This window comes from Apis laboriosa, unplaced genomic scaffold (genome assembly GCF_014066325.1).
Source record: "Apis laboriosa isolate Shangri-la unplaced genomic scaffold, ASM1406632v1 scaffold47_cov149, whole genome shotgun sequence".
NCBI lineage: Eukaryota > Metazoa > Arthropoda > Insecta > Hymenoptera > Apidae > Apis > Apis laboriosa.
This window is the reverse complement of record NW_025223437.1, coordinates 2,701,399-2,773,487: the sequence shown is the minus strand read 5'-3', so window position 1 is coordinate 2,773,487 and position 72,089 is coordinate 2,701,399. Positions and strand designations below refer to the sequence as shown.

At 23.8% G+C, this 72,089-nt stretch overlaps 6 protein-coding genes and 1 long non-coding RNA gene across 15 annotated transcripts; all 7 read left to right on the top strand.

The window, feature by feature from the left end:
* Positions 1 to 1,759: 1,759 nt before the first annotated feature.
* LOC122716620 (phospholipase B1, membrane-associated-like) lies at positions 1,760 to 6,331 on the top strand. Of its 2 annotated transcripts, XM_043939885.1 has the most exons (8): positions 1,760 to 1,825; positions 1,912 to 2,175; positions 3,754 to 3,840; positions 4,214 to 4,425; positions 4,627 to 4,803; positions 5,014 to 5,309; positions 5,747 to 5,925; positions 5,999 to 6,331. In XM_043939885.1, exons 2-8 carry the CDS (start codon positions 2,043 to 2,045, stop codon positions 6,145 to 6,147), a joined length of 1,233 nt encoding a protein of 410 aa, XP_043795820.1. In that variant the 5' UTR covers positions 1,760 to 1,825; positions 1,912 to 2,042; the 3' UTR covers positions 6,148 to 6,331. The 2 variants fall into 2 exon arrangements, with proteins under 2 accessions (XP_043795820.1, XP_043795819.1); XM_043939884.1 differs by having other exon boundaries at positions 1,770 to 2,175.
* A 3,037-nt stretch (positions 6,332 to 9,368) lies between these two features.
* LOC122716541 (phospholipase B1, membrane-associated-like) lies at positions 9,369 to 14,052 on the top strand. 6 transcript variants are annotated; one of them, XM_043939719.1, is made up of 7 exons: positions 9,369 to 9,576; positions 10,024 to 10,098; positions 10,349 to 10,560; positions 10,711 to 10,887; positions 11,856 to 12,154; positions 13,157 to 13,335; positions 13,743 to 14,052. In XM_043939719.1, exons 1-7 carry the CDS (start codon positions 9,450 to 9,452, stop codon positions 13,874 to 13,876), a joined length of 1,203 nt encoding a protein of 400 aa, XP_043795654.1. In that variant the 5' UTR covers positions 9,369 to 9,449; the 3' UTR covers positions 13,877 to 14,052. The 6 variants fall into 6 exon arrangements, with proteins under 6 accessions (XP_043795654.1, XP_043795652.1, XP_043795651.1 ...); XM_043939717.1 differs by having other exon boundaries at positions 9,369 to 9,600; positions 10,726 to 10,887; XM_043939716.1 differs by having other exon boundaries at positions 9,369 to 9,600.
* Positions 14,053 to 15,539: 1,487 nt separating this feature from the next.
* Positions 15,540 to 25,603, top strand: LOC122716553 (phospholipase B1, membrane-associated-like). Of its 3 annotated transcripts, XM_043939748.1 has the most exons (10): positions 15,540 to 15,800; positions 18,474 to 18,755; positions 20,387 to 20,496; positions 20,683 to 20,887; positions 21,075 to 21,251; positions 21,340 to 21,499; positions 21,609 to 21,768; positions 21,946 to 22,097; positions 25,053 to 25,120; positions 25,203 to 25,603. In XM_043939748.1, the coding sequence occupies exons 2-10, from the start codon at positions 18,654 to 18,656 to the stop codon at positions 25,239 to 25,241; spliced, it is 1,173 nt and encodes a 390-aa protein (XP_043795683.1). In that variant the 5' UTR covers positions 15,540 to 15,800; positions 18,474 to 18,653; the 3' UTR covers positions 25,242 to 25,603. The 3 variants fall into 3 exon arrangements, with proteins under 3 accessions (XP_043795683.1, XP_043795681.1, XP_043795682.1); XM_043939746.1 differs by having other exon boundaries at positions 25,053 to 25,603; XM_043939747.1 differs by lacking the exons at positions 15,540 to 15,800; positions 18,474 to 18,755 and adding exons at positions 19,270 to 19,663; positions 19,816 to 19,897 and having other exon boundaries at positions 25,053 to 25,603.
* Positions 25,604 to 37,516: 11,913 nt separating this feature from the next.
* Positions 37,517 to 53,334, top strand: LOC122716539. Its single transcript, XR_006347051.1, has 5 exons — positions 37,517 to 37,636; positions 47,952 to 48,934; positions 49,658 to 51,122; positions 51,201 to 51,498; positions 51,579 to 53,334. It is a non-coding gene; the product is annotated as an uncharacterized LOC122716539 (long non-coding RNA).
* Positions 53,335 to 55,257: 1,923 nt separating this feature from the next.
* LOC122716688 (embryonic polarity protein dorsal-like) lies at positions 55,258 to 58,190 on the top strand. Its single transcript, XM_043940013.1, has 11 exons — positions 55,258 to 55,346; positions 55,536 to 55,695; positions 55,792 to 56,035; positions 56,119 to 56,262; positions 56,357 to 56,547; positions 56,645 to 56,783; positions 56,941 to 57,033; positions 57,309 to 57,423; positions 57,522 to 57,754; positions 57,861 to 58,027; positions 58,104 to 58,190. Exons 1-11 carry the CDS (start codon positions 55,258 to 55,260, stop codon positions 58,161 to 58,163), a joined length of 1,635 nt encoding a protein of 544 aa, XP_043795948.1. The 3' UTR covers positions 58,164 to 58,190.
* A 3,673-nt stretch (positions 58,191 to 61,863) lies between these two features.
* On the top strand, positions 61,864 to 64,626 carry LOC122716548 (phospholipase B1, membrane-associated-like). Its single transcript, XM_043939738.1, has 7 exons — positions 61,864 to 62,204; positions 62,590 to 62,676; positions 62,786 to 62,997; positions 63,092 to 63,268; positions 63,456 to 63,754; positions 63,976 to 64,157; positions 64,449 to 64,626. The coding sequence occupies exons 1-7, from the start codon at positions 62,081 to 62,083 to the stop codon at positions 64,580 to 64,582; spliced, it is 1,215 nt and encodes a 404-aa protein (XP_043795673.1). The 5' UTR covers positions 61,864 to 62,080; the 3' UTR covers positions 64,583 to 64,626.
* Positions 64,627 to 69,812: 5,186 nt separating this feature from the next.
* Positions 69,813 to 71,132, top strand: LOC122716641. The gene is made up of 3 exons (XM_043939916.1): positions 69,813 to 70,097; positions 70,202 to 70,647; positions 70,722 to 71,132. The coding sequence occupies exons 1-3, from the start codon at positions 69,902 to 69,904 to the stop codon at positions 70,905 to 70,907; spliced, it is 828 nt and encodes a 275-aa protein (XP_043795851.1). The 5' UTR covers positions 69,813 to 69,901; the 3' UTR covers positions 70,908 to 71,132.
* The last annotated feature ends 957 nt before the right edge of the window (positions 71,133 to 72,089 follow it).

The following is a 72,089-nucleotide window of genomic DNA, read 5'->3' as shown; positions in this document are numbered from 1 at the left end:
TATATATATATAGCTATTTAATTAAAATATTAATTTATTTTGTTAAAATCTAATATATGTTATAATAATTATTTTTGTTATTGATTCTATTATTTTTTATAGGTATTATCAATTGAAATATTTATTATATATATAGTAATCTCACAATCAGACAATATTTAATATCTCTTCCAAAAAATTAATATTTTTTTACAAAAATTTATAGTACTGAACAATAAACTTATAAATTATAATATAATATAATAAAATGATACAAATCTTCACATATATTTTATCTTTATTCAAATTCCATCTTCTATTCTTCTTTAATAATCTCTTTTTATTTGGCATAATCTTTTTTTTTTCCTGCGAAGAATTTCTCGAAATAGGAAACAAATAAAAAATTCTTATAAAAATCATAAAAATGATCATCGATAATAATAATAATACTTTGATGTAATTTAACTTTGATGTAAACACATAATCGGTTAAGAGATATTTATCATTTTTTTTTTCCTTTTCTAAAATACAAAAATGAATGAACAAGCAATGACATACAATTTTAATGCAATAAAAAGTTACGAGATACCTTGTTCATGGTATCGTATAAATTATATTGTATTGCGAAATATCTCATCCGTGGCGTGTTATAAAATACATTATATCACGAAATTTCTCGTCCAATGAAGTCGTTATAAATTGTATGGTGTCGTGAAGTATTTCGTCCATGAAATTTTATAAAATATATTATGCCGAACATTTCGTCCATGGTATCGTACAAATTATATCGCGTCGTGGAATATCTTGTTCAATGACGAATGATTTTATATCCGTGGAGTCGTATAAATTATATTATATCCCAAAATATCTCGTCTATCATTGTGAAGCGATTAATTTACTCTTTGCTTTTCTATCGGCTGAAAGGTAATTCAGTACCGATGCAAAAGAAACCTTTCATTTTTATCCCCACAATTTAATCTCTATAATTTCGTCCTTTATATATTTTATATACTTTAACATTAATAAATGCTAATTATTATTGCTTAAATTATAAATATTATAAATTATGATATATAACTACTTACCTATTCACATGCATATTACTTATTTATTGTATTTATTTTGCATATCTTCCGCATATGTTACGTTGTACATATGGCGTAACACACTTACATAAATATCTGTAATTAAATCGCTGTAAAATATAAATAATTAAGGTGAAATATAAATAATCAAATAATTATGAATATTTTTAAAAAATAATCAAATGTGTTCTTAAATATACAAACAACTGTACATTATATCATCATCATATCTCATGGTATTAAATTTATCATATTTACATAATTTTGTTACAAATGAATTGTATATTAAACACATTGCAAATTTTATTATCAAATAAATAGACTCTCATTTAATAGATTATCATTACAATATGTAAAAAATAAATATATATTAAAAGTACTTGTAAAATATGTTATAAATATATCAATGAAATATTCATTAAAAAATATCTAAATTCTATAAATTACCAAAGATAGTTCAGTATCGACATTTACAATATTGAAATTATACGTATCAATAATATAATATAATCTTAACATAATATATATGTGACAAAGTTGTGACAAAAACTTATAAATCTTCGTAACGAAAGAAGGAACAAAAAAACTGTTCATCTTTAAAATATAAATGTCTCATTATGCAATCTTATACTAACATATATATAAAGCTTGCTCTATACACATTATTTCGCAGTTTAACCAAACTAGCGTAACAGCTTCAAACGCTTCATCAATCACACGCCGAACCTGTATTATTTGTAAAGACTATTGTACACACCTCGGTACACAGTCAAGATATTCTGTAACACTTAAATAGCGGAAAACGTAGGCAATTTTTGTTCCTTATGTTGTAATTCTCCCACTTCAGGTCGAGACAAACTTCGAAAGGGAAAACATATCATTTGAGAACTGATCAGTAACAGTAACTTTAAAGGTATAAAGAAGTTAGTCACGAAACTTTAAAAGTTTCTCTCGTTCATCGAATTGATCGTCCGCGACATGATCAAGTTATATATGTGCCTTCTTTTGCAAATATGCGCGATAACAGCAGCAATGAATAATACTTTCTTAGACACACCAGACAATTTGACATTACTTCGTCTGATGCGTACTTGGGTATTGAATAATTTTGGTATGTATTCAGTTGATTTTGTTCGTTTCTTGCGATGATATATACTTTTTCACAATTTTGACGATTTTGAGAGAATGTGTTAATTATGAGAAATTATTTATGTATGTGTGTGTTTACATTGAAAACAGTGAAATTCTTGTGAGATGATTAATTTAAAAAAAAATTTTCAAATAATTTTCTATTAATATTATCAACTTTACTATTATTTCTCGTATAAAATAAAAGGGGAAAAAATTTTGTACGTGTAAATAGAGGGAAAAAAACAATATTTTACGGTTGTTGGATCTTAATTGGAAGAGAATAAAAATAAAAAGATTTTATTAAAACTTTATTTAAACATGACGTTATTAAATATGAAATATTTAAGAATTAAAATGAGATTTTTTTTCACATATACATAATATTACAATATACAAATAACAGAAAAAAAATTATTAAAAATATGCATGTAAATAACTTGAAAGAAAAATGAAAAAATTATTATTTCTCTGAATAATCAACATGGAAAAAATAGAATTTATGTCAAATTACATATTCTCTCTTACTGTAAGATAAACAGATATATTAATACACCAATATATTGATTCTCTTAACTTTTTCTTTTTTTTCAAGATCATCTTTCAGGATCATCAATTTTTTTTCATTTTATTTTTTCTATTTTATGTAAATAATATAACAAATCGAAATATTTCACACAAAACTATTCGAAGCTACATAATTCAGCATTATTAATAATTTTGTAATTAATTTTGTTTTTTTAAATGGAATTAATTAAATTATATATATTTAAGAAAAACATGTAAAAACAATGTAAATTATTATTTTTTATAAAAAAATTACTAAATCATTAATAATAATAAATTAAAGTTGAATAATTGAATAGTTTTTTTAGGGAATATGATCCACTAATATATCAATAAATACATAATCTTTCGTATCATGTGATCTTTCGTATGAAACATTATTTCATATAACAAATAATATAGAAATTACTTGAGTAATTAATATGATTTATACATGTTAATATGATTAAAACAAATTATGTTCAAATTCATGATAAAATATATTAAATTATATTTATAAATATGTATACATGTAAAGACAGAATCACAATTAAATAAGAATTTTTTTATTCTATTATTCTATTATTATTAATTCTAAGAATTAAAAAGAAAAGAAAAAAATTATCAAAAATATATATATATATATATCATTCTTTCAAAAGATTGAGATTTAAAATCACTATTTTTTCATAACATATTTTTTATTGCTGCAATATTGGCAATTAAAAATCGTATATTTTTAATGAGTATTTAGTAATATTCTAAGAAATAATATTTGTGAAATATCATAAATATAAGTACACATGTATAATACAAATATCAATAAATTTTTTTTGAGAAAATATTAATGAAACTTTTCCTGAAGAATTGAATTTGCAGAATATTATCAAATTATCGATAAAGTCTAAAAATTGAAAAGGAAAAATAAAAAAATGGAATATATTTTCATACTTTGATATAAATGCATCGAAAAAAATACTACAAGTATTCAATAATTGTTCTTTTTGCATAAAAGAAAAAGGACAAAGACTAGATGCACAAAAGGCGGGAATAGTTCAGAAAGAATTTCCAATAAATGTTCCATTTCCTTGCAACGTGACAGGTAATTAAACAAATTTTCAATCAATAGTAAAAGTTGAATAACTGCACGAAAATCAATGAGTATTTACGAAATACATAATAAATTAAAACATGATTCGATCAAAATTTCGAATTATTTTATCAAAAAAAATATTTTAAAAAAGTGAATCAAAAAAAGACGAAGATTTAAAGTAAATATTTACAATTTTTCGTTTATTTCTGATGTTTCATGAGAAACCATATACTCACTTATATCACTTATATCTTGTGCAGTCATACAACTATTATCATCTCTTATTATTGTCAAAATTACATTCATACATAAATTTATAATACTCTCATAAGATCATAAAATTTAATAATCGTTTCGTAATTTGATAATTTAATATTTGTAGGAGGCAGATCTCCCACTGTTCCTGATTCAGTAAATCGATTGAGACCAGGTGATATTGACGTTATTGCCGCGATGGGCGATTCTATAACAACAGGGGCTGGATTACTTGCAACTAATACGATACAGTTAACTATTGAAAACAGGGGTATGATGGCGACTATCGGTGGTGAAGAAACATGGCGAAAAGTTTTGACGCTTCCTAATATCTTTAAAGTACATTCAATGATCGTAAATTTCTAAATGAGAGATGAGCTAGAATTGTTTTTTTTTCATAAAAAAAATCTTCACTTTGAGTCGTATAAAATTTGATTAATATTACTTTGTATATTGTATGTAAAAAATTTGAAAAAAATCACGATGATCTCCAGTAAGTGTAAAAACACTTTTTCGACTGATAAATATTTTTATGTACAGGAGTTTAACCATAATTTGATAGGATATGCGCTTGGAAATTCTTTGACTTCTCATCCAGCTTCGCAATTGAACGTGGGTGAAGGTGGTGCAGTCTCTATGGATATGCCTTACATGGCTAAATTTTTAATTAATAGAATGAAAAAAGATCCAAGGATAGATATTAATAATCATTGGAAGGTTCGTATTTCGCATAAAATACATTATAATTTTATGAAAATAATAATGATCACGAATTTTTATTAGCAATGATCTTTTTTTAGAACTTAAATAAAATTATTTTTAAAATTAAAATCAAATTAAACGAAAATTGTTATTTTAATAAGTGTTAATAAATTGTTCTGATTGCGAGTATCGTTATCTAATATCTCTTTTCATATTTTTTTGCAGTTTATATCAATATTGATTGGGCCTAATGATTTTTGCGCCATGTGTAACAATCCTTCTCCGTCTATCATTTTGAAAAATCATAAAAAAGATTTAATTAATACCCTTCGAATATTAAGAGATAATTTACCAAGAAGTTTTGTCGCTGTTATAATATCACCTCATATAAAAGAAATAGTCAAAGCACGTAGAGGAAGATTCTCGTGGAGATGCTATTTGATAAGTACCATAGAATGTCCATGTTTGCTAGCTGTACAATACAAAGAACGAAGACAGGAATATTACGAAATAATAGACAAGTTTGTATAATATATTTAATTGAAATAATCCAAGATTTCGAGACATAAAAGAAAAGTGAAATTTTATTATTCCGGTTATTCTTGGTTAGAGAGTATAAATTAAAATATTTCTAAATTTCTTACAAACGATATGAGATACTGTATTTAAAAAAAAAAAAGAAATAAAAAATTTCACGTATTTCAATATATCTTGCAACACGAAAAAATGTTTTTATCTGAGAAGAACAGAATTATATAATACAAATTTTTACGTTTAATTTCAATTATATAATTTTATCGTGAAAAATTATGGTTCGAATCAAAATTAATTCAAATGAAATGAATAAATTTCTTTCATTTTTTTATTATTTCACATTTCTACAATTTTTTTGACGACTGTTTAATATGAATTGTAATTATAAAATATAATTTATAATCTATTTTATTTAAATTTTTAGATGGCAAGAATTGGAGGAAGAAATTGTTAATTATCCAGAATTTCATACAAATAACTTTACCGTAATAACTCTTCCAGCTATAAAAAATATAAAAGTTCCGCTCGCTGAAGATGGATTCGCCGATTTATCGTACTTCTCTATCGATTGTTTTCATTTGAGTCAAAAATGTCACGCGATACGTAAGTATAACAACTGATGTATTAATATAATGATTTCTTCATTATTCTAATGTTGTAATATTTTTCATATAAGTGGCAAATTATATATGGAACAATCTGTTGGAACCAATTGGTAACAAGTCCGACCAGATATCGCATCCAAAATTTTTTAAAACATTCTTATGTCCTACCTCGGAGAGGCCATACCTAATGACACGTGAAAACTCACGGAATATAATTTGACATTAATTAAATTTTGAATCACGTTCATAATCCATCCAATTAAAATACTAAAAGTATTGAAATTTACAATAATTGAATGTTTATTTTTTAAATGTTTATAATATTACTTTGATTATTGAACCAATCTTATTTGTATCAGTACAAAATATTTATTTATATTTCAATAAAATTAAGACTTTTTTTATATCATATTGTTTTTTTGTATTATTTTTTTTTTTTTTTTTTTTTAGATGATTACACGTATTCTATCCGAGAATATTGTATACCTTGAAATCTATTTTCCATCTAATCATAAAACAAATTAATCTAATTTTGAGTAAGTATTTTAATGCTAAGTACAATAAATTATATAATATAATATAATCTATATCTTTATAGATTTTAAAAAGAAATCGGATACTATAGAATCATTGTAAAAAAAATTCGATATAATTCATTTATTTAATCTCTTTTTATAATATTTTTCGTTTATTTATAAATCATTCGTCAATTATGAATTTTATTCAATGTATCGTTTAAAATAATTCATTAATTAAAATTTTGATATTATTAATTTTTTATTTATATACTCGAAATAAGTATGCATGCTTCATAATATTTATATTGGTTTGTTTTGAGCATCAATCGTCGGAAAGTTTTTTTTCAATTCTTTGTTCAAACGTTTGGATTAAAGTATATACCATGCACGTAATTATTCGCAAATATTTTGTATTCTTCGTGCATAATTCAGCATAATTTGAAAAATTACTCACGGAAATCGTGTGTACCATTTCAATTTATAACATAAATGTCACGTCATTTTTATTTTCATTCTTCATAGAGAATTATATTTAATGAAAATAATAAAAATTTAATTCAAAAATTGAATTAATATATATTATATATTATATATTTGATTCGTGTAAAATATTTTTATAAATCAATTAAAACAATCATTAAAAATTTATCAGTCTTACTATAAAACAAAAGAATATAAAAATTAAATATATAAAAAAGAATATAAAAATTTAATACATATTAAATAACACAATATCAATAATACATACATATACTAAAATATATGTCATACTAATTTATTAAAAAATTGTATGATATTATTTCAAGTCTGTTTTATTTTCATAGTTTATCATTAGAATAGTACTTGAGCATTGCTTAAGCAAGCATATTAATAAGTGATTGAGCAAATATTAATCAAGCAATATAATCGATATTTACCGGTTTCATATTAGCCAATATCTAATTTTTTTCCCCTCGATATCTAATTTAAACTAGAAAGAATTAGATAAATTTATTTTCCATTTCAATTATTCGTGATTAATAATTCTTCTGTATGTATTTTATATATAATTTTTGAATATATATCATAAATTTTCTTTTATAGAAAAAAAAAATATTATTAATTTTTTTTCTAATAAATCATAAATATAGTGAATATAATAAAAATAAATCTTCTGTAAAATGTTCAAATCAAAAGAGATACGAGATAAGTAAAATGAATATAATAGCAATTACAAATAAATATATACAATTACAGTATCTTTATTTATTTTTTTTTTTTTTAATAGAAAAATATGGTACATCTGTACGAAAGATTTCCAAATGATGATCATCGAATAATTTGAATACCGGTAGATGCGATTGTTATTTATTTATTCATACCATGAACTTCCTGGTGGTACGTGGTACCGTTTTAAGAACATCAGCCTCTTTGTCACGTTCCTCGATTTCTTCGTCGGCGGCATATAAAATAATAAAAGATCGGATCGACAGACAGAAAATTACTTGCGAACGTCGCAATTACAACTGTTCCGAAATGTAATTTTGGATTGAAACGGCTTGTTGATTCATTGAATCAGTGGTAGGCACAAATACGAATAATTTGTATGAAAGAGAATACAGTTTATATGTAAATTTTACGATTTTTTGTTTTTTATTCAAAAAATAAATATTAATTTGGGAATATTTTAACTATTTTTTTTTTTTTTTTTAGGTTGCTTTAATTAATTGTTTTGTATCTTCTTTGGCTATTTTTATCATATTTTTGATATTATATTTGGATAGATGTAGCAATATTTTGAAAATTAATGATAAAAATAAAATTTGATTTAATATTAATATTAATATTTAATTAAGTATTTTTCCATCTATTCGATAAATGAAATCAATTGCAAATTTTCTCGATGATAAATTTTTTCTATCGATGATGAATAAATCATTTTTTTTTTTTTTTTTTATAAATTTCAATCGATTATTACACAACTCTGATATAGAGAATACGTGATGTACAGAATATAAGAGACAATTACTGGCAATTTATTCATTTTCTTAGCAAAAAATTCAGAGAAAAATTATGAAAGAAGATGTATTCTAATATAATAATTATACTAGTTTCTTTAATAGATGAAGATGTGAAACTATAAATTTCATAAAAGTCATATATATATATATANTTTAAAACCAGATAATTATTACTCTCTATAAAAAAACTATATAACTTCGATTATTTATAATAAAAAATTTAATTATTTTAAATATTTCAATCATAATTTTGTAGAAGTTATTGTATTTGTATCAAAGTAGATAAAGAAAACGTAAATATAATGATGTTGTATGTTAATTCTTAAGTTAATTAATTAATAACGAGTATTCTTCAATAAAAATTACAACTTCAAATTTTAAAATTATGTACTTTAAAATTGATATCATCTGATGTGTCAACAATAATTCTATTACCATACCGTATGAATGAGATTTATTTGAAACTATAAGCTTTTCAAATAAATCTCAAATGACATTTTAAATTTATCAAATTTATCGTTCAATTACTGTCTATTTTTTCGTATGCGCAAAATTGAAACAACGCAACGTGATATTACACGTTACAATTCGTATCAGGATCGTGTTTAATCAAATTTATCATCGATATATAATATATAATCTCTCGATATATATATCCATTAATATCTCGATGCTAAATAAAAATATAAATTATTTTATGTGACGCGAATATATCCTGTTCTTCCCTATATCGCGTCAAATTCGAGGGATCAATCTCCTTCGTGACGGCCGTTGAATCTCATTGAAAAAACAGTCTACGTTCACGATCAAGGTCCTTGAAAAAGATACGTATTCGCATTTGTATTTACACTCATACATTTTCTGTCCGGGATGGTGGAAAAGCTTAAAAGGGAGGTGAGTGATGCAATTTCAGGCACACTCGGTATCGCTGCAGAGCAAATAACTGAACGGAAAACTTACTCATCGGTTAGAGCATCAATGTGAAAATTTTAATTAACGAAGTGATGATGACACGAGTGATGGTCAATTTTCAACTTGGTTTGTGTATTTTCTCGCAATTATGCGTACTGGCGGCGTCTCAGAGGACCTTCCTAGATTCACCGTCCAATCTCCTCATATGGCGTGCAATTCGTAATTACCTATTTCATATTTTCGGTACGTGTTCGGTTTATTATCTCGTTCGCGGTGTTTTTCTGATAATAGGATAAATTTTGATTCTGAGACGATTATTTTTTTTTAAAGAAGTTAATGGAAGTTATGTGAGAATGTACGAGCACGAAGAATCTCTTACGAGATATTTTCGTTAAAAAAAAAAGTAGAATTTTGTCGAGACGTTGATGGATTTCAAGCAATGCTGAATGTATAATAAGTAGAAAAATTAATAAGTTAGAAATATATTTGTTTGAACATATAATATATCAATCGAAGAGATTTCATAACAAAAATACAATAATTTGAATTATCAATCTGAAATAATTCTAATTCCATTCTAAATTTTGAATTAGTCGACTTGGACTAATATTTTCTTCAGAAACAGTGATTGAAAAATACTACAAGTAATTAATATTTATCTTACAGAAAATAACGAACGAACTCCAACGAATTTTCAAAAAAAAATTCAATTGGACGTTCCATTTCCTTGCAACGTAACAGGTACTTAAGCAAATTCAATTATCATCAAACTTCTCGTAAAAAATTAGTTTTATATATTCGTCATTGCCCAATTTGAATTAAATTCTTGAAAATTTAATATTGTAAACTTCTATAAATACAAATTTTAAACTGTTTTCATATACGTGTAATAAATATATAAACCTGCTAATTTCATATAACTAATCCTGTTTTAAAATACGTACAATGACATTCAAGCTATAGTGTAAAATTTTGACTTGATTTTCTTTAGGCGGTAGATCTCCTAAAATTCCGAATTCGGTCCATCGTTTGAGGCCAGGTGACATAGATGTGATTGCGGCAATAGGGGATTCTTTGACAGCCGGTTCTGGAATACTTGCGAAAAATCTACTGGAAATATTCGTGGAGAACAGAGGGGTGCAGGCGAACATCGGTGGTAAAGGGACTTGGCGGACGTATCTTACCCTCCCCAATATCCTCAAAGTACGATTAATGATTATAAATTGATGAATTGATTGAAAATGATATAACTATTGAATAGCAGCGCGAATTAAGTACGTTCTTTTTTCTTTTTTTTTTCTTTTTTTTTTCTTTTGATAGAAAAATTTTATCGTTATGTGACGTATTATATAGGAATACAACCCCAAGTTAATAGGTTACGCGCTTGAAGATTCTTTAACTTCTCAATCAGCTTCGCAGTTGAGCGTTGCTGAGATCGGCGCTATGTCTAAAGATTTGCCTTTCATGGCTAAATATCTAATCAATAAAATAAGGAAGGATGGTAGAATAGACGTAAAGAAGCATTGGAAGGTTCGTAATAATAATAATTATCATTATATTATCTGATAACAAGATAATTGATAACGATATGACTAATTTAAAATTTAAAATTCATATATTTAATGATATTACTTTTTTTTATGATATCAGTTAAGAAAATATTTTCTTGAAATAATAAAAATTTACTCGACTTAAATTCTAATTAAATATGATAAATTTCAGAATGTAATAAGTATGAAATATGTATTGAAAATGTTAATTAAAAAAAATTATAAAATCGAATGAGAATTTTCTCAAGAATAATCATACAATAATAACGATTATTTTTTATAAGTTAAATATTAAAATATGAAATTAACTATATTTTTCGATTACAAATTCAAATGAAACATACGTATATTTATATATTTTCTAATTGCTTTTGGAGTATTGAATCAGTTTCCAAAATATTTCTTACTTGTCACTTGTATATATATATATATATATATGGTGTCTCTGAACTTATGATAAAACTTAAGAGAGGATGATTTTTTGTTTAAAAATCAAAAATATAGAGTAAAATTTCCATATGAACTATTATTTAAAAATATATTATAAACAAACTATAATATATTATAGATACATTAACGATCTTAAGATTATAAATGCACTAATGATGGCTACAAGTATGAACAAAGGAAATTGTATCCAAGTATATCGATATAAAATTTTTAAATTTTATTTTATATTTTCGATTTATTTTTAAATCATAAATCATCCCCTTTTCGATTCTATCATATTTCACAGATGTCTTTTTCATTTTTTTTTTTTTTCATACATTTCCCACTTACTAATTAAAATGCAAGTTAAATTAAAGTTTATTCGACTAACATTTTATTCATCTGAAAATATTAATCGAATCATAAGCACGAATGAAAAAAGAACTATTCTTCAAATATTATTGAATATAAATTAATTCTCGTAATTATTTACGCAATTCGTTTCGTTCTGTTTTGCAGTTGATTTCGATATTTATCGGGCATAATGATTTTTGTTCCGAAATATGTGCAGTTCCCTCTCCATGGTCCATTGTGGAAAATCATAGAATCCAATTAGTCGAAACTCTTCGAATATTAAGAGACAATTTGCCAAGGACGTTTATTGCCATTCAATTGCCGCCTCATTTAAAAGAACTCGTCGCTTCACGCAAGGGAAGGAACTCGTTGAAATGCTACGTAACGACGATGATCGAATGTTCGTGCCTGTTTGCTTTGCAATTTCAAGATCGGAGGCAGGAATATTATAAAGTAATAACAAGGTATGATTTAAATTATGAATTTTCGAAATTATTGAAGCTTTTGACATTATTATACGAACGAATCGAATAAAATTGCACTAACTTATTGATCAATCCTATTCGTAAATATCTTAAATGTCTGTTTATTTCTAATGTTAGTGTTAAAAATATTTCCAAGAACCAATGTTTCTCTCTCTTTCCCTTTCTCTCTCTCAATTGTAAAAAAAAAACAATTGCAAAGAAAAAACTATTGCATCGTAACAACGGGTCGACACGTTCCAGAAAATTATTCGGGGCCTTGGAGAAGCTTTATGAAAGAATATAGCAATTTTTCAATCATGTTTTTTAAATCAGGTTTTTCGAAGGATAACTAGGGGATAATTTGTTCTCCTTTATTGGAAAAAAAGCCTTGAAACTCTTTTGTCTCGATTTCACAAATAATGTTTGATAAACATGAAAGGGATGAATGTGACCGAAATTCTTGAATTAATTTTCGAAAAAAGTGAATCATTAATTAATTTTAATAAAAAACGAGGCGAACCAATGGATAAAATTCATATGAAATGAAATAAAAGCAACGAAATGTCATCGATTTTAAGCAGTTAAGCATTTTAAGCGGTAATCGTGCTGCTGTACAATCGTGTCAGATTAAAATTATTTCAACGAGACATCATTAAATTAAAACAGAATCGTTGAAAATGCATCGACGACATGCAATCTCTCTCAACATTTAGGCTATTTATTTCCATTAACTTCTTGATATATAAATAAAATTTGACATAGCAGAGAAAAATATATAATTTATTTTTCAATTTGGAAATCGAACTATTGAATCAGAAATGCTAATGATGGCTTCAGGAACATATGATATATCCCAGATATCTTTGACAATTCTAATGAGAATTTAATTAATTTGCATCTTTTCTTCTATTATTTTGTACACTTTTTCACTTTTTTTGAATAATTTTTGATATTATTTTTAAAATAAAGATATACAAATATTCATTGTATCATATGTTTCAGATGGCAAGAATTAGAGCAAGAAATCGCTGATTATCCAGAATTTCATAAAAATGATTTCACTGTAGTCGCTTTACCATTTCTCAAAAATTCAATGCTTCCATTGACTGACGATGGATATTATGATTTATCATATTTATCCACTGATTGTTTTCACTTAAACCAGAAAAGCAATGCACGAAGTAAGTATCCCAGATTTAATCGTATAACGTGTCTAATTTTAATTTATATAAGTGAGAATTGCTCGTGAATAAAAAAAATGTTCAGCAATTTAATGTAAATAATAGGAGTAATATAAAAAATATTAAACAAAAGGAATATTATCTAATAATAAAAAGAAAAACATATGTACGTATATGATCTTCATGTAAGCTTTATTTATTTATGTCCATAAAAAAATTAATTTATACAAATTATATAATTAAATATTATTAATTATATAAATAAAATTACATAAATTATTTATTTACACAGTTCACGAGAAATTCTGATTTACAGATTAAAAAATTTGACACCATATATGTATAATTCAATTCTAACTTTTCTGTTAGCATTCGAACAAAAAAAGAAATTGTTGTTGTGTTTCAAGTTGCGAATAATTTATGGAACAGTTTGTTAGAACCTGTTGGTAACAAATCTACCTCTTGGACACCGATATTTGAAAGATTCTTGTGTCCTACTCCTGAAAGACCATTCCTGATGACGCGCGAAAATTCGAAATAAAAATAAAGAAATTTTTCTTTCTATGATATCCATCAATTTGCCGTTTAATTGCAATTATAAATGTGAAAATCTAGTGTGATGAAAAGTGCCATTCTAGTTAACAATCTAATGTAATATTTATTTTTAATGATTATTGGAATTTATTCGGTTATAAATAAAATTAAATTCTATTCCAATTATTGATCTCATATTTTTGTTGCAATATCAAATATTTATTTTAATTTATATAATAAAATTAAACTTTCTTTTTGTATTTTTATTTTTTTCACTACAATCCTTATCCTAATCTAGCTTACCACATATCTTAATTCATTTTGTGTTAAACATTCAATAAAAATAGAAATCAGATTTTTAATCTACTTTCCTTTACTTAGCATGGATTTTTTTTTAATTATGCAATTATAGATAGATAGATTTCTTCACAACAATTTCTTAAACCATAGTTAATTATCACAAACGTTGTGATATTGGCATAAAAGATAGAAAACCATCCATTTTATAAATAAAATATAAACATATAAATGTTTAATCGTGCAATTTAAAATCAATATCTCAAACATTAATACGTGAAAGTAAGATAGTGGTAAATTTTTATTCCTAAATCAAGTATAATCAATTGCAATAATTTGTTTATTTCATAATATATATTACGATAGGCGAAGTGTGATACACGATTTTTTTAAAATTGAAATTTATTCAAGAATGCAAAATAGATAGAATGAAAAACATTTCGTGAGAATTTACAAATTTCTGAATAATTTAAAAATGTTTCTTAATTCCTTTTTTCTTTTTCTTCTTCTTTTCTTTTTTTTTTTTTTTTTGCATTCAATAAGCATCTAGTGACAGTTTTTAATATATTTAATAATTTCCGAATAATTTTAAAATATTTTTTTTTTTGTATTGATATTTATTAAAGAATCGATTATTATATTTTTTATATTGCTATTTCTAGTGCTAATTTATTACTTCTTCCTGAATTAATAAAAAATAACAAAAAATAGTACTTATCTTAATAAATAAAGATAAAATAATTAAAATCTTTTCACAAAAAATTTTATAAACCAAAATTATTACTTACTTTAATGAATCTCTCACAAAATTTTTAAATGAATGTAAAATCACTGACACAGAGGTGAAACTAAAAATTTTCATTCTAAAAAAATTAGAATACATCAATTATTTATCACCTATTCAACTCGAATCTAGTTCCCTAATGTGAACTGAATATGATTCTCACTATCATCAGTAATGTCTTCTTTGATTAACGATAAATTAAGAATATTATAAAATAGAAAGTCTCATGATACATCGATTCAAATCTGAGAAATAAAAAACATTTTCTTCATAAATAACATCTTATTGACATCGTTCCACGATATTAATATCACCACTCTAAATTGGCAATGTGAATGGTGGCAAGACTTTGGCCTCACCACTCTTACTCACGTACGATTACTACCGTAAAAGAATACGAAAGAACTCAAGTGTTTCGTTTAGTAGAAAAGTAAGTAGAGGGGTTATCGATAGATATGTGTACGTTTCTTCGACTGTCTTCATTCATGTTCTGTTCCATCTTCTGTCAGTGTCACTAAGGTTAATTTCTAGTGCTAATTTCTCTTCTTATACATATATACATATGATTCGTTATTGCTGCAATTATTTTCCACGAAGAAAATAACAAGCAGCGAAGAAATGCTTGATAAAAATTGCTAAACAAAAAAAATGATCTATTTCTTCATCGAAGGTTTGAATAAAAATAATGTATGGTGCAAAATTGTGTGTTCGAAATTAGGATACAAATGAAAATGAAGTATCGTTGATTTGGATGATGTGATAAGTGATTTTGGATGATATGACAAAGCAACGCGTTGATGTGCCGAGAAATTTCCAAAGGCTATTTGTTAGTTGCATTTCTCGCTAATTTGTAAGTAAAAATATATTAAAATCAAATCTTCCTTCGAATAAATAATTCACTGTTTGCATAATTCATTCATACAGTATATGCAGTTGTAAATATTTTTAAAATTTTTGAAAAATAAAATTTGCATACTCAAACAGTATATATGACACGCGAAAATTTATGTCTAAAAGATCGTTTCAAAGCTTTCCGCCATAAGGATGACTTAAGTACTTCGACTTGAAGATATTTTATAAATTATTTTTTTTTCTTTCTTTTTTTTTAATAAAATAATCCTTTGCAACAATTTTCTATCAATCTGTACACTATTTACAATACTTTATTTCTCAACAAAAACTCTCTCAAGTGAGACAAGTATTTTTCTCATATGATATTCCAAAGATATACAAAAAAAAAAGAAAAAATCTTTCTCAAAAATTTTCTCAACGATTCCTATAAAAAAAAGGTGAAATTCAACAAAATTTCCTATGAGTGAATCTTACTTTCTATTTTATTCTTATTACTTTCTATCATCCTTATTAATTTTATCTAGATTTCGTGTTACGATTTATTTATATTTATTATATATTTAACAAAAATTGGATAGAACCGAAATCAACGTATATGCAATTTCCAATTCCAAATTTTCTCTTTTTTAAAAATTTGATCGCACATGTGACAAGAAAAAAAGGGAGGGGGGGAAAAAGATATTCGAACGACAGGCACGACGACAAATGAAGCACACATTGTTAAAGTTGTAATGGCCGGCGAAAGTTAACGCGCGTTTCCGTTTCAATCTGAGATAATACCGTTCGAACGGTGTTCTATCCCCATTGTTCCCATTGGGCTATCGATTCATCGAATTTCGCGAACTGCCACTTCGTACAAGAATAATGGAAAGTTTATACGCGGCATGCATTTGAAATTATTATTCAAGCCCGATCTTCGACTTCCGGCTACATCTCATCTTCCGAAAGTGTGGTTGAAGTACTCGCCATTTCGAGTAGAGATTAGAAAATCCGATAGGAAAAAGTGTCGAATGTTGTGCAAACATTCGGGAGAGATTATATACGAAGCGAAATGTGATTTGCATAATTCGATCTCAAGTTTGCGACAAGAATTAATTGTACACTTATATCGAGCCTTGGAACGGGGTGAAAAAAAAAAGTTGTAAAGGCAATTTTTTTTATTTACAAACAATGGAACCGTGCGTGGAGCATGTGAAAGCGACGAAATTACAACACATCTTTTTCTTCTGGGGTTCGTTCTGGTAATTTCGCGATACGCTGTTTTCTAATGTACTATTGAAAATGTTAATCGAGTGTATGAATACTTTTATGGTTGTCGTAATACGTAGCGGCAGTCGAGACTCGATTATTAAATTTAAATGATAATTTCTGAATTCAAATGGTATTTAAATTTAACGTATACAATTTATAATTATTCAAATTAATCTCTTCTCCCAGCTTTAAAAAGCTGTTTTTATAAATCGATGTTATTATTTAGAAACTTTTCTCGTGTATGTTTTGCAATTGGCGTGAACTTTTGTATCGCACGGAATTATCATTAAAAGAAAAAATTTATATATTAAAAATTATATGGAAAGTAGAAAAAAGAATTCGGGTCGGATATTTTAATAATTCTCGAATAAATCGTGTGAAATGTCAAAATTTAAAATTGAAAATAAAATAAAATAAAAATCTGGAACAATATAAACAGTGTTTGCATTTTTATTTAATTTCTCTCTTCATATCATAAATATGCAAATTTTGTCAATCTTTTTTTCTTTATGTTGATTTATAAAATTTAAAGCTACATAAATTGAAATATTGGAAAAAGATATAAAATAAATTTTGATTTTATTCCATCAAAAAAATAATATTATTTAATTAGTAGTAAAAAAAAATTGTTTCTTTTAGATTCTACAATTTCTTTTTTTAATGTATAATCTACAAATGAAAAGTTTCATTATGCTATAAAATAAATTTTGCAATTCCTCTTCATCGATAATGTTTCGTATGAATTACTTAAGCTGAATATAATATATATATATATATATATTATACGTAAATTAAAATGTTTTATTTAGGACTTATATAATATCAATTATATTTCTAATTTATGCAAGATTGATACAAAATTCCGGTTATTACGATAACGATTTCTAGTAGTGATAAAAAAATTAACGACAAGCATAAATTAATGAGAAATAAAACAACTAATATAAATTAATGAGAAATAATAAATAATATAAAACACGTATAATATATATTACTTCAAGAATTTTAATAACAAATCAAAAAAAAAAAAAGAACTTAAAGAAAAAAAATCTATGACGAAATATTATTCATCGATCAATAGTACAATTAAATAGAAACAGATACTACTAATAATATAATTAAGTAAGATAAAGATAAATAAACACAAAGAAAAATCATAATTTCTGATTTCTATATTTTTGTTAAAAAAAAAAAATTTCAATAATTTTTCTAGATAAAAAACAAGTGCTCATCTTATTACATTCATTTACAATCTATTGCATAAACATTACTCGTTAACTCTCAAGAGATCGTTGAGAGATAAAAATATCAATTATCTTGAATGGACGCGTGCAAATATGTAATAAAATAAAGAAATAATATGTAATATTATGGCATATATGTAATAAAATTTACAATCCTTTTTTGGCGGTCATGGCAGGACATGGTTGAGGAAAGTTCAAAGTTTTCGGCAAAACAAAAAAAATCGTATCGATAAAACGAGGAAAGAAGAGAAAGTTTCGCTTGTTGAAATAAATCTTGAGCCACGATAAATCTTGGAAGAAAGCTTCGAGAGAAGTTCAACGATATTTTTAAGAAAATTTTCATTCAATTCCTAACGATGAGAATCGAAACGATACGACTGTCGTTAATCTTGATCTTGTTGCCTGCGGTCACAAGTTCATTCAAGGATTTGGTACGAAGCATATTTCAATCAGGAAGGGTGAGTCTTTTGGGTAAGAACCTTATTTGAATTATTCTCGTTAATCTTTCAAGCCAGTTTATATGCCTATTTTACTAATTTTATTATTAATAAATATTTACTAATAAACATGTGAATACGTATATTAACAAATTTTGATTTAATAATAATAAATTTAATAAACTACAGTTCTCATTGAGAGATAAGATGTTGTGAGGATCACAAAGGATATGTCTCAAAAGATTTAAATTTAAATATAAACAATATACGAATTAAATTTTCCTTGTATTTTCGATAAATATTATCAAAATGATTTTAAAAAATATCAATATTTTTAATATTGCTTAAGAATTCTAATCGAAAATTATCAAATAATCTCGTTAATAATAAAAACGAATTTTAATCGAGGAAAATATATTGCATCATGTTAAATTATTCCACAAAATATATCTGTCATGCTTGCTAATCAAGACATTCGTTTACACCACTTTATTTCCATTTCTCTTTCGATCATGCTACACAGCATTACGTTAATGCGAAATTACCATTTGCATTTTACGTGAAACCGGAAAACTGGACGGATAATGAAGTGAAAAAAGTGGTTTGCATGCCGAGAGGAATCGGAGAAAGGCCTGCACTTTTCTTTTCGTTGAGATCCGCGAGACTAGTCGATCCCGTTCAGTCGGCCCACTTCAGTGCACGGGCACGGTTAAGTTATTTGCGGTGGTATTTAAGCCATGCGAGACATCTGAATGCAAATGAAAGAAAGCAAACGTGGCGACGTGCATCGTGTGTTAAATCGGCGCCCGCTGGTTAACGATAAAGGACGACGGCCAAGGATTCGTATTCTGGCGAACCTGGTATTGTGATTGTACCGGATGTAGTACCGCGGATACCGGAAGAAGATGAAGACGATGAAGGATGAAACGGTATGGTGCTTGAATATGATACTGTGTGGACATCGAACAGTGAAGAGTAAAAGTTTTAACAAAGTTGAACAGTATACAAGACGTGATATAAAAAGAGAATGACGACGAAGAATAAAATTTTAATGAAATTAAACAGCATTGTGTTTGTACAGCGGATATCGAAAGAGAATGACGATGAGGAATAAAATTCAACATTGTGCTTGTACCAGATACGGAAATACGGCTTTTGTCATCGTAAGAAACGTTTTTGATCATCAATTTTTAAATCATGAGATTGATACTTGTAGATTTTGTTGAAGATTAAAATTAAGGTGAAAAGATTAATTTTGAAAAACGAAAAGCTAATATTTTAAATGAAACAAGTGGTGTGAAATCGTATATTGACTACTTAATATATGTACAATGTACATATATTACTTGTGCTAACAAAAAATGAAAGCTAGAGAACTAATATATATATATCTTTTTTGTTAAAAAAAGAAAAGAAAGAAGCCTCTCTAAGAAAATTGCTGATTAAACAAAAGTTAATTGTACAGCATTTAAATTTTTTAATATTAACAAATAACTAATAAGTAATATTTTATCCAATTTTTAATATTAGATAAAATAAAATTCAAATAAAAGAACTCTCTGTAAAATAATTATAATATATTCAAATATTATTTAAATTTATATTACGAACGTATTAAAAACAAATTATTATAAATGATAATTTTTTTTTAGATTGATGTTGACAAAAAAGGAATTACATATCCTGTATTATATAGTGGCACAAGAAATCAACCTCATATCCCTGAATACGTTCCATTTCCGTGTAATGTAAAATTTGGAAGGTAGTATAATTTTAATTTAATTTACAAATAAAGAATCTTAAAATACAAAAGATTATATATAAAAAAGAAGTTTAAATTTTTCAAATAGATACAGAATAATTCAAATATCTCCATTTTAATAAAAATATAATATATTTTTAAAATTTTTTTGCAAAAATGTAAAATCTGTAATTCCTGTTCTTTCAGATCACCAACAACGCCTGACAATGTGCATCGTTTAAGACCTGGCGACATAGACGTGATCGGTAGTCTAGGCGATTCATTGGTCGCAGGAAGTGGAGCTCTCGAAGACTACGCAATAGGAACATTTATAGAAGCACGTGGTGTTAGCTGGTGTATAGGTGGTCAAGGAGACTGGAGACAATTCTTAACTCTTCCTAATTTATTAAAGGTATATTTTTCTTTTTTCTTTTTTTTTTTTTTTTCTTAAATCCAATTTAATTATTAATTTAGAAAAAATTATTTCAGAATTTTATATTATATAAGTTTCTTCATCTTATGAATTCTATTTGTAATTCTATTTGTTATTATTATTAAATTCAACTATAGAATTGCGTATTATTATTCTATTACATCAGGTGTTCAATCCCAATTTAATCGGATATTCAACGGGTACAGGTGAATTTATTTCAACGAATGCAAAACTAAATATCGCCTTCCCCGTCGCGGCCACGGAAGATGCATTTCAACAAGCTCGAATTCTCGTTCAAAGGATCAAAAGCAATCCAAAGATAAATGTAATGAAGCAATGGAAGGTACTTATCACTATTATTGTGAGATATGTATTTCACAATAAAATTAGAAATGCAAGATGAATCATTGGAATGTATCTACGAATTACAGCTAATTACAATTTTTTTTGGCGCAAATGATATTTGCTCGGCACAATGCTTCAATCCTGAACACTTTTCTCCTCTTCGATATGCTCATCATTTAAGAAGAACGTTGGATTACTTAAAATTTGTTTTACCTCGTACATTGGTCAATGTTGTACCGGCTATAGGTAATATTTAGAATTGAAACGCTTGAAAAAGGCATTTATATGTTATTCGTGTATCTTATGAATATCGTTTTGAACACTCAGTAATTAAATTGTTCCAATTTGTATGCAGATGTTACGGTTTCCGTTAGAATACCACGAAGTCCCATATGTCGCATATTGCACACATTTTACTGTGCTTGTCTGCACAAAGGTAGTCGACCAGATATCGAAGCTTCAAAAATGTCGCATCTTTATCAACAAGCCATCGAAGCTTTAATATATTCAGGAAGGTATGTTTTTGCGTGATAATAATTAAGTATAATTAAATTGATAAGATAGATTACAAGAAATAAATATTAAACTAAAAAAAAAATATCTAAAAAATTAAAATAATATCTAAAAAATAAAAAACACAAAATTGTGCGTAATATATCATTTTATTTGATAGAATTTTATCTTTATTTCAGATATGACAAATCTTCGGATTTCACAGTGGTATTGCAACCATTTAGTAAATTATTCAATGCACCAAATGCAGATCCAAGGAGAGCTCAATCAATTGATCCCACTTTGATAACGTATGACTGTTTTCATTTTAGTCAAAAGGGACATGCATTAGGTAAGAACTTGAATAATAAATAATAAAATTATAGATTTTAGTTTATTATATTATTATATATAATTTATATATTACATATATAATTATATATAATTATATATATAATTATAATTATATATAATTTATATATTATATATATATAAATTATCTTTATTAATTATGGAACTATGGAATAAAATATATATATATATATTTTTTTTTTGCATATTCTCGTATTGCTTGCATATATTTTTTTCTATTCAAGAATACATAAGTTATATAAAGTTTTGAATACTCAAGTATTCATTTAATTAGATTTGAGTATTTAAATACAAGTATACTGATAAATCTTTAATTATTTGAATATCCAATATTCAAAATAATTAATATGTTTATTATAATATAATAATTGTTATATTATATATTTTTTAAAATCTGAATATATACGCAGATATATGATGAGAGCTCTAAAAAATAATTAATTATATATTATTTTATATTAGATTTAGTTATTTTTTTCAATTCCAATTCAAAAATAAGTCCTATAATCAAATTTTCAGTCTATATATTAAAAATTATAATTATAAAATCTTAATTAATCTTAATAAAAATTATAATTATAATTATGAAAATTATAATTAATCTTATATCAAAAATATAATTGATTATAGCTATTTGATTTATAGTATTATGATTTTTTTTATCTCAATAGTACTATCTCATTCTAATCTCTATCGATAATGACACATTTGACTTGATCGATGTATTTTATTAGAATTCCTGTTATCCCGATAATCCTGTTATTTTATTCCAATTTAAATCGATAATATCGCATATGACATTACCATCGCTATACTCAATTACAATTCTTGTCGTCTCAATGCTTATCTCATTCTATTTTAAATCGAATATATATCACATGTGGCATAACTTTTGATGCCATGAATTTTTAAAGTACAAAAACTACAACTAATAGTATTTTTAGATTCTACTAATGAAATCTATCAATTGATAAGAAAAGATTATACTTAAAATTATATATACTTAGATATTTTATAAAAAAAAATTTCAATTATTAAATAAATAATTTATAAACTTATTGAATGAAATACATCAATAATAAAATCTTATGAAGTTATATACAACTTTAACATTTAAAGATTCTGTCTTGTTTATTCTTCGAAAAATACCGAATAATTGATATTTTAAAAGTCTATATTGCCATTATGACTCTTCTACGTCATTCGTCCTAAACGAAAGAACAAATCAGTTAACGACGGGTATAGCAAAGTCAAGTAGTTAAACTTTTTGTAAGAGAAGTTAATCAGAAGTCGCACACACACACGCACACGCGTATGGGGTGGTCTGACAATGAGACAATATATCTTAAGTCCGTTCGATGTCTGCTACGTAATAACATTGAACGAATAATCGTGTTTTTGCAACGTAGATAATTAATGGAAATTGCAATACACAAATTAACTTAAATATAATCTAATATGGCTTATGATAAATTTTTAAAATATTCCGTTCAAATTTTTTTTTATTCTGATACTAGAATAAAAAAAAAAAAATTCCACAATAAATAAAAAAAAATATTGGAAATAATATAAGTAATTTTGAAAATATATTTTTGATATTGCATTCTGAATTGTTTCGTATTGACAAAAGAAAAAAATGGAAATGGAAATAAAATTTTTTTATTAAAAAAATATATATTAACTTTTTATATATTTATAATAAAAACAAAGAAATTATTTAATACATCTGTTGATTTTATAAAAAATTTAATTTTTTTTTACATATTGAATATGAAATATTATATGAATTAAATATTATTTGATTTAATTACCGATCAATTAAATTTAAATCAATAATTAAAAAAATTGCCATTAAATTCTATAAGATAAGATAATATGAAATAAAAAATCAATCAATATTAATAAAAAAAAATTATATACAAAATTATAAGAATTAGCAGGACGAATAATCAAAACCTATCAATTTATAATATAAAAAAAAATAATAATTAGCAATAATAAATTCGAAAAAACTTCCTAAATCAAAAAAATTATTTCAATTTTATAAAGTGTAATATGCATATTTTTAAAGGTTCATTACTATTCAATAAGATCTAGCCTATTCTGCAATTATTAAGAACATGCAATCATGTATTTGCATCAGAAATTATAAATTATAAATTATGTAAAATAAATTTTATTATCTACATGTAAGTATATATGTATAGATGTAACTACATATATAATAAAGAAAACGTAATCAGATAAATATGATTTTGCGTCTTTCATGCAGTACTTGAATTTGCTATTAAAATATAATTTCTAATAAATAAATAATTTTGCAATATAAATAATTATTATAATACAGTTGTAATGTCATCTTTATATATATAATCTTACTATGTGTGTCCATATTTCTTTTTAATTTATAAAAATATATATTTTTTTTTTATATAATTTGAATCTCTAAAATATTGAAATATATATATATATATATTGTTTTCACCTAATAATAACATTTAAAATACGATATTTCATCGAAAATTTAACTCGGAATTTAATTGTACTTTACTTCTAATGAAAATCCGCAATCGTCAATCATAAACTTCGATTTTTCTTGATAACGCGCAATGAAATATTCGTTTTTTATTCGATTTCAAGGGCAAATTTATTATGAAACAATACGCTGAAACCTGTTAAACGATAAAAATACAAAATAGAAATCGTAAATTATAAACTTCGATTTTTCTTGATAACGAACAGAGAAATGTCATTCGTTTTTTATTCTAGTTCAGGGGCGAATTTATAATAAAACAATAATTTGAAACTTGATAAATGATAAAAAAAAATACAAAACAAGAATCTGCGCGGTCACATTCATCAATATTATAAACTTCGATTAATAATATAAATTAATAATATAAAAAAATGTCATTCCTGTTTAATTCAACTTCAGGGGCGAATTTATTATGGAACAACATGCTGGAACCAGTCGGGAATAAAACGGAACGAGGACTGCCACAGGTATTCGAAAGATTATTATGCCCGAACGAGAAGGCCCCGTATATTTTTACGAATGTGAATTCGAGACGTTTCCGATTGACAGGGCGCCAAGATGGGATCATGGCCAGATAACGTAACGTAAAAAGTACCGATAGCAAAGTTTTCACCTGTGATAATTACCAACACGTGTTCTCGAGGAAGAATTTCAACTCTCCAGGTTGAAAATTTTCAATGGAAAATTTTGTGTTTTCTCAATGCAGACAGACTTTATATCAATATGTATAATAGCCGATATGTTGTGTACACTATGGCTATATCTCTGTTGCACATACATTACCGATCAAAGGTTTTGAATCCATCAAACGAATCGAAGAACTTAACAAAGAAATATATCAGAATTTTGCTAGTTTTTTTATTTTATTGTTCTCATTATCAATAATAATACTAGAGAATAAATACAGTTATTCAGAAAAATTATCTTATAAATAAATTTATCTTTTTAATTGCAAAAAATTTTGATTTTCATTGAAATTTTGCATATATATTATTTATGAATATTTTATGAGAATGAAGCCATTAAAGAAATATAAAATTTTTGGCCATTAAATTTTCTTTCTCAATTCATGAATGAATGTTGGTCATCCTAATTCCAAACCACCATCAAAGACTGGTGTTTCCAAAGCGGTCATCCGGGTATATTAATCGATGTGACGTAGATTGACTTCAGAGATGATCAAAGGAATTCAGTGAATCGTGATACACAGTAAAATCGTTGATAAATTTGTTTATTTGAACAAAATCTATTAAAATTCCTATCAATATTTATATCATAAATCACAAATTAAAAAAATTAAAAAAATCGAAGCAAAAGATTCGATATAATTATACTTTAATAAATTGATTCCAAACAAATCGATCGGTAATGTTATATCTATAGTACTATACATATATTCTGCGATAATTGGAGAGTATGTCAATAATGAATGTTTTTTAAGTGAAATAGGAAAATAGGATTAATTTTTATTTTATTATTTTTTTTTTTTTTATTGAAACCTTTGTTCTTTTTAAGATAAGATGATCATTAGCGATGAAAATGAATCGAAACACCGCACTGATAAGTGTAATACTGTTCTATATAAATAAGTACTTATATTATTGATAAAGAGAGGATTATCATTCGAAGTGTTAATCTCATTTCACATAATTTGTATCTCATTCATGACTGTTCCATATTTCCAATTATTGGAAAATTAAAATATGTAGAAATAAATAATAGAATAAATAGAAAAGATAATATTATTTATTTTTGATTGATTATATTTTCATTCAAATAATTTATCTTAAATTAAGGTATGTATATATATATATATATATATATATATATATATATATGTATAAATGTAATTTAATTTATACTATCACTTGAATACTTATTTGTTACTTATTATTTATGTTAATAACGGGTATATGCGTAGTGATAATTTGAATTTTATTCGAATATAAGTAAGAAATAATAGTAATTTATTTCTTACTGACAAATTAATGTGTTTTCATTCAATTTATTTCGAATTAAGATATTTGCAGTGTTTTGATTTAAACTATCATTCGGATAATACATGTTTCTTATTCGTTATTTACATTAAAATCGATGAGTAATTTTTCTCTCTCCTTTATATTTGGTTAATAATATTTGACATTTTTTAAAATGTTTAATTATCGGATATTATTTGTAACTCATTTCTATCGAATGAAAATGCAAAAAATGAATAACGTCATATTCGTAATAAAAAAAAAAAAAATGCGGAAAAGAAACTGACTTTAAAAATTGTTTTCATCGTCGTTCCATACGTCATTTCCACTTTTTGCGAATTTACATAAGCAAATAATTATTCGTTTTCTTTTTGTAATCAAACGGTAATCATCGTGTGCTTGCAATCGTAATTACATGAACTCCGTTTAGCGAAACAGAAAGCCATATTATCTCGCGATTTTGCGACAAGCGCATAATTAAAATGTAAAAAAAAATATGTAATTAGAAGTAACCAATAGCAGTTTAATAAATAAAAATTAAAATATACAATTCATTTCTTCGTTCTATTTTTTTTTTTTTTTTTTTTAATAAAAGAAAAAAAAGGATTTCTTTGTAATAATCAAATCCTAATTTTCTCTATCTTGATCTGTACATTACATGCAAAAATATAATCATCACAGGAAAAAATTAATAAAAGTCAATCATTAATTAAATATATACGATGTATGTATATTCGATCGATTTCCAAATAAATTTTTTTCAAAATCAAAACTTTCCACGAAATTTCATTATTCCTGATTTTTGCGTCATTTCTGAGTATGGAATCTTACTTTAATTCCATTTATAAATAAATCATAATAAATTACAATAAATTATAGACTAAACATTAATATTAATAAAAGATAAGAATATTAATATTAACATTAAATTTATTATATTGAATGTCTGTCTAGAAATTTGAAAATATATATCTTAAAAATGTTACATGATATTATTCTTCATTAATTCTTTATTATCCGTTCTTTGTTATTTATCATTATCAATAATCACATCAATAATGGACACTATGTTGCAAAATGTAAATATAGTTGGTTCATTCGTCTTATAGATATTTCATTTACATAAAAAAATACATTTTTATCTCTGTATACATTGTCTTTGTGTTTTCCATGAAAAATGAGATTTCTTTTGTTTGCTTTTTTAACAATGAATATCTCCTTCTTGGGATCAAACCTCTTAATGGGGATTTCTGCTTTTCACGGTCGATGACCAAGATACGGCCTTCACGAAATTTCTCCAAAACGTGATGACGTCATATGAAAACGGTTCTTCTTCGAAATAGTAATAACAGGTTATCGATAAATAAATCATATTTCTTAAAATTAAAATTAATAAATTTGTCGAATTATAAAATTATAAATTATTAAAAACTGTTATCCGAATAATAATAATAAATAAAAAGAATAATTTATTAGAAATAATGAATAATTATTATTCAAAGATCATAATGAAAAGAATTTAAAATTTTTAATTCTTAGAAACATATATCTGTTTATATGTATATTTTCATCTGTTGTACATTTAATAGAAAAAAAATAATAAAAAGTGCATTGCAGTAATTTTATTAATTTTATCGCAATTACACATAATTTTTGCATTATTCGATAAAAAAGATAATTCATCTAATATATAGAAAATTTTTACAAAACATCTGTTTCAATGACTGTCGCCATTTCTAGATAATCAATTGATAAGAAAGCTCAGATAATGATCATTTCACGAATTCGATTACAATACTCATCGGAAATTTTTATTGTGCAACAGATATATTTAAATTGCGAAAAGTTAGTTCATATAAATGTTTCTACTGTACAACAAAAGCAATTTGTAACGATACGGTTCATCGACGATTGTCCTACTTTTATCATCGCGCAAAAGATATTACGAATCTTCCTTCTTCCATTCGTGTCAGATCAAAATAACTTAAAAAAATATTCATCTTCTACGAAATACTTAATCTTACGACTAACCTAATAAAATGTAATTCAATGATTCTTCGCAGCGTTAAAATTTATTTGTAGATATCAAGATAATACTGTTTTATAAATAAATTGTCAAAGTTATCTATAAAACGTTTCGTAAAAATAGTTATAAAAATATGTTTGAGAAAAAAAGATTTATTTTAAAAAATATTTGTTTATATGCATGCATAAATTAACAAACATTATTGAATGCTTCTAAGAGATATGTATGCTATATGTAATATGAGAAATATATTTCAATATATCAAGTTCAATTCCAAAAATATAATTATAAATAAAATATATACAAAAAAAAATTTAAGAATAATATTTCTATTGATATAAAAGTAAATTATTATCTTGTATCAAATATACAACGTATATGCAATATATATAGATTTATATAATTATATAATTGAAGTTAACAAATTATAAAAATGTTTTTTAGTTATTTATTTTTTGAATCTCGAGTATTTTTCCAATAAAAAATCTCGTTTATATTAAGATTAACAAATATTATTGCAAAAATATTACATTTAATGTTTACATATTAAATTTTTATTGCTATATTATGTAAACAAGAAATAAGATAAAATACTCTACATTACGATTATTATATATTTATTAGATATTTAAACAAAATTACAAAAATTAGTAAAATAAATGAAACTTTATAAGATATGATAGCAATCAAATGAAATCAATATATACTAATATATTAACTTATTCTACGAATTTTCATTATAATTTTTAATAATTTTTAAAAACTTATTCAAAATAAAGTTTTATATTGTAAATATATTGAGCAAACTTATATTTTATTTCAATTCTTCGACTTTTATATAAAAATAAAATATAATTGCGTAAATTTTTTCAAAAGCAATATAATAAAATCAAAAAAAAGGATTGTAAATTACAATATCATTAGTGTGCAATTATAATTGATTTAATTATTAATATTACTATAGGATAGAGACTTTGATCTAATGTTCGATTATTAATAATTATACATGGTAAATAAATTATATTTACGAAACGAAACTCATTGAAAATTGAAAAATGACTCGCGGAAAATTTTTTTATTCGTTAAACTGCGCACGTGTCATTATATTACATAAAAAATAAAAAAAAAATTAATGATTAATTCAAATCAATAAAAATTATTTTTCATTCATCATTATAGAGTGTATTTTCTGCTAATTTTTTTTAAACGACAGTTATTTCCTGCTTTTCTGAATCTACTTCTCAATTCTAAGCATTTCGCAAAATCTAAAAATAATCCAACAAGAAATTTGCAAGAATCTTAAATATAGTCAATCATCAAAGGAATTAATGATAAATCAAATATTAGTATTCATGTCAATAAAACTGAATTTGTTGATTCATAATAAAATAACCTCAAAAAATATAAATTTTAAAATTATAAAATAAAAATTAATTTTAAAAAAAATATAAGAAATTTTGAAATTTAAATTTTAAAATGTACGAATTGTGCACGTCAAAAGAAATTTCCACTAAGGAAAAAAAAAGTTAATCATCAAAAAGATATAATTTAATTATATCAAATATAATTTTATTGAAAAAAAATTTTAAATGAACATTATATAATTTACAAAATATCAACGTAATTTATAATACGCATAGTGATGTCAATTAGTGTGTGCATCGGATTGGAAAATCTTACTTCGAAAATTTTCTAGCATTTCCTGCTATAAACTACGCATCAACTATTTCTACGCTTATTTATTCCAGTTTTTGCAATTCTTCTTTTTTTTTTCGAAATAAATAGACGCTGAAAAATTAATATAATAAGAAACGGAAGGTAGACAATTTTGAAGAAAAAAGAAACCACGTCTTATTTCTTATCTTTGATGTAACTAATGAACTACACGTGTTACGTAGATATAATGTATTTGTACATACATAACTTAAATGATAATTTTCAGTGAAATTATAGATGCATCGTAATATAATCTTTCTTATCGTTGCATGATGTATTTTGTGTCTGGATTTATACATCAGACAGTTATGCAATCGAATATGCATCTTTCTTCATTCGTATATCACACATATTAGATGACATTGAATTAGCAGTGTTAATAAAGAAGAATTTTCTAAATGAGCATGTGAGCAATTATCTTTGACGAAGGATGAATTATATTTTCGATATTTCGAATTTTTCCTTTATTCTACAAGTTGAAATAATATGCTGATTCTGATTAATTGATTTTTGAAATTGAAGATCATAGGGGAGGAAAAACATGATAAAACCATTTCTTTATAAAGCTTTTGACCTTTGTATCGCTTGATAGCTAAAGAAACATTTCTAAAGAGTTGAAAATATTTGCAATATTTTAATAATTAATATTTTTTAAATATTCAGAATAGCAAAAATATTCCAAAAAATATATATATATATACATGTATGTATAACATCAAACTTAATGAAAAAAAGTAAAATATAGTAATTTTATTACAAAAATACGAAATGAGAAATAAAATAGACTGATAATATTATATAAATACTGCATAACGATAAATCAAATTCAACAAACAATGAATGGATTACGGAAATATAATTACATAAATAATAAACGAGTAGAGGAAGAAGTGAAATTTTTCATGTTCATTCACAATTTACTTTCTTTACTTACGTATGCCGTCAAACAATGGAGAAGGAAGTATTTTGTAAAATTCACGCACGAGACATGTTCTTGTGACGCATCTTGCATATTCTTTATCGCTACGAGACGCACAAGTAAGAATGTACAAGAGCGGCGAATCGAACAGTTTCCCGAACGAAAAAAACGTAATGATATACACCGACGGAGAATAAAATTTATTTTTACATTTATACTTGTAAAGATATATTAAACGTTTATTTTTTTTTTTCAATACATTTGTGAACAACTTTAATATATTGAAACAACAAATCGAAAGTTTCTTTGGGAAGAGAGATCTCCTCGTGAACAGAAAAAATCATTGCAAAAAAAATATATATATAAAAAAAAAAGAAAGAAAATTATTAAAAGAGGGAGATCATGAACAGAATTAAAAAATATAATTGAAAGAAGATTACAAATAAAATTACAAAGAAAAATAAAGTAGAAAATTAAAATTTTGTCAAAATGTCAAGCTTGAATGCTAAATCTATATATTATATTTTTTTATTATTTATAATCAGGAAATATCAGGAAATAAACTCATTTTTTTTTTTTTTGAGTGATATATATATTCGTTTTATTCCACATTATTATTCATCAATGAAGATGATGTCAAAATAAAAATATGTAAATTTTATTACTTCATTATTCATTATTCATTATCATAAATTTCTTATCAATATCAGAGAAATGAATATAGTTAAAAATGAAAAAAAAAAAGAGAGAAAGAGAAAGAGAATAGAATATCTAATCGATCAAATACATGCATAATTTTTATATAAAAGTAAGCACATTAACATTAATGGTTCGATCTATAAATTAAATGCTATTTAATTAAGGTTGTTTTTCTGATTTCTATTGAAAGAAAAGATAGATCTATGATTTGTTTTGAATTGAAATTTCGCGAAATATATTCAATTTTTGAAAAAAATTTGTTAAATGCATTATTATAATAATGGAAAAGGAATTAAATGGAAATATTAATCTGATGTATTCTTAATGATAATTAGTAAAGAAATTTATATATAATGTATTATGATTAAATATTAATTTAAAATGAAAATAAAATTATATATAATTGAATTTATTCTCGTTTAAAGTATTATCTATTACAATATTCTGACTTTATGAAATGAAATTAATAGAATATCTTATCGTCGATGGAATATTGAATATTATTACGTGATATTAGTCTACAAATATTGATTTCAGATAGTCCGTTTTACTTTCATTTCATCCATCAATAATATTCAGACAAGATTAGAATTACAATAGAATCTATATCTATGGACATATATATTTAGTCTCTTTGTTCTAGCACTACGGTTTCATTGTTTCATTCATAGAATATTGCATCACAAATCGTAATAAATGTGTGTCACTAGGTACTATCTATTAACAAATATGATCATAAAATGTAAAAATTTTAATATTTTATATTCTTCTTCGTGAGATATCTGCTATGTAAGCATTCACACATATCATATATTTTTAATTTATTTATATAATGATAAGAATAGAAATAGAAAAATTTTTATTTTTTTAAATATTTATATAAAAGTATTACTTAGAATTCGTATATTTTGAATAAATAATAAAAAAAATATAATATATTTTAATTTTTTAAATATAATATATTTTAATTAATTGTGTATCTAATTTATTAATCAGCTCTTTCAACAGAAATTATTCTTTAATATGACTTAATGTAATTATGATTAGAAAAGAATTATATAAATTGATAAAACAAATAAAGATGATAGAGAAACACTTATTAAATCGTCTAATCTAATCGTTTCTCGTAGAATAATTTAACAAATATAAAATTTCATTTATCTGCATTTTATACAAACTATTAAGTTAAACTGAGATTAAAATCTATCATTTTATTTCGTTATAAAAAATCTTTATAAATCGAAATAACATACATTATTTTATCTTTGCAATTCGAATTATAGAATTCGAAGAATAATCCGATTTTTAGAACTCAAAGTTTTTCTTCTTAAGATTAAATTTTTATTATCATTACCTTTACTACATGTTCCAACCATTTAAATATTTGAAACTCGAATACTCATGAACAGACACCGATACGATTTTTTTTTTTCAGTCTTTTTTACAATTGTAAAAATATTATCTCTTATATAGTCTCTTCTTACTCGATAAATTATTTATTATTATTTTTTTAATTTTTCTTTTAAAATTCAAATTATAGTGACTTCGATTTTAACTATAATTAGAATTCTATAATAGCTCTCTCATATAAATGCTCTATATATATCTTATATAATTTATTATATTATTTTGTCTCCCGATTAAATTGGCGATCGAGCTTCTACTCGGCTTAATTCTCAACATAATGCATGGGAAGCAAAGCTCTATGCATTCGACAGCATACCGTACACGATGTAATAAATTACGTGTTATTTTATTGGTAGACAAAACGCGCGACGTCCTTGACTTCAGTTTTTCAAACGTCAGCTCCTATTATTTGAACTAATAAGAACGGATGAAGAAGATAGATGATAAAACGTCTATTATCGGAACTACTTGTTCGATTATTCGAAGTGTTTTGTTCCCTTAATATATCTTATTCCAATGACATTAGTAAATTGACAAGTGATAAGTGACAAGTAGATTACAAATCTTTGTCGTAAAAAAAAATTTCAACTTTTGTATAATATTTCATTATTTTAATGAAACAGTATTAACTAAATGAGAATTTACTTATTTCGAAATTTCATTCGTTTCATTATTAAATTTTCTAGAAAAAAGATTCATATGATAAATTTGTAATTTTTTTTTATATAAAATTTCACGAATAATATTAGATCTATAATGGAATCCAAAAAATTATAATTGACAGTATATTTTATTATTTTATACTATTATCACTATTATATTATTTTATATTATATCATATTATTATTTTAATATATTATTACACTCTATTACGCATTATATTATTATAATTTCTTTTACAAATTATCTTGTCTTTTCTAAGATAAAACGTGTTCAAAATTTATATCGATAAAACATTAAATCGATACGATGGAACGTGAATCACTAGTAGCTGTTACGAACATCATAAATGATTTTCCCTACCTATAATGCCCTATAATTTCGGCTTTAAATAGCATCCGAGCATCGATATACATACAAAGTATCTCATTAAATGGAAAAACAATACGGAAATTGTGACACGATTGAAAGTGAACAATTTAAATATATATGTTCACGATTTATTAATGTAATGAAAGTATTTATATATATATTATTATTATATATTCGAAATGTACTCTCGTTTATTAAATATTCTTGTAAAATCGTTCTTTTCCTTCCTTTTTTTTGTAAATCGAAAATAATAATAATTTTTTTTTTAATACATCATAAATATAACATTTATTTAAAATATTACGAGAACTTTCGTTCACAGCAAGGTCGATCGAATTCCTGTCATATACGCTATAATACACATTAAGAGGGTGCACTCTTGCGTAAAGAATCAATATCATCTTTCATTAAAAATTTTCTACCCTGAAACTTTCTTCTTCGATATTCCGTATTAAGAAATAATTTTTTTTTTCAATATTTAAACAGAATATTTAATATCCTTTTTTTTAATATTTAAATCATAATAAATATCATGCACAAAAAAGAACTAATATGCTTTTTATGCTTTTTATTTATAACTTGTTTAATAAGTTTTTCATAAAATTATAATATATTAATTTTATTGATTAAACTTGCTGTCCTCCAGTGACTTCCTTCAGATTTTCACTGTTTTTTCTTTTCATAATAAAATTATTATTATTACTATTAATTTCTCATTTTAATTTTTATGCTAAAGCATACTTTACTTAGAATATTATCTTTTTATATGTTATATGTTATAAACACAAGAGACTTGAAAATTCGGAAACTATAGTAAAATTAACAAATTTTTTTATTCATTATTTGTTATGATAAAATAATTTTTTTCCTATCACACAAGTAACTTCAATTAAGATATATCATATTATTTATTTTACTTTGAGATTATCTTATCAAATAAAACTGATTTTAATCCTGGCAGATTAGCAAAAAAAAAATCATTTGACAATCAATTAGCATTATCATAAGAACTATCTGCCGTTTAAATATTTTAATTAAAGTTTGTTAAAGATAAACTTAACAGATTGTAATAATGTTCACAATCCGATATAATTCACAAAAGAATTTTATGATGATTTTTAAATGATTTGAAGCGAAATATGTAATATATGAAATATATTTATAGTTATATTTGCATAAATTTGAATCTATAATTAATACCGTTATTCAACATCAAAATAACGTCTAAATAATAATTTCATTGATATCTAATAATTAATTTAAACTAATAACTAATAAGTAAATAAAAATTAAATCTTGAAGAAAAGTTAAATAAAAATATTTTCAAAAACACTATTTTTTTAGAATAGTCAAATCAAATATATTAGATACTTAATGTAAAATAATTTATCATATTTGAATTGAATCTACTAATTTAAACATGAAGTTTCATTGTTTAAATAAAAAGTTAAAGAAATATTATTTCGTGAATTTGTTTCTACATATATAGTTTATACGTTTAACTTAACAATAGATAAAATATTGAATTCTCAATTTCAAACACAATTATGATAGTGATATGAATTGTTACTAATTTTAGATTATATAGCATAAAAAATATTCTGCAATGAGAAGGAAAAGAAAGATTAATATAGAAAATTTGGATAAATATTTTTTATTTGATTCAAATAATCACACATGACGAATAAATTTAAAATAATATCCATCATGTGATAACATCATCGGTTTACAAATTCTTATATCTATATCTGGTTCACAAATTCGATGATTAATACTGGATTTGACTAGTAACTTAACACTAACAGCCAACTGAAAAGCGTATACATAACAGGAAAGAGAAATACAATTTTAACATATTAATAAATTGATGCAAGCTATACATATATTTCAAGTTATAATATGATTATGGCACACAATTTATAACATACAAAATATATAATAAAAATATAATATGATATAATATACGATATTCAAATTGAATTTATCATTCGATTATTGTTTAATATGTATATATATGTATATGTCGAACATCTAACTATAATAAAAATGATATTACATATTTCCAGAGAAATTTACGACATTCATATCGCAGCATAATACCGTACTCATGTAGCCGTGACATATACGACGTTATATGACATCCTTTGATCATCGATCCGAGTAAATAACACCGATCGATTTTCTCCACGGCATAATAACATCTATCCCGCTGCTGTATGGCTTCGTAATTCCACGAAGTCGCGCCATGACTTCCCGCGCGTCGATTCAAAACGCATTCCCTTCTAACGAGCCCGCCTTTCATTCATGTAATGGTATTTTCTGTGGCGTACACCATCGATTATCATTAACAGCAAAATCTCGTCTCAATGGCTCGCACCATCACAGAAGGTTATAATGGCTCCGTTTTCTTCCCTTATCGGTACACTTCTCCGTGAAGATAGGTAAAGAGGATGAAACAAAAACGGAGAGTAAAGAAGAGAGTGATATAGCGATTCGCCGATTCCCTTCCTCCACGTTTCATTTTCTTCCCCACTGCAAAACTCTATGGCCGTGAATGCATCTGCTCAGGGAGCTGTTACTACCCTTCGAACTGCCACTTCCAGAACTCGACACGCTTTCAGATCTTCTGATCGATTTCTTAGTCGGATCTAACAGCCGGTCCAACATCTGACGGATAGTGCTGTGTTTGCGGTTAAATGGATTGGTGTACATCTTGTTTTCTCTTCGGCCTCTTTCTTTCGAGATGGAATTCTTTTTGGATCTGCGTTCTCGATCGATTATATTCGGAAGAGAACGTTCTTCTAATTGCTTTGTTTGAAACACTGTATCACTTTTTCTTATTTTCAGTATTCGAATTTCAATTATACGTTTCACAGAGATATATGCTGATCGAATACTCGAAACTAACTTTGCATCGATCTAACCTCGCTCGAATGATCGCTAAGCGTCACTTGCCGGCTTTATATATGCACAACATTCGTTATCCTTCGGTCGAGTTCGGGCAAGATCGACTTGAAGCTTTGTAGTTCACAACGCGCAAACGGCCCACAGGTGCATCGGTACGTATATTGTATACATGCTAGAGCAAGTGCAATCGCCTCTTATTTCGTGCGAAAACAGAAGATGAAAGTCAAGGATGAAAAGTTTTTGTCCACATAATATATTTATTATTGCGCATAATATACTTTACACGCCGAAAGAAAGAAAGGTATATATATACATATATATACATATAACATATAACGCTTATTCGAGGTCAATCATATTAATCAATCAAATCATCAATCGACTTTATGTTTGAAAAGTCAATTAATGAACTTTCGAAAGATAAGAATAAAAAAAAATAGAAAAGAAACGAAATTTGACTTTGAAACAGAAACATAATGTAACATATCCCATGATGAAATCTAATAAAGATCCATTTATATTATAAGATGAACTAAGCAGAAATATGTTGCTCGTGGCGCAGTATAATATATACAAATTGTTTCGTTTAAAATATAAATGGATAATTGTTTTTGACGGCGCCAGACTCGTGTTTAATTCATATATGTCTCGCTTTGTATACATATATATGAAATTCGAAAATTTTTAAAATATAACGATGATTATTTATTTTCACAAGCAAATTTACTTATCATGAAGATATACAATTATATTGTTAATAATAAAGTTTAGAATCATTTTATATTCGCATTTATGAAAAATAAATAATAAAATAAAATAAAAAATTGCTTGTGTAAATAATTTATTATTTTTTATTTTTAATAGATTTAAAAACTTTTATTATTGCAATCTATTTTTATAAACCATTCATTCTCTTTTTATCAAATTTTATGTAAAAGATACACGGTATTTCAAATTTACATATTCGATAAAATAATTTTTTTGATAAAAATATGCAATATGAAATGATCCAATTTTTTTTCATCCAAATTTCTTTTTCTTATTTTCACAATTATTTCTAATTTATAATTCACAAAAATAAAATTCAGTATTTTTAAAAACATAGATCATTTCTTCCTAAATTAATAATATTAGTAAAAATTAATAAAGTTCTTAATGTCATGATCAACAATTAACATGCCTAATATTACGACGTAATAAACAAATTTGCATAAATATTAAACAATATTATCTCCGTAAATAACATTAATGATGTATATTTAATCAAGGAAATACTTTCCAATATTAGTTTTCTTATTGCGTTATATTACGTATAATTTTCCTTACTGATGACCTTAACTTTATAACATTTAGCAAAGATTGATAAATAATTATCCCGTTCTTTTTTTAAAATGAATCTAATATTTCCATCGCATTAAACTGTCCTTGTGTATTATAAAAATCAAGCAACCATTAAATCATGCATATAGAAAATAATGTTTCAGAACAAAGTTCCTTGGCAAAAGAATCAATCAATTTCTTCGGAATTCTTATAAGAAAATGAACTATAATTAGTTTAAGAGTGAAAAAAATTCGTAACTTTTTAATTGTCGATAATTATTTATATATATATTATCTATAAATAAGAATATTTATCATATTCAAATTTTTTTTTCTTTTTTTAGTACTTATAATCTCTGTGATGACGTTAAGTAAGTATGAAAATAAAATTTGAAAATAAAACATTTTTCAAATTCCATGATTATCATTCCGAACTTTTATTTCACACTTTGTGAAATTAAATTCGAAAATTGTATTTTATTCGCATATTTTTTTTCGCCGGAATGATATCGAGATATTATTGTATAAAATCATGTGATAATAGGATACATGATATTATAATATTATTACATACTTGACATTTTCTAATTTTAATTTTCGTTTCTTCAGATATATTATAGAAAAATATATTTATAAAAATATATTTTCGAGAATATTAAAATATTGAATTGAATTCAAATGTCATGGTCAATATAAAACGCAAAATTTTTTTTATCTTTTATAGGAAGCTGATGGTAATAGAGAGATATTTCCGCTTTCATCATTCTTTACGAAATTGTCAAATTTAGTTAACATTAATTATCAATTTAAACTTCCTCTTCCGCTATTATTTTTTATTGAAGACTAATAATAATTCAAATAATTCATCAAATAATGATGTGAAGATACACAATTGTAAAATTTCTTTTCTATTTATCATGTATTCGCTAATTTCATATGTCGTTTCTGAAAATTCATAAGCTCGAAAATTTTAGAAACTCTTTTACATGCTCGTTTTACATAGAGAAAAGAAATGTAAAAAAAAATATTTGAGATCTTTCCAATTTTGAATATTATACATGTATGAATTAAAAATTATTAATTCATACATGTAAAATATACATGTAAAAAAATATTAAAAATTACATATTTTTAAGAAACTTTTAATCTCACTTTTATATTAAATAATTGAATAAATAAAATTAAATTCTAGATATCTATATCATTACAAAAATAAAATTTTAAGATGATACGTGACAAACGTAATAATATACGATTAAAGAATTAAAATCAGAAGTTACGTGCTGTAACAAAGTATTTAGAAAATAAGAAAAAATTAATTTTATAGAATATGTTTTTATTAGCATATGTAAATTTTAATAAATTAGTCAACATTATTACACTGCGCACAAATGAAGAATATATTAATTTTCTTCATCACGTTGACATCATGCCAATTATGTATTTATTATATAAAGATCATATTCACAATCAATGTATCAATATTCATGAATTAGTTTATCAATAATTAAATTGCCAAATATCTAACAATGATTCGTAGTTCATTTATTTTATGAGGGAACAAGATAATGCAAAATGCATATGTTGCTTTTCAATGATTATTTAACGATCTAAACTATTTTTTTTTTTTTTTTTTTTTTTTTGCGTAAATACTCGTAATTAGGATTCATAAAAGAAGCTAGTCAATTGATTTAAAAGAAGCGTAATATCTCTTTTACACATGCATAACAGATAAAAAAAGAAGACGTATAAAAAATAAGAATTGATCATGATTTCATGATTATCTAGATCGTACAAAATATGATATTACATCATTATTAACTATTTTAAATTTTGCACTTTGTGTTAATACGTATTAATAATGATTTTATAAAATATGTGATTTCATATTATATATTACTTATTAATAGATTATTTGTATGTTAATTAATTTAATTTTATCATCATGATCGATGGAATGTAATCTTCCATGATATTTTAAGTCTAAATTTTTTTGCATAAATTTTGCAAGTCATCTATAGTCAGCTCAAATAAAATTATCAAATAAAATACTTCATTTACTATTTCAATAATAATTTTGTTCTCGCAATAAAAGAAAAGAAATAAAACAAAATTTCAAAAATATATTCCATTTTTCTTTCATTTTTAAGATTCTATAACTTTTAGAAAAATCATCAATCATCTTTTTTTTGAACAGCATAAAAAAAAATAAATAAATAATTCTTTAAATTATATATAAATTTCACATATTCGTTATATTTTATTTGTTATAATCAGATATCTATAAAAAAAATCACACAATAGAATCTTTCTAAACATTAATATTAAAATTTATAACTTTGCATCTCCTTTTTTTAAATGGCCTTAAAGAATTGACGTAAATGTTTTTTAACTTTGATAGATTTTCTGTTTAATATTCACTATTGTGTTAAAAAAAGAAGATAAACACAAAGTTACAAAGTTAACGAAGAATATGTGCGGCATACTTATTAATTATTTATCAATTTTACAATACAAATTTTTTTTTATCAAAAATGTTCCTTATTCAAAAAAGAGATGTCAGATATATTAGATGTAATTATAATGCCTATGTTTATTTTATTTTATAATATTATATTTGCTTTATTGCACATCAATTATATTGTTATTTGTTATTATATCTTAGCATGATATTCCTAATTATCTTTTTTTTTTTCGTTATTACATCAATGAGATAAATACATATTTTTGTGCGTTGTATTCTTACGTTTGAAATGATATTTTATATAATTGTATAATATATTGGAAACACTATACTATGTGTAAAAAAATTATAGAGATTATTATAAAAATTTAAATATGTATGACATATATGCTCGTGTATGGAAACCATGTAACAATGATCGTGTCCTTAATATGATGGCCTCCTTAATCATAAAGGAATCGAAGAAGTTGTGGCATATACTGCTGAACAAAACTTACTTAACTTTCATCGTATCTAGGCTGCTTACAATTGTAGTGAAAGCTAATCAAATAAAAATTTCGGAAGAAAGTTTTATTCATTATCATCGATAAATTAACAGGATAAATCCTTTAAAGATAAATTTATGGGTAATAAATTTTAATTTAATTAATTTTAAAAATAAAAACAAAAAAGAAATACATAAACATAAAAAATATTATTTTTGTATTCTTTAAATTAATTTTCCAAATCGTATATAAATTTTATTGACTACCTATCTGAAAGCTATTGACTTTTTGAAACAAAGAATTATTATAGTACTTTTAATTATTTATACAATCACTTTAGTTTCAGTAGTAAGAAGAAATTATTTCATGAAATAATATAAATATAAAAATATTATACAAATTATATTTTATTTTTAATATATACCATATAAAATGATATTCCAAGTGAAATATACAAGTAGTGAAAAACGGATAAAGAAATAGAAAGGAAATGAATTGATATTCTATCGTTTCAACTTGATATTTGTAATTCATGAATCATAAAGTATTAGAAGCAGATAATAAATCATTTAAAGAATAAATTCGCAATAAATTTGTTATAAAAAAAGATAATTTAACTGGAATATCCGGTTTGTGTCGGACGTTTTAGAACTTAGACCGAAAACAAAACCAGAAAAATGAGATTCTCTGTTAAAACCAGTTTGCTGATTTTTATTGTTCGCCAAAAAAATGTCTTCATGATCAAATGACGCATTTAATTTTCCGTTAGGGAATCTTTTCATTCTTATTTACATAAAACTGACGCACATAAATGTAATAAAAAATTGTTACTTAATTCCCGATACAATAAAAGGATTAAAACAAAGAATAAATCTTATAAGATATACTTGTTGTTAATAAATAATTTATAATATAATCAAATTTATCAATATCTTATTTATTAAAATAAATTCTTATAATAACACAGCAATAAAATTGTCAATTATCCATTTGTTCGATAATTATATGAAAAAAATTTTCTTTCTAATAATCTTAAAAATTATTATTATCGTTTGATATTATTGAATTTTTTACATTATTTGTGCAAAAATTTTATTACATAAAATGTGATATATAAATATAATAGTTAATAAATTTAATAGTTTATAATTCTAAAATTATTGAATTTTAATTCATTTGAATTTTAATAATATTTATATTGCATTTTCATAATATATTTACTACGTTATACAACACACGTAATATATAAATTATAATATATTTAATATATCATTATGAAATTATTAGTTTTTAATGAACGAATCAAAATTTGAATCTAATACCGTTCATTAAATTTTGCTTCATCATCGATTATTATCGATTTTCAAAATTAGAAATCTGCTATAAATTCTATATATTAAATGTTAATAAAAATTAAAATCTCATCGTGAGTCTTCACGAATAATCAAAATATTTATATAATTAATAATCGTAATGTATTTGTCAAAAGTTTGCATACTTTTAAATTTTAAATTTTAATTGCCATTTGTAATATAAATTAACACAATAAATTCCGATAAATTCAAAGTTAAAAAATTCTTGTACAATACGCATACGTTTAATATGCATCACGATCTATCGTGAATGTCCTTTCAAGGACCATCGAGGTCATTGATACTTAATTCGAACCAGTTATGGCCCTTGAAAAGTGGAGACGAAATAAAAACAGGAATAATTGAATATTTCTTTGGCATATTTCTTTTTCCAATATAATAATATTTTTTTAAAACTATTTCAAATCTTAAAATTAGGCCAACGATTGAAAAAATGAAAGTACAGGAAGGAATATAGAAGAGATATAGAAAGTATAGGGATAAAATATTCGAAAAATATTTGCAAAGAATATTATTATAAGAAATGTACTATGTTAAGTCAAATATTCTCAATGAAAATATATTATATATATTTATACAGATATACATCGAGTAAGTGTATATCATTGTTATGAAATAAGTGAATAAAATGGTTCCTGAAAAAATATACAAGAAATATTAAAAAAATATATATATATACATATATATATATATATAAATTCGGATGCGTGCGTGAATGTCCTAGAAATTTTTTCGACTCGATCATTTGATCAGCCCACATTCAATAAGAAGTGAAAGTGCATACACGTGTCAATATATATAATACATTCACGTTCATCAAGAGATTCAATGAATAACCTTAAATTCAAGGGTATTCTAGGTCACTGTCACCATCAAATATTTCGTAAACGTAAATGATTGACTAGATATGTAAATCATTTATCAATGAAATGATCTTTCTTTTTTTTTTTTTTCTTTTTTTTTTTAATGCTCAAGAAAAGAAATAATATTCTCTTCAAATAAATGGATTTTTATTTTTTTGAAAGAAAGCAACGTGTAAAAATATTTAAAAATTCAAAAGTTTCAATAAATATTCTATTATTTTTATTTTTTTTAATATTTTTTTCTTACTTTAATTAACTTTATATTAATTTATATCGAATGTCCCGATTTCTATATAATTCTGTAAAAGTATACTAAAACGGCTTTGAATTCCTATATTTGAATATTTTTATGTCGATTTTTATCAATAAGAGAAATATAAGAAATGGATATACTTTCATCAATGTAAAACTGAAGGATTAATATAAAACTTTTCATGCGTAAAGATAAACGTGTACAACTTTAAATATTGCAACATATTTTGGAAAATAAAAATCGTGTATAGTAAATTGATCAGTGAATATTAATTTGCTGATAGTTGTAAACGTTAACGAGTAATAAATATTTTGCCGCCTGAAAATTTCCCAATCCCAATCGTGAATACCAAAGCTACACATATACCAACGAAAAGTTCACGGAACAAAGTATCCACATTGCCTAGGAAACATAATTTGTGAACTGTTACAAGTTAGCTCGGAGATAGAAATGTAGACCATGTCAAAAATTAATTCACGTAATATCGAGTACGATATTGAAGAGTATTTCGCATATCTTCGATATGACTAACACTTTATTTCAGAATACTATGAGATGACTACCCTCCATTGTGTCTAATTATCTTATCGTAATACGTCTCTTCATTTGCGATTTCAGTGCGTGCATTGATTATTAATTGACGTATTTCAAACAGAGCGTATTCTGTCCCTCGAAAAGGCGCTAAGAAAAGGAAGACAAAGAATCAAAGTGGAGGAATACCTAGAGAATAAGGAGAGATTTATCCATAAGTAACTTTCAATGTTTAATTGTTTTTAAATGTAGATTAGCCTGTTAATTATTGATAGCCTTTACGGGATACAGAAATCGTAGAAATCGAGAAAAAAAAAAAGGTCCATGTGTGTGTTAATAATGACGCATATACTACATCCCTCATTAGCATTCTACAAAGATCGCATTATTTATGCAACATAATTTTTTTTTTTTATACTAAGTGATTTTTGTAGGAATATTCCTTTAACAGTTTCGATCGTCGGAAAAGAAAATGTTTTGAAAGACAATAATGTTTGTTTTTGTTCGGTATAATTTATTATTTTGCAAAACAATGATACAAATCCAATTTTCAACGATTAAAATATATCGTATTATAATCATGTTACATATATTAAAAAAAAACAAATTATTATACAATAATTATACATAATCATTTTATATTTTAATTGTTTAAAATTTGAATTTGTATCATTGTTTTGCAAAAATAATAAACATCAATAATACTTCAATAACTAAAATATAATACTAAAATTTAGAATGAAGAAATAAAGAATTTCAAAATAAATTTTTAAATAAAAAAACCAACTTTCTTAAATAAAAATTAAATAAAATTAATTTCTCTAATTTCTGATCTGAATATTTCGAATTCTTTTTTTTTGATAATTATAGATTATTATCATTGATAGATAAATTGCATATTAATGTGTAAAAAAAGAACCAATTTATTATTACAAATGACGTATTACTTTGTAAAAAAAAAACAATCATATATGATAATTTAATATATAAAAGGAATGTCTATTCTGTGTGTTCTTATATTAATAATTAAATAAGTTGCTAACAAAATTCAATCAGTGCAAACGACTAAAGTGCAAATGATCAATCAATATGATATAAAAATAGAAAAATCATTCTTCATTAACATTATGACACGAAAACGATATATCAAATTTGCTAGATTAAATTAGGGAAATAATTGACATAAAAAATTCTTCAAATTGTTTTATTTTATCAAACTTTTTTACTTATTTCAGGATTAATCGTCTAAAGTTTATCTATAATGAATTGCAGAATAAATAATAATTATAGAATTTTTAAAAATACAGAAAATTTAGATCCGAAAAATTATTGAAAATTTTGTTAAAAATTTGTTACTTGTTTATTTATGATGGATTAATAATTTCAACCCTAGATTGTGTAAATGATTAGATTTTTTTTGCACGTGAATGATGTAAATTGTTATAAAATTTATTAGTATGAATACTGAATAAAAACAAATCAATTATTATGTTATAAGAAAATAATTATGTTAAATACAATATAAATATTATCTTAAGTGTTTTAATACAATGAAATAATAAAATGAATAATAAAATTTAAAAATTTTGTGAAATATAATATTGAAATATAATTTTTAATTACTAATTATGTTTTACCTTCACCTTAAAAGAAGTGAGATTGGTTTTCTATATATTTGCGTAATTCTATAAATTTGAATTCACAGGAATAAATATATAAAAAAAGAAAAAATCAAGGAAAAAAAATTTGCGCATATAAAATGAAAATTAGATTAAAATATTCAATACACATATATTTTAAAATTAAAATATATGAAAACTTAATTCAAAATATGGAAAGTATATAAGATACAATATACTTCTTGCGAAATGGAACAAGAATTTCACACGACTTCTTCGAACAATATCAAAGAATTAGGTAATCACCATTGGTGTCTATTTCGAATGGAAAGGTCAATTGCTTCATTTAATCTAGTGACGCACGTACAAGTTGAATTCGAAGAATAACGAACATGATTGATATATCTATTAACAAAGAATGTATTATTTTTGCCAATTCATTAAATATTCAATTATTTTAACATTTACATAATTATCTTAAAATCTTCTATTGTAAAATCTTTCATTATTAAAACAGAAAGAGAAACAAAAAGAAAAAATTCTTGTACAGATATCTGATCAAGAAGATGATTCTTTTTTATCTTTCCTTTACCATATCATTTTTATATCATTTTATATCAAGAAAATAATTAAATATTTTTTTTAGCTGATATAATTTTTGAAGAATAAAGTCAAATTTTAAATTATTTTTTATACACGTGAAATTATACATGAAATTTTCTAATATAAATCAATATAATTTTTGAATTTATATTATTTGTAATATTATGCATATTTTTATTCTTGCAATCGATATATTAAGCAATAAAGTTATCAGAATATTCCGTCTATACATAGAAAATATTGATTTCCTTCAACAATAGCATATTCGGGACAATACCTACTTGTCTTTCCTCAATGGCTCAAGTACTATTGATTGAGATATTTTTATTTCGTTTAAGACAAATATCAAGAAATATCTTTAAACAAAAATTTTTAAATTAAAATTTTAAATTTTAATTCCTTAAATTATTCTTTATATTTATATAAAAAATGTGACATTAAATCAAAAAAAAATATTTTGTAATAAAATAAATAAAATATATTGTTCTTGTTATTACACTTTATATTGTTATCATTCATTTCAGACATATTATTTTTAATATGTCTGTTGAAAAATAATTTCAATTCTGAAGCAAAGCAATCATTATATAAATGTCATAAAGAAATCTGTGCTCTCGTTTGAATATAAAATATCGATAACCTATCTATCGCCTAGAAGACATTGTTATTGCAAAGAACTCTAAATAAAGAACTCCGCTGAAATGTAAAATGTCAAGAATTATTATATCCCGAATAATTAAATAATTTTTAAATATCATATTAATCAATTCTTTATAATTATAATTATAAATTTAAAAATAATTACACTCTGTAAAAAATAATCGAAAATAATAAAAAATTATGCAAATCGTTTTGTTATAAATTTTTCATTAATTTTGACTAATCGATCGATATTATAAAATTTAAAAATAATATACCGAAAAATTTATTACAAATTACCACTTTAAATAATACAAGTTTTATAAAAAAAAAAAAAAGAAAGAATTGAATTATTCATTCGTGAATTTTAAATTTCTCTTTGTTCAGAGTTTTTAGCAATTCGTGTTCTCCCTTCCATTATCTTCTATCGTTCGATGCATTAATTCAAAAAGGAAAAATTTTTCAGAAAGGAGAAGAAGGGTCATAAATAGAGAAAAGGAAAAGGACAAAAAAAAGGGACAAAAGTTTGGTCAACCTTGGAAAAATTTATAGGATTTGGTCTTGAAGAGCCTTGGATCGTAATGAATATCATTATAATAGAACAATGAAGAAAGAATCTTATGAATATTGGAAGATTTATAAGCTTTACTAAGATAATTTGTTATAAGGGAATGAAACGAAAAAAAATGTACATAAAAATAAAGGATATCCAAATCCGAAAGGAAACATAAAATTACGTGCTATCACATATCAAGAAATTTAATTCTAGAAAAATAACAATTTATTCGTCTTTATTTTTTTACTCAAAAGTAACAAATGCTCTGGCATTAAAAAAACCATAAATCTAGTTTAGAAATTTTATAAGTCTCAAAATTTTCTTTTGCACAATGTAACTGTGAGAAATAATAATTTTTATTAATTCTCTTTTGTTCATTTTAATTTAAAAAGCTATTAAAAAAATATAAATTAAATATTAATGAGATAAAACATACGATTTGAAATTCATTGATTAAACTAAACTTTGCCTGGTGCAAATTTCTATCTGGATTAATGACGTATCATAAATAAGAGATTTTAAAGGATAAAGATTCCAACGGTTTAAGAGAAAGTGAACATTTTTGAAGAAATTGTCTGGTCACCCACCACTATCGAAAATGGTCCCCTCTTCTGAGCAAGGCTAGGTAAAAAGGGAAAAGGCTTCAAATCCCATTGGTAATTTAAATTGGCATATTCGAAAAATTAACCAATCAGCATGCTTTAACAAAATATAAGGTCAACCTGATATAATATAAGATAAACCTGAACGAAGTGTCGAACAGAAGCAAATCAACCATCGAAGAAATCATTTCAAATCAATATCGAAGATCAATATCGTTCACACTTCGCCTACAGGATCGATTCTTCGAATAGTTCTTTATCATTGATAGATACGAAAATTTTAGTTACAAGGTAAGTTTTTATAACTACTATAAATATTAAATAAATAAATTGCAAAGTGATTACAAAATAAAATTGTATTATTTTTTTTTTCGCTATAAAATTTATTTTTCAAATCAATTAATCGATACAGAGATCGAAATAAAATTGCATTTTGATATATATAGAAATAGATATATTTTACGTGATAATGATTATCTTATTTGCATATTTAATCATTATAAGTATAATTAAATAATTTGTATGGTAAAAAGTTATTTTTAATCTAATCAGATTTTAATATAAGCGATATTTGCAATCGAGATACTTCGTGACACATTATTCATACAATGATCGAGATATTCCGCGAGTTTGTTTATTATAAGACAGTATTTAGTTGTAACCTTAGTTTGGTAAACGATATTCAATTGTAAATATAAAAAAAAACTCGCGATACAATGTCCATAACATTGTACAAACGATATTGTATATCTCATCCATATGATGGTGTATTTTGGATTTAGCAGATTTCTAAAAAATATACTTTTCAAATATTTCTAAAAAATATTTTGAATAAAACAGATATAATAAAATAGAAATTTAAATTAATCAGGTCAGATTGTGATAGAAACATGTTTTATCAATTTTATATAATTTGAAAATTAAAGTTTCATATGACGAAATTTGGAATTTATGAATAATCCTGTATGATATCCTACGTACATGAAAATTAACATGAACCTTTTGATTTTATAGAATTTATAGATTCTGCTGAAAGATTGGCAAACAAAAGTTGAATCAATTTGTTCAGAACGGACGAAACGTGCTATGGATTGCAACCATCGTCGTGGATATACGTTCGCCATAATATTCTAATAATACAATACAGAAAAAATAATGATCTCTAAGAATTATATTAGAGATAAGTGTGTAAAGAACATCTTTACTTACTAGTGTAAGAGGAAGATTACGCCATAAAAGAATGACTTTATAGAAATGACTATTATAATCAACCTACATTTTCAAAATGATTGTAATTCAAGCAAAAGAAAATGAAGATTTTCTACCTCTGTTTTATCATCATTATTTAATTAATCGCATATATTTACTGCAGAGAACTGCCATTTCATTCACGAAGAGTGTAAAACGAAGATTACGCCACGACAAAAGAATGATTTTATGGAATAATTGTTATGGTGGTCAACCTGCATTTTCAAAATGATTATAGTTCAAGCAAAAGAAAATGAAGAGTTTCTGCCTCTGTTTTATCATCATTATTTAATTAATCGCACATTTTTACTGCAGAGAACTGCCACTTCACTCACGAAGAGTGTAAAACAAAGATCACGCCACGATAAAAGAATGATTTTATGGAATAATTGTTATGGTGATCAACCTGCATTTTCAAAATGATTGTAGTTCAAGCAAAAGAAAATGAAGAGTTTCTGCCTCTGTTTTATCATCATTATTTAATTAATCGCGTGATAACATCTTTATTGCAGAGAACTGCCATTTCATTCGCGAAGAGTTGTAAAATGAAGATTGCAATACTAGTATGATCAATCTACGTTTAAAGATGAAATCAAGCAAAATCTTCAGTACCATCACTCTATCATCATTCGTTGTCATCAAATATCCTGGTTTAAATCGAAAATTAAATCAAGTCTTAATTCTTGTGACTTTGTGCGAAAATAATTTTTTATTCGATAAATTATTATTTTGCGAAGAAAATTCTTAATTCGCACATTTTATAGTGAATCAGAAAAGATTTGAAAATAATTGCAGTTTATATAAGAAGATATGAAAAAAGAATTCGCAAGGATTGTATGTTAATTAAACAATCCATGTTACAAATTATTAGAAGATCAATGAATATCTTTGATTATCGAGATATGGATCTATAAATCTTGAATCTACGAATTTATTAATAAACATCGATTATTTAGATTATTCTAAATCAAGATTAATACGAATCTTTTGATTGAATCAAAAATAAGAATGTTCTACAGAAATTTGGACAGCGTAAATTCAACATCTCGCCCAAAATGTACAGAATTGCAAACTCAAATATACAAAAGATACACGCTTCATCCTGATTCATCGCTTAATTTTGTATGATTCTAATTGTGTATGTACAAAAGAGAGATTTCATTTTCATGGACTATCTTGACTACATTTAAAGATGATTGCAGTTTATTCATACGAATGTTTTATCATTGAGGTATGAACATTTATAAATCATTCTGTAAAATAATAATTCTGTAAAATTAACGCAATTTTATTAAATATTTTTATTCAGGTTTTACAAAGGATTGAACAATGATAATTCAAGGCCATTCCATCTTCCTTTCACGATTTCATTCTATACATTATGTTTTACTATATAGAAAATGAATATCTAATCTATCACGAATGACAAATGAAAATCCTGATCATAACGAGACGATTTTCTATTAATAGATCAACTTAAATAACATTTAAAATGTTTGTACATTGTAAAATAAAAAGAAGAATATACTCAAAAAAACGGTTTGTGTTTGAGTATATATTAATTAATTAGTCTATCAATTATTAAAAAACGATCTGCGATCATCAAGGTAAGAATATAAATCTACGAGTCATCCTGTATAATACTCTAAATTAAAATTAACACGAATCTTTTTTATTGAATATTTAGATTCTTGAGAAAATGTTGGACAACAAATATTGAATAACTTGTACAGAATGTGATATGGAGAATATAATGGATGACATAATTAAATCGTGAACTCGACAAAGATTTTGCGACTTCATTCTACATAAGAATAATGTTTTAAACGACAGATAATTACTTTATCTGTTTAAATGTTTGTACATTGTAAAATAAAAAGAAGAATATACTCGAAGAAACGTTTTGTGTTTGAGTATATGTTAATTAATTAGTCTATCAATTATTAAAAAACGAATTGCGATCATCAAAGTAAGAATATAAATCTACGAGTCATCCTGTATATGACACAATTAAATCATGAACTGGATTTGGAAAGATTTTGCGACTTCATTCTACATAAGAATAATGTTTTAAACAATAGATAATCACTTTATCTATTAAATGAAAATCTTTATGATGAAGAAATATTTTCATTGGAATAAGTCAGTAACATATGGACGATTTGTGATTGCAAATTTTAACCATCAAATACTCGAATACGCGATTTTCCATATAAGGGCGATTTTTTACAATGTACAAAGTCATCTTTTAATTGCACGTATGAAAATCTCTAATAAAAAAGATTTTATGGATATCTTGATTACATTTAATCTCTAATAAAAGATTTTATGGATATCTTGACTATATTTAAAGATGATTGTAATTCAGATTGGAAGATTGGCATTGGATACCTTCGAGATATGAATCATCCTATATAATAGCCTGAATTAAAATTGATATGAACTTTTGGATTTCATTGAATATTCAGATTCTGAAGAAAGATTGGTTGGATTTTAGCAAAATTAAACAATTTGTTCGAAATGTGTCATGGACAAGACGTGCAACGCATGGCAAATTTATGTTATTAACTGCATGGAATTATACATTTAATTTTTACGACTTCATTTTGTAGAACAAATCTACAAAGAAATAGCTTTATTCATTTGCGATGAATGGCAAATAAAAATCATACTATAAGATTAGAAACGCTTTCATTTCCATGGTATAAAATCGTAATGGTTTGTATAAAAAAAAATATTAATGAACATCATGCGTATAATTGATTGACATCCCCAAATTAAAATCCGCGCTATCAATGTGCCAAATATCAGGCACTCGTGGAAAATCTTGATAAAAAACATCCTTCCATAAAGAGAAGCATAATTTGGACATTCTTCTATAAAAGGACCATTATATATGGATATTAATATTTCTATAGATTCTCTAATTTGGATATCCAACATTTTTCTTCAAAACCACTATTATATGTGATATATGATTTCAATGAATATCCTGTATAACAGTGATTATGAGGCTTTCATCATTGAAATGTGATTTCAAAATTGATTAAAAAATCGATTGACAATCCCCAAATTAAAATCCATACTATCATCGTGAAAAATCTTAATGAAAAACATTCTTCAACAATTAAAATAAGACACACTTGCAACATCCACAGTATCAATTATTTTAAAGAAGGAGCATTAGATATGAATATTAATATTTCTATGAACCTATTAATTTGGACATCCAACAGCCTTCTGTATAAAAAGTACCAGATATAAATATGGATATGAATATCCTGCATAGCAATGATTGTGAAGATTTCATCATTGGAATTTGCTATCGCACAATTGATTAAAAAATTGGCTGACATCCCCAAATTATAATTATTATCATATGCGGCAAAATCAGGCGCTATTATTGAAATTGTCAATGTAAAACATTTTTCTAACAAAAGAAAGAAAAATCAATTTGAACAAAGTATTAATTCTTCTATAATAAGAGCCCTGAATATCAATATAATTTAATTTTAAAATATATACTTTTTATACATATTTTATTTTTAAAACTCTAATTGTTTACTCATAATTTCCATCATTATCTATATTCTCAAAATAAAAAATCTTTAAAATATTATAATTGCCTCTTCGTTATCATTTAATTATTCATAGATATCACAATATGTTAAAACTCAAAAAATGTAAATATTATACATTTTAATAAAAAATATTATTTGTAAAATAATAAATTAAACTCTTTATAAATCTTTGAATTTCCATGTGAACTAGTTATATTATACTACAATTATTTTATTATTCTCTTTTATAATAATCTGTTTTTAACTAACTATTTTATTTCATTTTTTTACATTTTACAAAATGTTCATAGAATCAATATGAAAAATATGAATATAACATAATAACAATTATTAATGTCAAATATTAGTAACTAATTAGATTTAATATATCTTGATTTTTCAAAACTAAACAATAGGCATGTCCTATTTTTTTTCAAGTTATTTCATGTTGTGATAATTTCTTTGATAGACAAAAGTAAGGGGTCGAACTAAAAGCAGTTAATTATTTACAAACAGATCTCAATATTTGAAGTAAGAGATCTCATAATTCGATTTTATTATATTTCCTCTTAATAATTTAAATTTAAATTAATAAACATTATTGCTTAATGCTAAATAATTAAATTAATACTAAATTGATTAATAATAAATAATATTAATTAATAATAATTAATATTAATTATTCCTGGTTAATGATAATTAATAACAACCCTGTATGTATTTATATAATATAATATAATATAATACAAATACAAATAGTAAATCTTAGAGATTATAAGAAACACTATTATTTTTCGAAGTCGATATTTCAGAATAATATATTATAATATATAATAATATAATAATATTTCAAAATCCAATAAAATATAATAGATATGGACCAATATATACCAGATTAAATTAGAATATATCGTGAGAATAAAAATTTAGTTTTAAATATTCCGACAGATGTCATAGATTATGCTATTAATGTAATGAAATAACTTGAAAGCGCACTTACTAATTTATCGACATAATCGGTGCAATTAAAAATAATTTTATAAAACAAAAATTTTTAAATTTAAAAAAATTTCAAGATGCACAGAAATTTTATTTTGATAAAAAAACATTAAATAAATAATTATTTAAATTTTTGAATATAAAATTGTACAAAATGATGATGAAAATTAAAACATAAATTAATTAAATATTATGGATGATTAAAGACAGTCCTTAAGCAAATTAAATATGATAAGACAAATAAATTATTAGTTATTTCACAAGAATTAAGAAATCGTATACAACAATTAAAAAATTTTCCTCAAATTTTTAACAGAATTTCAAGATTATTGGCCTTTTTTTTAAACAATAGTATTTTATTAAATTTCAAAATTATATCGTATAATGTCAAAATAAATTTATTTCCCTATTATATTAAAGCTATTTTAGACTTAGAAATTTCAATTCAATCAATGAAAAAAGTTAATGTAGAAAAGATTTCTAAATTTTTAGAAAATGCTGGTTCTTGCTTTCAATAACATAGCAATAATATAATGTACTTATCAGAAGAAGATTCTTTGTAAATATACTTACAAAAATATATCAATTGTATTGTTTTAAATTATTTTTGTACAAATTCTAATGTTTTAAAAACTTCTAAAAAAAAATTTCTAAAATATGAATTAAAATTAAAAAAATTATGCTTTCTATCCACACATTTTTTTTCTATTTGGTAATAGTATCGCGAAATGTTATTAAAAATGTTACCACTCAGAAAATATATTAAAAATTACACGAAAAATAAAAATTTTTAATGAAAGAATTCAAATGGAAAATTCTAGATCGAAACTTAGAACACAGGACGATGTTGTGAACACTAGAACGGGTCACTTTGAAATGACTGACAAACTTAAAATGTATAAGACTAATTCATTTTCGAACGAAGCTTCATGTGTAAATAAAATCACGTGATTAAAATCTAGTAAAAACAAAAATCGTATTTACGATTCTTATACACTTACACCAAGAGTTGTCTCGGTATGTGAAAGAATTTTAATTATTAATTTAATATTAATTAAATATTAATTCAAATTAGCAAATTACAGAAAGATCAAAATGAATTTTAAAAAATCGCTACCGTATGTAGAAATAATAGAGCAACCCACAAAAACTTTACGTTTTCGATATGAATGTGAAGGAAGATTAGCCGGTAATATACCTGGTGTAAGCAGTACATTAGAAAATAAAACGTGTCCTAGTATAAGAGTAAGTAATGAAGAAATGAAAAATAAAATATATGTGATAGGATTAATTTTTAGATTAGAATTAATATAGAGTAACAACAAGTAAGATTGATTGTAGGTAATTGGATATAAAGGTCGAGCTATAGCTGTAGCATCGTGTGTAACAAACGACAAACCATACAGACCGCATCCTCATAATCTGATTGGAAGGGAAGGATGTGAAAAAGGTGTTTGTACAATCGAAATTCCGTTAGAAGACATGACAGTGACATTTGCAAATCTTGGTATCATGTGCGTTAAAAAGAAAGACGTTAAAAGAGAATTAAAAATAAGAGAGGAGATTCGTGTAGATCCTTTTCGAAGTAAATTAAAATCCCACTTTTTGTTTGTTCGATTATGCTCGACATATATAAAAACAAATCATATTTAAAAATTTTTTGACTAGCTGGCTTTGAATTCAAAAGGGATCCTGATTCCGTTGATCTAAATTCAGTGAGGCTGTGCTTCCAAGTGTTTTTAGAAGGATCGCAGAAAGGGAAATTCAACGTGCCATTATCACCGATTGTATCCGATCCTATATTCGATAAAAGTATGTTTAATTACACGTTTATATCCAGTTTTTAAGATATTAATTCTTTGATTGAATTCTTTGATAATTGAATAATCAATATTGAATATTTAAGAAATAATACCGGATCTAATGATATGCGAGCTCAGTCATTATAGCGCATCGGTTGCTGGTGGCATGCACATGATTTTGTTGTGTGAAAAGGTTGTAAAAGATGATATACAAGTGAGATTCTTTGAGGAGAAGAATGGGAAAGTAGTTTGGGAAGGATTTGGTGATTTTCACCCTGCTCATGTGCACAAACAAGTATGTATGTAATATTTAACTTTTAATAAAAAATTTAATAAAAATTAATAAAAAATAAAATTAATTGATAATTCTTTAATTAATTTAATTAATGCAGACAGCAATTCGCTTCAAAACATCGAGTTATCACACGCAGGAAATTGAGGAGCCAGTCCCAGTACACATTCAACTCAAAAGACCATCAGATGGTGCATTGAGCGAACCATTACCTTTTCTAATGTTACCTCTCAGTCCAGGTAGATTTATTTATTAATCTTTGTAAAAAAAAATATTCCGAAGATAGAAGAAACTATCTTTCTTATCGACACCCTTATAGTGAATGAAGTTCGCACGTTCATTTGTCTTCAAAAAAAAAATGATATGATAATGTTTTTAATATACAATCATTTATAGATAATCCTAATTCATTAAAACGAAAGAAACGAAAGATTAATAATAACAATCTAAACACAGTATTGAAACAGAAAGAAACGGAAACTGAGAAAAGTGAGTATTTTACTTTTGTATTATATTTTATAACTTATCGATTTAAGTAATTTCATTGTTCCATCGTAAAAATTTCTAATAATGAGCTAAATACACTTTGTAAAAAATCTAAAATATTTGTCGAAAATAATAATATGTATATAATGTAATAAATAATAAAGTAATTTATGTTATTTTATTTCATTAATAGATATCTATTTTATCGTGATTGTAAATACTGTCATAAAATTCTATCTGTTATACAATCAATAATCATTTTAACGTTATTAAATCAGAATCATCAGAAGTGATAACTCCATTTGAATGTTCAATCGGAAATGAAGAATTGCTTCCATTGCGCGCCTTGGAAATCATTTCTAAGCAACCGCAAATTAGCATTCAAACTATAAGGTTAATTAAAATTTTTGTATAATTATTATGCAACAAATATAAAATAATGAATCAAAAAATATAATTATAAATCTAAAGGAATTTTAATTTTAACACAGGGAAGAAATATCGCCAATAGAAAACAATCCAACGCTTATTCAGTCACCTCGACCATCACCTCAATATCCATTAACAAACGGTGACGTACAACAAGTATCAACCGACTTGTGTCCAAAAGAACAATTTTCATATGTACATGACATGTTACAAATACAATCTGAAGAACACTTAAAGTTAACTAAAGTGACATCAGAATCACGTTACGAAGAATTTCATTTGTTGGAAAACGCTGGTAATTTAAATATTTTTGCATTCATTATAAATGCGCATACGTATGTACATACATACATATATACTGTTATTTTGATCTTATTCCGAGATAATAATTTACGTAATAGGTGAAGTGGAAGAGACAAATGGTATAAATATTTTAGATATGGATAGTTTAGAATGCGATTTTGATTCGAATCTTTTAAAAATTGATTCAGAAGAACTCTATAATTTTAATATTGAAAATCTTTCTGAAAATCTATCTAATATATTATCCATTTCGGATATTACTAAGGTACATATTTCATATCTATATTTCCTAATTAATCTATTAAATGAAAATTAATTATTATTGTTATTATTAAATTCAGCTAAACGAGAATTTAAATGAAGAGCAAGAGCAAAGAAAAGATAGTAAAAAAAAAAAATAATAATGGGTAATAATTTTTCTAAATGAATTGTTAATGATATTATTGAAGAATTGTGCACTTTAAATAATATTTATGATATATTTTTTATTCGTACAATTGCACATAAAAAAAATATATCATAAGTATCATTCAATTTAAATGAAAATTTCTTTCAATATATTCTACAAATTTCTTTGAATATATCATATTATTAATATTGGCTGTGATGTATATTTTTATGTAAACTTTTAGAATACTTATTTAATTTTTTTATTATTTTTATATCAAAATTATAAATTCAATATCATAAATTAAAAATATTTATTAATTAAATAAAAATAAATAATATTAGTAATTGTAAGATATTATGACTGTGAATTAAATCTCGATGTATATAATACCGATATAAAAAATTGTTTTAATGCAATATAATCAGACATTTTACCATGATATCAACTGATCTTGTATAATTGCAAATTAGAATGCAAGATTTTTTTTTGCATTTGATTGTTTGTAATTTCTTTTTTACATATTTTTTTATATACATTTAATGTTTGTATATAATATAACTTCATTGTAATAATTTTTTGATAAAGATCAATTTCTTTAATATTCTTTAATATTCTTTTCTAATTTAATTAATTAATCAAATGTATTATATTTTTATAAACTTATTATACACAAATATTATACACAATTTTTTGAAAATCAAAAAACTTGTTGACAAAATATAAAAGGCTTGAGAATTCTATCGAATAAAAAATTGTTTACAATAAAAGAATTATTATTTTTTAATCAAATTCTTCAAAAATTATTCTTTTTATAAACTCTTGAATAAATCATTAAACACATAAAGATCATATTTATTAAATTTTTTAATCCTTAATTTCAATACAATTTTATCTCTAAATTAAATTTAAAGATTCTTTTTATGACAAAATTAGATTTAAATCTGTACACTAAGAACAATCCACATATCTTCAATTATTTCATAACACTTTGTGTTAAGATACTCAAATAACTATCCAGTCAATCTATATCTAATCATATTGTTATTATTGTTTCCATATAATTTGTTATATTATATTTGAAAATAAAAATAAATTTATGTAATGTAATTAAATGAACGAATTAAATAATTTATGTATATAATTTCAAAATTATTCATTCAAAATGAAATAAAGGAAATCAGATTAATGCAAAAATTTGATAATTAAAGAAAAAGGGAAAAATTAAATTGGAAAAGTGAAAAGAGATATTAATTTTTCTCTTATGTGTTCATTACACATATAGGAAAAGCAAAAATATATTATTGTAACGTGATTTTTCTAATTTCCATAATGTTAAATTTGGTAAAGTATTTTTAATTATTCAATATAAATATAATAATATAAATATAATAAATATAATAAATATAATAATATTATTATAATAATATAAATAAAAAAAGAAATAATAAAATTAAAATAAGCGTAAATTTACAATTATTATTTAAATTCAAATTGCATAATCTTAATGCTTATGCTTATATATTATTTTCTTGACTAAATGGATCCTTATTAAAATCAATGACGATGAAAATATTATGAATACCAATGATATCATCTGAGAAATTTTTTTTTTATTTTTTTTTTTTTTTTACCACCATCAATTATATTAGAATTCATTTATTTGAAATTTATGCATATAAAATATTTGCAATATACACGATACATAAAATATATTAATATTATATAAATAAATATACTAATATTAAATATAACATATATAACAATACGTTTTCCAATTATTATGATATTATATTCATATCCATTTACCTATCTTTTATTATATTTCCAGTATAGATTAATCTATGAAAAATTGTACATATTTGTGGAAGTATATGAATGCGTCATACAAAGATTTATCCAAAAAAAGAAGTTTTCATAGCCGACAGATCTTTGAACATATTATTCTTGACCTAGTTTGATGATTATCTTTATTTTACAGATGAATTCTTGAAAGTTGAATGTATATTTTAAACCTTACAATTTGATAATAGTGATGGATATGCTGATATTGAGATTCAATGCACGAAAAATAATTCATTATAAATAATAGTAAGAATAGTTTGTATAAATAATAATAGCTGGATTATGCTTACATAATTGTTATATTGTAGTTCTGTTTTTATAAATTTTTAATTTCTACTTCTTTATTTAAAAAACATTTTTAAGAAATCAAAGATCTATTAAAGAAATTATCTCTGTATTTTATCATATTATTTGATCGATTGAATTCTGTTATAATGTATATAATATATTTAATATTTGTTTATGATATCCATTTTAATATCTTCATTGTCTTAGATACAAAAATATATGAAAAAAAAATTGTTTGATTTATCTTTTAACCATAAGAGGATATAAAGGATTATCTTCATTTAAATATAGCATATGAAAATAAAAATTCGCATATGAAAATATGTAGTTATTTCATTATTATATATTTATATTAAGAATTTAAATGAATTTAATGAATTTAATTATTGAAAATATTTTAAGATATTTTATTTTATTATAATTTTTATATTTCAAAGTCTAGAAATATATATTCGAAGTCTAGAAATATTTAATTAATTACTGTTTAATTAATTAGTTATAATATTTAATTAATTACTATTAGCGTCATCATTTCTTATAAAATTTAAACATCTAATAAGAAATGAACTTGGGAATACTCATGTTTGGATAATCGTCGCAAATAAATAGATTACATTTTTCATGGAATTAAATCTTTTAGAGAAAAAACTATAAAGAAAAATATTATATTGAAATATAACAATTCTAATCTAATATCTTATAGATTTTTACTGTATTCTTATTGAAGGAATTATCTTAAGTCTAACAAAAAATCTGATCATATTGATTTATAACCTTCAAACTTAAGGTTACACGAGATATTTGCTATTAATATCATATGATTGAATCACACTTATATTAATATAAATATTAAACAACAATTTTTAAATAAATATTTAAAAAAAATATGAAAATGTAATTTCATTCATAAATTATCCCCGATAAAATATTTAACAATGATCTAGAGAATTAACTCTAAAATTATTCAACGAATAATTTTCTCATTAACACAGATATTTAATTAAATATTAATATCTAATTCTAATTCTATCTAATTTTGAAAAGAATTGTAAAATATACACGTAAAGAACTTTTCAAAAAATTGATTTTAACTGTTGAAAAAAAAATGTAAATTAATCCATAAATTATGAATTAAGATTTATTCTTTAATTTAAACAATTGAATTTTATATAATTCAGGAACATCTTCATTATTTCATTAATAGAGTTGTTAGTTATTTGTTATCAAGCAATATCAATGATTTGTCTTAGAAAAACTTTAATTTAATCTTAATTATTGATTCAGCATAATAATGAATTATTTCTCGATTAATTACAAATATAATTTCTATACACCTATAATATATATACACAAAATATTATTTCCCAAAATTATATTTGCATAAAATGATGAATTATAATTACAAATTTTTACAATTATAATAAACAAGTATAATATGAAAGCAATTATAAATATTTTGTTCGTATTATGTTGGTTCGTTGTAAGCAATATAATATATACATATATATATATGTATATTAAGTCGTTGTATAGATATAAAGAATCACAGACTCATGTGTTCAGTTTCAAACTAAGAACCTTCGTAGCATGATATTGTAAAATCCTGTCTACTCCTGATCGAGTTGGTTTACTCGAGTAGTTAAAGTGGTTGTTTTTATTTTCGTTTTGTAATTCCGCTATTCGGATGGAAGCAAGTTTTTAAAGGGAGGAAAAGAACTTCTTTTGGATCCATTCAATATACAAAGTTATTATTAGATAAACGATACGATCTTCAATTATCAAATTAATAAAAACAGAATGAAGTTATTTTTGTGCTTTTTGTTACAATTATTCGTGTTGACTGTGGCTCAAAGGACTATTTTGGACAGCCCAGATATACGATCAGTGGTTCGTCTATTTCGTAATTGGATCCAAATATTTGGTACGTATTAAAAAAAAATATTAATCTTATTATTTAGCATAGTAACGTGTAATTCTAATGAATCACAGTAATAATTTGTGAAATAAAGTATTAAAATAAATATTTATGAAGCATTATTTAAAAATAAAAAAAAAATTAAAAAAATAATTTATGCAATATTTCCAAATTAAAACTAAATTATACTATATTTAAACTAAATTAAAATTTTTTAAATATTATATTGAAGATTTCAAAAATTGATTAAAACCTATTTCTGTTTATTATATGCTATTCTATTCTTGTTTATTCTATTTTTTAATAATTAATGATAATTTTTATTTATTTGTGGAAATAATCAAAGTAAACTGTAGAAGTAAAAACGATCAATAATTTGTTTACATAAAAGGTAAAGAAGAAAGAGCTGCATTACAAAATACAAATAAAATTCAAAAAGAAGTTCCACCAAACGTTCCATTTCCTTGCAATTTGACAGGTAATTAAACAAATTATTATTATCATAAAATCGTAAAAATTCAAAAAATCGTGCTCTCGAATGCCATTTATTGATAACAATTTAATTTTCTAAAATCTAATATTTGTAGGTGCTAGATCTCCTACTATTCCTGATTCAATTCATCGTTTAAGACCAGGAGACATAGATATTATTGCTGCGTTGGGCGATTCTTTGACGAGCGGAATGGGAATTTTTGCAACCAATTTACTAGATCTATACATTGAGAATAGGGGTGCGATGGCAATTATAGGAGGTGAAAAAAATTGGCGAAAATATTTGACAATCCCCAATATCCTCAAAGTACATTCATTACAAATAATTATAATCTAATAATTAAATATATTAAACGAAAAATAGAATATTTTTCTGATAAAATAAATTTTCTCATCTATAGGAATTTAACCCTAACTTAATAGGCTATTCACTTGGAGATTCTTTAACTGCTAATCCAGCTTCGCAATTAGATGTAGCTGAGATTGGTGCAATGTCCAGAGACATGCCTTTTATGGCGAAATTTTTAGTCAATAGAATAAAAAATGACAAAAGAATAGATATAGAGAAACATTGGAAGGTACGTATTATAAATAAAATTATATGAGATTTTATAAAAATTATAAAAGTATACGAGGATAAGAGTCGATCATTAAAGTTTAATAATGAAAATTATATAAGTATCAGAGATTAATGAAATAAATATTTAAAATTAAAATAAATTTAAAATTAATGTTTGCATTATATCATGTTACTATTTATTTCAGATGATTTTTATTCTCATTGGATTCAATGACATTTGTACGGATTTATGTGTACTTCCTTCTCCATGGTCCACTTTAGAAAATCATAAAAAAGATCTACTTAAAACTCTTCGAATATTAAGAGACAATTTACCACGTACTTTTATTGGTCTCATAATTCCTACTCACTTAAAGGAAATTGTTGATACACGCAATGCAACAAACTCGCTTATTTGCTATGTGATGAGAACCTTATTTTGTTCATGTTTGTTCTCTTTGCGATACAAAAATCAAAGAGAGGAATATTTCAAAATAATGAACAGGTTTGTTTAATTTAGCGAATTTAAAAATTTAAACATTAAATACTTAAAAAAATTATTTAAATAATTATGCATATAACATTCCTCCAATTTTAATAATCTTGAAATAATTATTTTTAATTTCTTTTATTTATATTATTTTAGTTTTCACATGATATTATTTCTTAGTTAAACAGTTTATGAAAAATATTTGGTACGATATTTTATTTTAGATTATTTTTTAGATGGCAAGAAATAGATGAAGAAATTTCTAAATACCCGGAATTTCACACAAATGACTTTACCGTAATATCTTTACCAGGTATTAAAAATGTTAAAGTGCCTCGGAATAATAAGGGATTAGCCGAAGTTGACCGATATTTTTCTGCCGATTGCTTTCATATAAGTCAAATAGGTAATGCACGATGTAAGTACATGACAGAATTTCGTATACTATATTTCAAATTTAATTTATTATTATTAATTTTATTTCAAAATAATTTGGAAGCAATCAGAAATTTATTTAATAAAAATGTCAAAAATTATGTATTAAATTTATTTTAAAAACTATTTTAAACTATTTTACTAGTTTTTAAAATTATTTTAAAAACTAATGCTTAATTAATATTTTACGGAATAAAATATTTTAAAAAATAATATTTTACAAAAATATAACTACTTAGATTTATAAAAAACAACTTTTTTTTTTTGTTTTAAGCGGCAAATACTCTATGGAACAATCTGTTACAACCAATTGGTAACAAAACAAACAATGAATGGCTTCCACCATTCGAGAAATTTTTATGTCCTACTTCCGAAAGACCATACCTAGCAACATTTGAAAATTCATAGAACAATAATGTTTATAAATAAAAAATAAATCCTATAAACTGTTATTAATTAGGTTACATTTTATTTAGTAATCCGCATTTATGCATCAAATATTTATTTATTAATAATAAAAACAAAATCATTTTTCTTTCATGTTCCTTTCTTTCTCTTAAAATAATCTAAACTTTTAAAATGAATTTAACAAAAATTCAAATAAATTAGGAACTAATTTGACAGATGACAGTCTAAGTTTCATCTGAACTTCACTCTCGATTCTTCGAATTTTATTTCCAGAAGAAACAGCTTGTCACGTAAAAATGCACCTATCTGCAGTGCCAACCTGCTCCTATCTGTTTATGATTAACACACACATACATATCAGAAAGTATGCTGCCTGTCCTACCTAATTCTACATTTAAAAACTGACAAAAAAAACACACTAACACATTTACTCCATGGTTCTCACATTACACCTGGGTGCAAAAACCTACACTGGGGAGAATGACCTGCTGGATCATCTCCGACAGCCGAAAGTTTGGCATACTACTTGCACACTCTAAGTTTACGTTTTTCTGAAATCGATTAACGATGACTAGCGATCATTGTGCGAATCATGCTAAAAGTTTGTGTCTTAAATTATTTAAACTAATTATCAACATTCGTGATAACAAGAATTCGTTATCACGATATTTTTAAAAAATGAAATTATATATAAGATAAATGATATAAAATTTGATATTAAATAATTTAATAGATTAATTTAAAAAGAATAATAATAATAAGAATCTAATATTTGTAAATTATAATTGAATTAATAATTATGAATTGGATTTATAATAGAAATGAAATTCCATAATAACTATACATATAAAATGTGGAAAAATATTTTTTTTATATATGATACACATCATCATCAATCGCTGAGAAATTATTGTAAACTTATCAATTATAATTATATGCTTATCGCCTCTCTCTTATTCAAGTAAAATACCTGGACACATGAGTGAGATTTTAATAGGAAGATTATATAAGATTATACAAACCTGAAAATCCCAAGCTAAAAAGATATTAGATATATTTTATAACGAATTAATATTCTTTAATTTCATGTATTATAATTTTATCTCAAATTTTAATAATTATAAATTTAATGAATTACTAAAATTTTCATAATGAAAAATTAAAGAATAAGAAATTATAATAAATGAATACAATCAAAGCAATCAATTAATGGAAAATCCTCAGTGATTCTTAAGTGATTTCTTAAACATTTTCGAAACCATGAAAACAATGTTAAAACTTATTGCTCTGATTCTAAAATATTTATCTATGTCTTTTTAAATATGATATTAAATAGATCTTTTATGAAACGAATTGAATCTTAATATTACTTTCATATTATGTTTATGATCACAACAATTACATAAAATATTTATTATTATATATAAACATTATAATATTGTTTAATAATTCAAAACGCGATGTGCAAAAAAAACGTATATCTTATATTAATAAAACATAGAAGAAAAAAATTTATTTCTTATAAATATTACAATAAATACCTATGATTATTGTACTTATACAAAATTTTAAGTTACCCGTATCGATTTAGATTTTTCTATGATGATTAAGTAAGCAAAAAAATATAAATGCATGACTTACCAATAAATACGATGTTAATGCTGTCATCAATATTAGGATATCATTGCGAAATAGTCATCAAGTATGAGAAACTGTAACAAAACTTAAAACACTATAATTTAAATACAATACTAATTATTTGAAAAAATTAAAATAAATAGAAAATATATAAAAATAATTATTTCTTCCCGTAATGAATGATCATCTTATTCTTTTAAGAAGCATAATTGTAAACATTCCCACTAAAAAAATCAATATTGACAAAAAAAAAATGTAAGACTATTATATATCTGTTTATATACTTAATCAGCGAAGAAATACTCTACTATAACTAACTTTAATATCATGAAAGATTATTATAGTTAAATTTAATTAAAAGTTTAATTTAGAAAAAATATAAAAATATTATTATGAAATGAATACTGATTCTATCGATCATATTGCATGCGATCATAAATATTTTTCAAAAGTAAAAAAAAGTTTTTATAAAAATTGTCATCTTTAACAAAAAATATTAAATTTAATTATTTTTCCTCTTTTTTAAAAATACATTATAAAAAATTTCGAAATAAAAAAAGTGTCAAATTTTACCATTTCTTGAAGTTATTAATCGTTATGATGTTCATATTGAAATCTTTTCATCATTCCAACAATCAATTAATAATCTGAATAAAAAAAAATCAAAATTTTCAAATAAATATATGAAATATAGAATTAATGGATTATAATATAAAATAATAATCAAGCACAATTCCGTCTTATAAATAAATTAATACTATAATGAATTAATACTAAAAATAGATAAAAATTCTAAAAATAATAATATAAAATAATAGAATAATTTAGTCAAAAAGGATTTTTAATTATAATAAGAAACACATGTTGATTGAATGTTAACATACAAACAATAAATTATAAATTATGATTTAATTATTATGTACAATATTACACAGCACATACCTCAAGAAAAAATGACGATCTGAACTGTCGTGATCATAAACTTATGATTATCGATACAATGACATCTCCCGCCATAATTTCGATTATCGAATAATAAATTAGCAAGAACATCAAATCGAAACATGTCAAATATGACATGCTGCAAACTTCCAATTTCTTGAAAACATTGATAAGAAATATTTTCAGCCTTAAAATAACAGACAAAAAAAAGATAAAAATATAAATTAACGCATTTAAAAACGAAATATCATATATCATATCATTGAAATAATGTAATTTGATGAAATAAACTTAATTACGAGAAACTATATATGTTTATATATAATTTATATATGTTTATATATAGTTTCATATCATATATTTGTGTATCAATAAAAAGACAATAGAAATCTATTTTAAATATGTCTATTTTTGTGAAAAAAAAATATTATCTATATTTAAAATACAGAAAATCGTTGATTATAAAAATCGTGGCATATATAAATCATTATTATTTCGAAGTCATTCCAGCAATCAAATAATAATTTAGATAGATAAAAGTCAAAAATATATAAAATATAAATAAATATAAGTAAATAAATATATAAAATTATACTTATTTATTATATATTAAATAAAGCAATAATTGAAATCCTGATTGAAAAGCTAATGTGATACAAGATATCGGTAACCTCAACAATCAAATAGAAGATAGAAACATAAAGAAATTTATTAAAAGTTATTACGATGTTTAATGATTTATTAAATAAATGAAACTAATCTATAAATTAAATAGAAATAGAAATAAAATTACTTAACCACATAATCCGAACAGATGATGCATTAATTTATGATTTTCGTAATTTCAAAAGAATCTCAATTTCAAAGAACACATATAGATTCACACATAGAACGCTATTAATTGTTTGCAGTGATGCAATTCTTTATTTATATAAATAACACGAAAATTAAAATATTGTATAATACATTTATTATAAGATGTTAAATTTAATATAAAAAGAAAAATATAAAATAATAGAGATAAGGTAAAAATTGATCATTAGTGACATCTCTTGAATGTTAAAAATATTCAAGAATATAGCGCTGATCCTCAATTCTTACTCTTTATCTTATTTTTGATAGATGTATGATGGCTCAAGAGATGGCGTTAATAATCAATTCTTATTCATTTCTATCCTTTTTCAATTATTAGCTATTTGCGATACTTAGCAGATAGCGCTTTTATATTTTTACTCTATCTTTTTTCTTCTTCTTGAGTTTTAATGCTATTTGTTGTATAAAATTTACGCGCTCAAGAAATAGCTTTAATATTTAGTTAGTTGCATTGTTAAATAACTTCATTTATTATTATTCATTTATTTATTTATTAAATATAATAAAAATAATTAAAAATTGACTTGTAATAACATATTTCAAATAATTACGATGAAGTATTTGACATATATTATATTTACATATATTTATTTAAAAAAAATAGGATTTAACATATTAATTTTTAAGTATTTTAAAAAAATATTCTTTACTATAAAACTTTAATTCTGTAAAAGAAAAAAAATGATAAGTTTGATAGCAATTTCAAATTGTTTTTTATTTAAAAAAAAAATTAGTATGCTTTTTTTTAGAAAAAAATAAAAAATAGAAACAATCTTATTATGTCTGAGATGTTCTTGTTCCAGGTCTTTTTTCTTTTTAGAATTACTATTCAGATTCAGAATTTGCACTTAAGTTTTAAGAATTTCTGAAATTTATATTATAATTATTCAATGAAGCTAATAACCTCTAATAAATTGAAATTATTTAAGTCTTCAAGTATATGTTTCTATAGGAACAAAATTTGCACATGCGTGGAAAATAGTATTGGAGGGGCAAAGCCCTCTCGTCTAATAAGACCGATAGAAAGTAAGAATGGAAACATTATTTTATAATTGTCATTGAATACATTTGTGCCAATTTCGATATTTTTTACGTAGTGTCATGTGAATATAAAGGTAAAATCTTATGAAATATAAAATGCGACGTTCGAAGTGCTACAAATATCTAATCAAAAATTAATTTATATGATATATTTTATTTTAAAATATAATATTATAAACAAGTGATAAAAATTCGAATATTATGTGGTTTACATTAATACCAACAAGACTGATTATGACATCAAATATATCGACTGAAAGCTATGCCAATTTATAAAATTATTTCATTATTAAACGAAAAAAAAATATTCATTAAAATTAACAGTATTATGAATATATTATTTATAACTAATCTAATTACTGTTAATCTTGTTTAATTGCTGCTTTTATAAGAAAAATTAATAAATATAAATGAATGAAATTAATATTGCAGCATATGATCTATAAATAATGTATACAATTTATAGAATCATCCTATAATTGGATAAAGGAAAGTATTTATACATACTTCATTATGTAAAAGATTAAGAAATTTATAATTTTAGAATAAAATTCTATTAATAAAATATATTAAAATAAACAGTGCCAGATATAATATAATTCTTTTACTTCTACATATACCAAAGAATTATTGCCAATTTTTTTATATTATTTCATGTTATAATAATTTTTAAAAAGTTGAATTAAATAATGTAAATCTTATCTAATTTATTCATTTAATATCAATCATAAAAAAAAATTATTTAAATAATAATAAAATAATGGTAATTATAAATAAATATTTTTTTATATAATTGAGTTTCAATGTAAATAAAAATTTACACATATGGGTTTCACAAAGATATTAAAACGTATGCTTTATGCAAATTTTGCATCATGCAGTTCTAAAACATTAGGAATATTAGCACCATTAACAATACCACCATTACATATTGCATTTTTGTATTATTTTTGGCAAGAATATTCAAGAGATGTAGATAAACAATATTGTTCTTGTTCATGTTGGGACACAGTATTTAAGGGTAAGTCAATCTTATTTTCATGATGTATTTTAAAAAAACTAGTTCTAAACTATTAGTTCTAAACTTTTAATTGATTTTCAAAAAGAATTAATATATTATTACAGGATCATATGAATCTGGCATTGCTTCTTATAAACATATGTATTTTAATGCTACATCAAATACTTTAAAAATATGGATCACAATTGTAATTGGAGTTATCATTTTCTATGAAGTAGTGAAACATTTAACATGGCTGGCTTTTCATAATCGCCTTAGACTTTCTATGATGGTTCTTTTTTCAACTGCTATTTTTTCACATTATTATACTTGGTGGGTTTATATGAATTATTGGAATGATGAGTTCTATTCTCAATGGTACCATCAATTGTTTTTTTCTGTCACTGAGTTGATGTCTACTTTTTTGGTTGTTCACTTGGCAAATAATAAAAATCCAGTAACTCATAGAAAAGCATTTGGTATAGCTGCAATAGCTATTTTACATATTGTAGCGGGTGGTTGGGATCAATTTGTTGCTAATGTTGTCAGAGGAGAAGGATATGCCCATCAGGTAATATAAGAATATAATAGATTACAGACTTAGTATTAATTAGTTTTAAATGATTAGTAATTTTTATATGATAGGTTGTACGTGATCTTGGATTTATGATCCCAGATATTCTCCATGTTGCTATTCCATTATGGGCAGTAAAATGGAAAAATATATATAATCTTCCTGGTTCTACTAAACGAGATCCAAGTATCAAAAGAGATTTAGCTTATATGTTAGGGATGATATGCATAGGATTATGCATTTGTGCCATATTATAACTTAGCTCTTATAATGCCTAAGAATAGTGTCTTAAAAATAAAATAATAATTTAATTTAACTTATTTTCTTATACAAATTTGTGAAAGATAAATATCTATAGCTGAATTTTACTAAAAGATATTCTATGTATCTTTATAATATTTTTTCATGGTGCTAATACTTATGCTAAAAATAAATTTAGTTAGACAATTTAGTTTAATAAGTTAAAAAAATAGATTTCATTATTATCTTGTGAATTTTATATATTCAAAGAACTCATAATATTATTAAAAATTATTTTGTTAGTATTATTTAAAAATACCTGTAGAGTACAAGTTTTTTATTATAAAAAATATCTTTTAAGTTAATATCTTTCCCTTTTTAAATAAATTCAAATTTATTTTACCTAGTATAACAAAATGCATATTAGTAAATAATAAAAAAATAAATAAATGTAAATAGAGAGATTGCAATTATCATTTATATCTTTTAAATATTAAAATAAACATATTTATAATTACTTTTTTTAAATGAATAATTGATTAATAACATTAATTAAATAATAATTTTTGATATCAAATTTGATATCAAAATATAATGTATATGTATACTATGACAAGAAACGAACTATAGTTGCGTAAATATGAAATTATATATTTTGTTATTAAAAAATTGCTTTTAATATGTTTACAATAATATAAATCAATTTAATAATAATCAATTAAATAAATCAAAATAAATTCTCATAAATAGTATATATTATTGTTCGAAAATTTATATTTATTTTTTTATATATATCTAATAATTGATTACATATAGTAATTATAGAAATTTAACATAAAAATAAAATCATTTTTTCGTTTTTAAAACATTTATCAATATATTTTTGTGGTTATAGTTATTATATCAAAAAACTGTATAACATCGTTATGCGTGTGTATCTTTATAGTATATCTTATATTTGTTTAAAACATTGTACATTTGCGAATTGTAAAAAAAAAAAAATAACTACATATAAATTACACGAACAAGAAACATATCATACATAACGTTCGTAACGTTTCTTAAAAATAAAAGTATAAATATGTTAAAATTCTAAAGAGAAAATTATGAAGCGACAAGAACGTATGAAATAATTATTAAAGTCTTAAAGAGCAGTGCTCTTAATAATGAACATAAGGCTACAACAAAGTGCCTGAATG

Excerpts from the sequence above, each read along its gene's own strand:
- LOC122716541 (XM_043939716.1), top strand. The coding sequence starts at position 9,450 with ATGATGACACGAGTGATGGTCAATTTTCAACTTGGTTTGTGTATTTTC. Across the intron at positions 9,601-10,023 it reads TTACCTATTTCATATTTTCG|AAAATAACGAACGAACTCCA; the intron begins GTACGTGTTCGG and ends TTTATCTTACAG. Across the intron at positions 10,888-11,855 it reads ACGTAAAGAAGCATTGGAAG|TTGATTTCGATATTTATCGG; the intron begins GTTCGTAATAAT and ends TCTGTTTTGCAG.
- LOC122716553 (XM_043939746.1), top strand. The coding sequence starts at position 18,654 with ATGAGAATCGAAACGATACGACTGTCGTTAATCTTGATCTTGTTGCCT. Across the intron at positions 20,888-21,074 it reads CTCTTCCTAATTTATTAAAG|GTGTTCAATCCCAATTTAAT; the intron begins GTATATTTTTCT and ends CTATTACATCAG. Across the intron at positions 21,769-21,945 it reads GCTTTAATATATTCAGGAAG|ATATGACAAATCTTCGGATT; the intron begins GTATGTTTTTGC and ends TCTTTATTTCAG.
- LOC122716548 (XM_043939738.1), top strand. The coding sequence starts at position 62,081 with ATGAAGTTATTTTTGTGCTTTTTGTTACAATTATTCGTGTTGACTGTG. Across the intron at positions 62,205-62,589 it reads TAATTGGATCCAAATATTTG|GTAAAGAAGAAAGAGCTGCA; the intron begins GTACGTATTAAA and ends TTTACATAAAAG. Across the intron at positions 62,677-62,785 it reads ATTTCCTTGCAATTTGACAG|GTGCTAGATCTCCTACTATT; the intron begins GTAATTAAACAA and ends TAATATTTGTAG.
- LOC122716620 (XM_043939885.1), top strand. The coding sequence starts at position 2,043 with ATGATCAAGTTATATATGTGCCTTCTTTTGCAAATATGCGCGATAACA. Across the intron at positions 4,804-5,013 it reads ATATTAATAATCATTGGAAG|TTTATATCAATATTGATTGG; the intron begins GTTCGTATTTCG and ends ATTTTTTTGCAG. Across the intron at positions 5,310-5,746 it reads TATTACGAAATAATAGACAA|ATGGCAAGAATTGGAGGAAG; the intron begins GTTTGTATAATA and ends TTAAATTTTTAG.
- LOC122716641 (XM_043939916.1), top strand. The coding sequence starts at position 69,902 with ATGGGTTTCACAAAGATATTAAAACGTATGCTTTATGCAAATTTTGCA. Across the intron at positions 70,098-70,201 it reads TTGGGACACAGTATTTAAGG|GATCATATGAATCTGGCATT; the intron begins GTAAGTCAATCT and ends ATATTATTACAG. Across the intron at positions 70,648-70,721 it reads GAGAAGGATATGCCCATCAG|GTTGTACGTGATCTTGGATT; the intron begins GTAATATAAGAA and ends TTTATATGATAG.
- LOC122716688 (XM_043940013.1), top strand. The coding sequence starts at position 55,258 with ATGGAAAATTCTAGATCGAAACTTAGAACACAGGACGATGTTGTGAAC. Across the intron at positions 57,034-57,308 it reads AGAAACGGAAACTGAGAAAA|AATCATCAGAAGTGATAACT; the intron begins GTGAGTATTTTA and ends TTATTAAATCAG. Across the intron at positions 57,424-57,521 it reads ATTAGCATTCAAACTATAAG|GGAAGAAATATCGCCAATAG; the intron begins GTTAATTAAAAT and ends ATTTTAACACAG.